Source organism: Solanum stenotomum, chromosome 8 (genome assembly GCF_019186545.1).
Source record: "Solanum stenotomum isolate F172 chromosome 8, ASM1918654v1, whole genome shotgun sequence".
Lineage (NCBI taxonomy): Eukaryota > Viridiplantae > Streptophyta > Magnoliopsida > Solanales > Solanaceae > Solanum > Solanum stenotomum.
The window spans coordinates 47,301,413-47,373,501 of NC_064289.1; the positions used below are offsets into that span (position 1 = coordinate 47,301,413).

The following is a 72,089-nucleotide window of genomic DNA, read 5'->3' on the forward strand; positions in this document are numbered from 1 at the left end:
TTCTGATATTGTTTCCTACAGAGCAAGATCTGGGTCAGAGATTCATTATAGGATTGACTTCACCACTATACCTAGCATTGGAACTCTTGATAGAAACCAATTCTACCTTCCCCCGAGTGGTTAGTCATATGAGGGTTGTAGAGAAGGCATTTGTAGAGGCTTATAGGGGTGGCGGTAAAAGGCCTCGTCATCAGTAGAACAGGGATAACATCTCACCTCGAGCTAGGTATCATCTCGGTAGAGGTCGTGATCACTCTTGACCTGTCAGAATCATTGGGGTAACACCTCAGGTTTTAGGTGGTTCTGAGGTAGATTATAGTTCCCATTGTGAACAAAGTTTAGGTTAGGTTTCTTGAGGTTTGCATTCTAGGCATTTAGGTCTTGGGGCCATTCTATTTCAGCCAATTCATCTCAACAAATTGTTTTTGGTAGGGGTTGTTATGAGTGTGGCGTATGGGGCCACATTACTATGGATTATCCTATGATCACAGATCATAGACTACATGCTCAACAAGTTCAGGTCCCTAGGCCTCGGTATAGTTAGTTAGAGATGGTACTCAATCTGGCGGAGGTAGCATATAAAGCTCAGAAGTGTAAAAGTCGTTGAAAGTTGAAAAGTTTCAGAAAATATTACCGGTACAAGTTTGTACAAGGCAATGTATGCGTCACATAAGATTACACAACCAGTGGATGGTAGTCATGGTTAAGGCCTTAAATTTTTACAATTTTTTGGGTTTCAAATTAAGATTTACTGGCTACCAATACAACTCGTGGTTGAGTCGACAATCTATAATTGGGCCTCATGGGAGTAGACTTTAGGAAGTTGTAAATTTATACTTGAGAAGTACGAGGGAGGACACAAATCATGGAAGGAAAAAAGTTCTTGCTTGGCGTTCGTGGTTCAAAGATTGAAGACCCAGGCTTATTCTCTATCCCCATTCATGAGAAGGTTATACATATCATAAGTGGAATCATGGGTCGTTGATCGTTGTTCGTAGATTGGACTTAAAAAGTTGAGTTTTCCGATACTTGGTTCACGAGGGACCAGTACAGTCTATGGTATGTTGTATGAACCATACATGGGCTCGTAGGAGTGAGTTTGAGAATTATTATAAAGGTTAATTGGGTCTTTTTCTACTCTTTTAACTCCTAAACTACATCATTTTGGGGGTTATTTATAAGTCTCTAAAGGTTTCCTAAGACCCCTAACCTCCCCATTCCTCCTATTCTCTCAAATTCCAAAAGAATTCTCTCTCAAGCCTTCTTCTCCAAGCAAGCTAGGGTTGTTCAAGCTTCATGACTCCATTGAAGATTCCAACTAGGAATATGATCAAAGTATGTGAAAAATTCATCAATGGGTTCCTCTTCGCCCATTGAGTCCAAAAAGGACCTTTATTTGTACTTATGATTCTAACCCAATTTCTAGGGTTTTCATGATTTTTCCATGGGTTCAATTGAATTAAATCTTTCTCTCTATGAATAATATTGTTATGTATGATTTGATCATATTTTCATGTTTTCATGAATTCATGCTATATGAGTATTTTATGATATGATTCAAAGCTATGTTGATAATGCATGAATGATGTTATGAAAGGATTTATGAATGAATGATGTTTCCGATTGAAGTATCAATTATATTTTATGAAAAATGAGGCTTTCGATTGAAGTACCTCATATGATGAAAGAACAATATGATTTAGCCACTTCCGAAGTGCCTTTTACTATGAAAAGACTATCATGATAGATGCTTTTGATTAAGTGTCCCTTGTAAATATGTTATGGAATCATGATTTAAAGGCCTATTAGATTTTATATATGATTTTTTTTTTCTGGATTCTTACCATTTCAAAGACTGACTATGAATATGAATATAGTTATGCTTATACATATTGGAAGTTTATTTAACACCTAGTTGGACACGTGGCGATTACTTAGGTCCAAGAACTACATGCCCCATAAAATGTTCCGTTTGAAAAAAAAATAGCTCATGATTATGGTCCTTACCTTGGCAAGTGGGGAAACTCTCGTTTTGGGAGTAGCACACTGAACTCCAGGTTATAGCTCATATGGTTTATGTTGGTTGATAGTAACTCCTACAAAGATTTATAACTTCCTCGAAGACTTATGTTTATGATTATGATTTAAAGAATAATGTGTGACCTTGTACTATGTTTTATGGTATCATAAGATTTATATCATGTTTATTTGGTCATTACATTATCATGTATTTCAGACTTATTATGTTATCATACTCATGCATCTCGCCTTATACTCATTATTCTAATTACTGACCACGTACATCTATTGTGCTTATATTGTTTTATAACATAGGTTGTGAGGCACATCACTCAGGTCGTGGTTAGTAGTGGATCATATCAGCTTGACTAGATTGGTGGATCCTTATTGTTCGAGGGCATGTCACCTATGTTTTATTTATGTCATTTCATATGTACTTCAGTTTTCAGTTTGTTCAAGTGAACTAGGTTGTCCTAGTCACTTATTAGATAGTAGAGGCTTATTGTCAAGCATAGTATTCCACATTATGGTTTTGCACTCTAATTCAACTTTATGATAAGAATTTTTTTATGACTTACTTATCTCTTTATTTTGATTTATTTGATATCTTAGTGTCATGCTATGTCAAGTGATTCATATAGAATCTTCCAGGATTATATTTACCATGTCACGTCTAGGGGTAGTTTTGGGTCGTGATATAGCCAATGTAGATTGTTACGTTCTTCACACAGAACTTTAGCCTATGCAGGTTTCTTTGATTGTAGAAAGCTTGAACACTAATCTTGAGGTTACCCCAAGTGTGAGTTGGTTATCTTGACATGGTCAACAACTGTTATTCCCTGATTAAAGTAATGTTATTAAAGACACTTCATCCAATTCTAAGCATCAACGGTCGTTAATCAGTATAAAACCCAACTAAATGAGATGGGGTTGAATCCCACAGGGAGTGGTACGTGTTTAAGATTTAATAGGGAAGTATGAACATGATCAAATCAATCATAGGAATAAAAATTATCGAATAAAGACATCATCCAAATCAGGGGTTGACACAAAAGCCATATGGGGAGTTTTGGTTTGGAATTATCAACTACAAACAGAGGCAGACAATACGAACTAATAATAATGAGATGGGTTCTTGGGATGTGATTCGATTATAGGCTAATATAGACAAACAGGTAATTGCAACTATTAGAAATTAGCTAGATATTAGTGAGTAAGCTAGGCTATAGAGGAGATAAACTTTCTCTCGAACAATTTACCCCGAATCAAGTTGATTTCTCTCGAACATTAACAAGCATGCAAAATAAAAACAACCCACACCTTATTCCATTCACTCTCTCGAGTTGAATGTGTGGATGGGTTTAGGATTCACTCTCTCGAGCTGAACCCAGGTCAACCCAATACCCACATACCATCAATCAATAATTTTAGTTTTAAAACCTCTCTCGAGCAAGCCAAAAACACAAGGGTAGAACTGCATTTGCAACTACAAATGTTAAATTAAACCACAATTAATGATTGAACTCACTTCTAAATAATATTTAAACTAACAATTAGCAATACCCATAAACTAAATCATCCCATAATCACATCCCAAGAATTGGGGTTTTAGCTAGACATCATAAAAAGGTAAAAACAGTTACCGTGTAGATTCGTCCTTACAATGCTCCAATTCAAAGTATCTCAAAGTCCCACTTCCAATTTCTCAAAAGTGAAAAACTCCAATTCTTCAAAGCTTAGGAAAAACTAAAGAAAATTGTCTCACCAGTTCAAAACTCAATAGAAAACTAAAAATATATGAACTAAGATACTAAACTAAATGTTCAAAAATATATTTATAGTCGCCAAAAATGTACTATGAAGATTCACTCGGTGAAGTAAATCGGGCTCGCCAAATCACTCGGCGAGCCGCCCTTTGGTCATTTCCATCGCCCTTCTGCCTTGGCATTCAGCATCCCCAAGATCTATTACTTTGGGGGATGTAACACTGCATCGCAGAACCACTCGGCGATCGCCGGCTGCTCCTTTCTCTCGCCAACTTGGTTCTTTCCTTCAGAGATTGGCACACTGGAACTTTAGACGGTCAAGTAGCCATTCGACGACTCGCCAAGTGGACTTGGTGATCACTAGGCTTGCCTTTCTTCATTCTTTCAGCTCGCTTTGTTCGTTTTTGCAAATTAGTGTCCTTGCTTTGTTTCTCAATCCATATACTTGGAAATCAAGGATTTTACATCAGTTATTGGCACAAAATAAGCATTTGAGGACATTAAATCTATATAAATAAAGCTTTAAACGAGCCCAAATCTTAGACTTATCAACACCCCAACTTAAACTTTTGCTTGTCCTCAAGTAAAACTCAAGTTCAACAGTTCAAAAAGGATGTATCAAACAGTGCTACAAAATACTCAATCATGAATGCACACAACACGACTCAACTTACTCATGCAATGATTAATTGTGCACTCAAAGATTCAAGTTTTTACTTACCATTCTCAAAGATTCTCAAGTTCGCAATACTTGTTTCAAATGGAAGTTCAAGCTTAACAAAGGTACTCAAATGCCCTCACAACAAAGATGATTCCATATTCACACACAATTGTTCAACACTTTGTAGCTCCGGAATCACATACAACTCTCACACTCACAAAGATGAACACATGCATGACTTTACCCATTGGTTTGCCCTTATTTTCCAATCAACATTCGCTTCAGCTCACTCAAGATCAAAATGGTCTTTACAAGGCTTGTAACGGGGCTGCGTGTAAAGGTATGATCATTTAGGTTCAGTGGTTGCTATCCTCATGAAATGTGGTATGAACATCACTTTCTTTCCTTTTCTTCAACATTTTCACTCATGTTCAAAATTCACCACATTATTCACTTCTCATGGAATACCGGACACCCTATTTCTTTTGCAACTTTCATAACTTTATTTCACAATTTTTTCATTATTTTTATTTTTCTTTTTTTTTTTGTATGGAGGGGTTCTATCTTTTTCAAGTCCATGGATCAAGGGGGACTTCTTCACATTTCTTGATTTACCTTATCTTTTCACCTCACCCCCAACCTAGGCTTTTGGCCAAAGTTGTCTATTAAAAAAACACATTTCATGAGGATTATGGGTAAATGGATAAAGAGGAGGTACAATTGCATCAAGTTTCTTCCAAGAAAAGGGTATGGCTCAAAAGGGGTTCAAACAAAGTTCACACATCTCATAAGGTTGGCCACAAAATAGGTATATTGTCAAATTGTTTCACTCTTCAAGATTGTTGCCTAAGATCATTTCAAGAGCTTGCATCACTTAGTCAACCAGACCAACGGGGAAAATTCTAGGTGTCATCACACAAGGTTCACGGTAATCTCATCACACAAGGAATTGACACCAATATCAAAAAAGACTCCACACTTTCGCTAGTGTGCAATGTTCATCACAAGTGACTCATTTGATAATCGGCTAGTCACAACGAGATGCAAAAAGTTCACATATTGTCTATGCAACTTCATTTGACCTCATCGTAGTCGCACATTCATTTTTGTTTGATTAAAAGCACAATTCAAGTCATTGGTATTAATCATAACTGATACTTAAATTTGCACAAGAATAGCCACAATCAGTCACAAGAGGTGGCAATTTTTTTCCAGAGGGGTCAAAACCCATTTGCATTCATAATGAGGAGCCATAGGCTCAAACATCTACAACACAATATCAAAACACAATTTAAGCATAAAAACCCAATAATATATATACAAAAGATATAGTCATAAGAGGTAGGTATGGAAATAGCTCACCCCACCACTAACAAAAAATTGCAGTCGTCCTCAAATGTAACAAAATAATAAAAGTCAATAAAAATGACAAAGAGGGAGGTAAATAAAGGTCCTGTCTACACAGTCTTTCCATCTGTCGGGGCATCAATGCCCGGTGTAACACTCTAATCATGGTCATCAGTGCCCGGTGTAGCAGCAATACTAGATCCAGCCATGGTGGTGTCTGCCAATAAAATCTGCACGACTGAATCTACCATAGCCTCCTCAACCGCTGTAAGGTCCTCATAAGTAGCCTCATCATCAACACTAAGCTGCTCCTCATCAGTCTTTGCCTCGGACTCAATAGCAGCTACCTCCTCAACTCAAACCTTATCTCTGGTGGTAGCCGAAAGTACATCTGTATCAACTGGCATGTCGGGGATCTCCACAGTCCCAAAAATCATGGACTTATCTGTGGACTTCAGCTGGTCCACATACTTCCTCAACTCAGCAATTGCGTCATTTAGAGTCGTCACCTCAGCAGTGGTCCCTTGGCCTCGCTCACACACTTCTATCCTTGCCGCAAGGCCTTCAATAGACACTAAGAGGTGTCACAACAGCAGTGAGAGCCCTCTCAATTATCCCAGGGACTGTGACTTCAAGCCTGGAGGCACGCCTATCAGCAGAATGGGCTAGCTGCCCCATCCATAGTATCGCAGCCTGGGTGAGTGGAGGTCGGGAAACAACAATAGCACTGGCACCAGATCTAGGGGGCAAGGGAGCAGTAGAAAAGCTTGGACTCATGGAAGGAGCAACACTAGATATACCTGAAGGCCCAGGGGCCGGAGTAGACACTACTGCCTCTGCAGGTAAAGACTTAATATCCACAGCCGCGAAAGAATCCACCGGGGCTGCCTTCTTCTTTTTAGCTTCATCATTTAGATACCCTGCCTCAATCTGCCAGATGTCGGTACAGGAGGTGGAGTCACTTCCACATCCTTCTTCTCATCAAAGGGGCCTTAGACTCGTTTGCACATATCTGTGATTATCATCGGAAAGGGAAGCGAAGTCTGACGCTGTCTAGCCCTCATTGCCATCTCTTGGCTAATAATCATACCCAGGTTGAGAGACTTCTTAGCAATGATATAACCTAGGCAGGCCGCCTTAGTGTGGTGGAGGATGGACTCATTTTGGGACGGCATGATCGTGTTGATGATGAACCCAAACTAGTACCTCGCTGCCACATTGAGGTCTTTCTTTACAATATGTGCTCCAACCTCAATCCACTTAGGAGTATCATCTAATAAAAGAAGGGCTAACCAACTCTTCATATCCTCCAGGGTCTGTGTCTTGATCATGTATTGGTAGTCATCCTCAGTGTCTCTAGAGCCTTCCAACACTACATTGATGTCATCGCTGTCACACTTCACTTTCTTCCCCCTGAAAGCTACATAGTCAACTGGCTTGAAGGTAGCAGCTTTCTTTTTCCACTGTGGTACCAAAGCTCCATAGGCGATATAGAATTCTCAGACCCAATTAGGAATAGAAGGGCCTCGGGGTTTAGTGAAGATTTGGAACTTGTGTTTCACTAAGGTGCGCCAGATCTATGGATATCTATCTACCACTCCATATGTAGTCAACATCTTCTCCTCAATAATGGTCTGCTATCCCTCAGTCTTTAGTTTATTCATAGACCGGGAAGAGGGACGCTTTGCAGATGGTGCTGGGATTACAGCCTGATCTGGAATTGGAGGGGGAGTATGGGTCTCAGGCACCCTGATCCTATACGGATCATGCATCCTCTTGGATCGCAGCTCCGCTCTCTGGGCTAACAGTAGCTCATCCTCAAGCTCAGAGACAGCAACCTGAGTGTCTTGGTGCTCACCCTCACTCACAGAAATGGTGAGGTGAGTGGCATTTATCCCCTCACTATCGAAGCTGACCTCCGGTGATGCATGAGTAGGTGTCTTGCCTTTCCCATTGGTGGTAGGAAGCTTTGCGGCCTTTGCCTTGGATGTAGTTGCATCCTCATTTATGATAACTCCATTTGCCCTCTTGCGGGGTGGCAAGTCTCGGCTTGCCATTATTGGTCTAGCCATATCTACAAAACACACCAAAATAAGTTAGAACGATTAAAAAAAATGCAGATAGGAAGCAGACAGACTCGCCAAATCAATCGGCAAGTCATCGAGTCACTTAAGCGCCAGATCGGGCTCACCGGCTTAAAACTTTTCAAGAAAAATGGCATGTCGATGATGAGAAGGGCCTTTCGGCGAGCACAGACTAACCCGTCGAAAGTTACAATGAATGTTAAGGGTTAGGGATGCAAAAAGGGAGATCAAAGAAAACTTTCAGCGAGTAACCAAGTGCACTCGGTGAGCTTAGGCTTTTTGCCAAAAGTTACAGAACCGAAATCACTTAAAGCATGAAATTAAAGGTGATCTGGGGGAACTTTGGCGAACCGTAGAGTAGTTCGGCGAGCTCGACCCAGCTCGCCAAACTACCCAACGTGCCTATTCTCAACCCCAACTTCCAAAATCAACCCCGCAGCCCCCGAAAGCAAAATCAAACAACACACATTTACAATTAAGCCCAGACCCATTAGACCCATGCCACCGTGGTACTCAGACTTCCCCCGGTTTGGCCAAAATTAGCCATTTGATGACTTTAGCCCTTATGAATGACGTCCAATGCTCCATCATTGGGCAAAACAGGTCATTTAGCACAAATTGGGTTACTTAGACTTCACCCGACTAGACCCAACAACAAAATAGTATAACCCAACAGTTGATGATCAATTTTAGAGCACAAAATTTGGGAAATTAACAATTTAGGAAATTTAGGCACGATATCAAAACTAAAATAGGCACACAAGCACACATTTACGATTTTAGAGAGGCCCAACACACATCAACACAATTTATAACAATGCATTTGAGTTTAACCGCTAATTTAGAGTTTGGGGTTCGGAAAACCAACCTTTAATGTCGAATATATGAATTTGTAAAGCTAGGCCACAAAGAATTCCACTCTGAACACGAAAATGACAACCAAAAAGCAAGAAAATACAAAATATAGGAAATTTGAAGTGTGGGTGTGATTGTATGAAATTAAAAAGTGAGGGAATGTGAAGGAGTTTGAATGTTTAAACCTTTGGCCTTTTAAAACCATTCAGTTCGCGCCCTTTCGGCAATGTTAGTTGACCTCACCGAACGTTGAGTCGTTACTTACCTCGCCAAGTTTTACAGGACCTCTAGTTAACTTGGGGGACCAAATGGCGGACAAAGTCGGGCTCGCTGACCTATTTGGCGATTCGCCAACTTGTCCTTGGGCCTGCCGAGTTTTACAGGCTCTAACCTGATATCTTCCTAAGTCCAACGGCAGTCCAAGTCGGGATCGCCGACCTCTTCAGTGAGTCATCGACTGGATTCTCCGCTCGCCAACCTACATATTTCAAACACATTCCACTTTTTCACCTGCATAATCAACATACGTTATTCTAAAATTCAAATAAAGCAATAAAAACTTAAGTTGAGTAGAGATAAGACAACATATGACCCATTTGGGTCTCCAGTAGCTGAATAGAGATGGAATGAGAAGCAATCATCTGATTTAGCATTGAGACATTCTCTTTTATTTCTTTCAACACTCTGTCGTGTTCTTCGACTTTATGGAGAATGCGTGAGAGCATATTTTTTACTTGTCCACCCTCATAGTCCTTGGGATTTCTACGCTCATGAGGGGGAATGTACCTATCTTTCTTTTTGTACAGTACTTCAAATTCCATAATCTTTTGGCCAAAAGATCCAGCTGAGTCAATTGTGTGGCCAAATTCTGGTCTTTCTTTGTCTCCTTGTTGGTCTTAGTCATGTGATCAAGGAGTTGGGCTAGTATTGCATAGGGTTGTCGTATTAGACTAGCCGGAGTAAGTTGATCAGCCACTCCTCTGTTCTCAGGGCCAAGACCTCTATAGAAAAAGTCCAGTAGCATCTTATCTGGGATTCCATGAGACGGGCATTGCAACAATAGTGTCTTAAATCTCAGCCACAACTCATAGATTGTCTCACCCTCCAATTGCTTGAAATTTTGGATGTTATCCCTAAGAATCATCATTTTTTAAGAAGGGTGGTCCACTTGGTTACCGTTGCTACAAGACATGCTCATTTCCTCTGCTCAACAAGTAATATAAAAAATCAAAACTAAAAATAGGTAGATTCAACTATGACTAAAAAGAACAAAATTCAACTTCACCAAAAGAATCTCAAACAACACCACTCCCTGGCAGCGGCGCCATTTTGATTAAAGTAACGTTATCAAACACACTTCATTTAATTCTAAGCATCAACGATCGTTAATCAGTATAAAACCCGACTAAATGAGATGGGGTCGAATCCCACAGGGAGCAGTACATGTTTAAGATTCAATAGGGAAGTATGAACATGATCAAATAAGTCATAGGAATAAAAATTATTGAATAAAGACATCATTCAAATCAGGGGATGACACGAATGTCAAATATGGGGTTTTGGTTTGGAATTATCAACTACAAACAGTGGCAGACAATATGAACTAACAATAATGAGACGGGTTCTTGGGATGTGATTCGATTATAGGAAAATATAGACAAACGGGTAATTGCAACTATTAGAAATTAGCTAGATATTAGTGAGTAAGCTAAGCTATAAAAGAGATAAACTTTTTCTCTAACAATTTACTCCGAATCAAGTTGATTTCTCTCGAACATCAACAAGCATGTAAAATAAGAACAACCCTCACCTTAGTTATCACGACCCGAGCCTACACCCCAGATGTGATACGGCGTACAAGAATTCAAAGAGCCTCATACAAGCCTCATAGCATTCAAACATAAGACAATAAAATATAGTGCGGAAATTTAAAACTTTTTCTTTTACAATTGAAGTCTTTTATAAACATGAGCAGAAGTCTATACTTTGTCTCAAACCATATAGAACCATAAGACTTAAAACTTTGGGACGCAGCCCATACAAAAGCTCTAAACATAATATAAAAGACATAAAGGAAATGGTGGGTTTGTCGTTGAAACTATGAGGACTCACTAAATCTTGAACGCCTTGCTCCTTAGAAACCTATCTTTCAAGAATAGAGCTCAAGCCCTAACCCTACACTTTGTGAAAAATGTAGAAGAAATATGGGTTAGCACAAAAATGCAACAAGTATGATAGCCATGCAAAAATCATGCTAACAAGGACATTATTGGTTGAAAACCATGCATTTAAAAAGTTTGAGAATCATCATGCATGTTTAGTATAAACACATAAGACATAAGCATATTCATCATGTAATTCATTATAACACATTAGAACCATCATCTAAAGTAACCCTAAGTTATACGTGTGCAATGTAGGAATGACATCCCATACTACCATTCGTACTAAGTACCACTTTGAGGCCACCATAGATGTACTTACTATTCTTCATTTTCATCTTTAGTCAATACTCATGGATAAGGAACATTTTCATTTAATAAGTCAAGACAAGGAAAGCAACTCATAATAACATTCCAAGTTAAGCATTTATCATTTCATTAAGCCTTTAAGTCAACATTCTCATTAGCATCACTATGAGCACATTCATTTCATTAGACATTATCACATTAGAGAAACACAACATAGCCCTCTCAAAGCCTACTCGTGCAATGCATGAATGGCATACCATACTACCACCCACACTTCATAGAACTTTTTGAGTAACCATAGTAACCAACTCATATCCTTGGTCATAAAACATTATAACGTAAAGGAACACGCCATGACTACTCTCAAAGCCTACTTTTGCAATGCATGGATTAAGTCCCATACCCCCATCACACTAAGTAGTGCATGATTGAGAAGCCATAGTTCATTAACATTCTTTGTAGGGGTAATCCTTAACCGACATAGACCATGTGAGAAAATCATGGAATCCTAGTATTACCCACACCGAATAAGGGATTCCTACTTGCCTAAGGTAGGACCATTAATTTAGCTTAGGTGGATCCACTAGATAAAACCTATGTGGGAACATAGTTATGGGATAGGGAGATTGCTACTAGATACCCCTCCTCAACTTACGTATGGGCATCTATCCTTAGAGATTGCTACTAGATACCCCGCCTCAACTCACGTATGAGTATCCATCTCAATCCATATCCACTCAATGTTTAGCATTTTTCCCCATGGAGTACTTGACATTCATTACTTTAATTCATTATTATGGGAATAAGAGATTGTTACTAGATACCCCGCCTCAACTCACATATGAGTATCCATCTCAATCCCAACATTCATTCATTAGATAGCTCATAGATTCAAAGGTGAGAATATCCTTTCAACTAAGAATCCCCATATTGTGAGAAAGACCTCTCACAACATGTCATTATCATTCATTAGTGTACAATTGAGAATAACCTTTCAATCAACACATTATCATTAACATAATCATAGAAACTACATTCATTCTTCATTCATGAGTGTGTGTATGTGAGAATAGCCTTTCAATGACCACACCATTAAATTATAGTCATAATCACATTACTTTCATTGAAATCACAAAGCATATACATAAGCATCATGATTATACATCAATCTTCATAATATGCCCTTCAAGGCCATAAATCATAATTCACCAACACACCTAGAATTACTAGAATTTAGGCATGAATAATGACATAATTCAAGCAACTAAACCATTACAAGAACAATTTCATAACATTCATCTTACTACAACTCACCCACATCACATAGTCATAAATTAGGGTTATGGGGAAATCATGAATTCATGGGGGATTTTATATTGAAACCACCATAAAACAGCAATTCAATCTCAATATATGATAATTAAACCATTGAAAATGTTTTGAGAAAGAATCCGTGACCTAGAATGAAAACCCTTAGTTTTGGAGAATTTCCAACTTTGAAATTGAAGGTTTGAGGACTTCGTGGATGAAAAGTTAACAATGAATCAAAACTACCATACCTTAGATGAATATTCTTCATGAATTTGAGTGGAAAAGATGAGTTCTTGAGCCCTAGACCTTAACTTCTTCTTCTTCTTCAATGGAGTTTTTGGGAAAAGACTTTGGGGGTAAAGGTAAATATGATTTGGGTAGTTGAGATTTATGAAGTGTAAGGGTTAATTAATACCTTAAAAACCCTTATATAGGTCTAAATAAATAATATTAAATGACCTTATTTCAAACTAACCTTAAAAGGAATTTACTAAAATACCCTACACTTGGCCGAGATTGGACAGAAACTCAGGCATGACTCACGCCTCATGACCCATGGACCATGGGTGCATCTACGCCCCGTCCTGATGGTTCGTGGGTGGGTGGACTGCAACTTATTTTTTGAGGACTTGACCTACGACCCCTACATACGAGGCATGGGTCCGCCTACTGGTCGTAGGTGTCATCCGTAGGTGTCACGCCCCGAGACGCAGACACGGGACCTAGGACCACAAGTGATCCCAAGCTAACCTTGCTGGTATGATCATAAGCATACTAAATATAAACTGAATAATACAAACTGTGCAGAAGCTATAATCATAAATAAATCTGAAATGATTGGGAATACCCATATACTATAACTGAGATATATGAAAACTTGTGAGTTTAATACAAGGAAGATATAAACTCAATACTAAGCAGAATATATCTATGTTTGAAAATAGCCTCTAACTGACTAGAAATGTTGGGACAGTTCCCAACTAAGTCTAGCAAAACTAAAACTAAAGGACTAAAACTACTTAAAAGAAACTCATGACTATTGTCCTCGGAGAATGAGGACTCACCACTGATTCTGCTGAACTGGAGATCGGGAACCGATCTAAGCGTGATCTGGATGTTGAGAACCTGAACCTACATCACAAGAAGATGTAGCACACGTATGCGTCAATACTTGAAAGGTACTCAGCATGCAGGATAGAATAAAACTGAAATAACATATAGCTGAACAAAGCAATAAGGCAATGAAATAATCTAAACATGATATAGATACTGAATGTTGAGATAACTGAATGCAGTGACCAACTTATAACATGCTGAAACTAAATACTGGATATACTGATAAATGGTCAATGCTATAGGATCTGACTGAACTGTGGGAGCTACTAATAAACGACAATAAAACCACATGAGCTAAATGTGGAGTCCAATGTATCCTCATCGAGAGGACCCAATATACCTGGCCAAAGGTATAGAGGCATAACTGGCGTGATCAAAAACTGATATTACCCACTAAAGCATGTATAACTGAATAACTAAAATATTTGACCTAGCATGTGCAATTCAAGAACTAAAGAAATACATAGCTAGGGTTCTGGAATTCATGCAACAAACTGAATATTAACATACTAATCTGATTTAGATCATTCTAACAGCTAGGAACACAATAATTCTAACATTCAAGAAACCCTAGGTCTAGTCATAATAAGGGAATCAAAAAACTGACTGAAAACTAGGGACCTAATGGGTGAAAGGAATCCACTAGTGAAATCCCACATACCTGGTGATGAATTCCACGGAGAAATCCTTTGATTTCTGTGTTGGAATTGAAGAAAACTTGATGCATTCTTGAACTAGGGTTTTTGATTTCTTTCTCCTCTTAGCGTTCTAATTTTCTAAATTTTGATTAATGATTTGACTTAGGTAAGTTATAGTTATGTTTCTAGACTTAAACTGACTAAAACTTCATGATTTAGGGTCTAAACGACGTATCTTAGGGGTCCAACGAAATAGGAAAAGACCAAAAAACCCCTGACTTAACTGCTGTCAGAGAGATCGACGGACGGGACCTACGGACCGTGCATCGAACGACGGTCTGTACTGGTCGGCCATTGTTCGTGTTAGAGGCTGGATAAAGAAGTCTTGATCCATGGACACAGACCACGTACCGTGGTCTGACCTACAGACCGTAGGTTTGTCCGTGGATCCAGACTTAGCCGATTTTCTGAGGTGGGTTTGGGGAGGGGTTGCAGTGGTGAACCACGGACCACCAGCACGGGCCGTGGTCTGACCTATGCTCTATGGATGTCAACTGTGGGTTGCACCTGCAACTTCTCAAAATTTGCATTTTGGTCTATCTAGGATACGGGGTGTTACATTATCTCCCCCTTGAGAACATTCGTCCTCGAATGAAAACTAAACTAGCTGAAATAGAGGGAAAGGGATGCAATCCTTACCACTAAACACTGAGAACTGAATTTCTGGCTGAACTGAGTTCCAAGAACATGCAAATACGCTGAAAATGCAAGTACAAACTGGAGGAACATGATTCTAAGACTGAATTTATGCATGAATGACTGAAAAAACTAAAGAGGAACTATTACCTCAAGCTGGAGTGAAATCAGAAGGAAAAAGGTGAGGATACTTGGCTTTCATGGCTGCTTCTGCTTCCCAAGTGACTTCCTTTACGGACTGACTCCTCCACCAAACCTTGATTGAAGCGCCTTCTTTGTTTCTCAACCTTCTAACTTTACGATCAAGAATATCAACTGGTACATCCTCATAAGAAAGTCTATCTTTTACAACCACAGACTCTAATGGTACTACAGATGCTGGATCACCCACACACTTCTTCAAAAGTGAAATGTGAAAGATTGGATGCAGTGCTCCCAAATCTGCTGGTAACTCTAACTCATAAGCCACTTTACAAATCTTTTTCAAGATCCGGTAAGGAGCTACATATTTGGGACTGAGCTTCCCTTTCTTGACAAACCTCATCACCCCCTTCATAGGTGACACCTTCAGGAACACCCAATCATCAACTTGGAACTCTAGTTCCCTTCTCCTTACATCTGCGTAAGACTTCTGGCGACTCTGGGTTGTCTTAAGTCTATCTCTGATGAGTTGCACTTTCTCCATAGCATAATGGACTGAATTTGGCCCTATCAAGGCTGCTTCACCTACTTCAAACCAGCCCACGGGAGATCTACATCTACGCCCATACAATGCCTCATAAGGGGTCATCTGAATGCTGGAATGGTAAATATTGTTGTAGGCAAACTCAATAAGAGGAAGGTGATTATCCCAACTACCCTTGAAATCGATCACACAAGCTCTTAACATGTCCTCTAAGGTCTGAATAGTATGCTCTGCCTGACCATCCATCTGTGGATGAAATGTTATGCTAAGATTAACCTGAGTACTAAGACCTTTCTGAAATGACTTCCAGAAATGAGATGTAAATTAAGGACCTCTATCTGAGATGATAGACAAAGGAACCCCATGCAACCTCACAATCTCATTAATGTAAAGCTTGGCGTAATCCTCTGCCGAATCTGTAGTCTTGACCGCCAAAAAGAGAGAAGACTTAGTAACCCTATCAACAATCACCCAAATTGAGTCATGTTGTCTACGAGTACGAGGTAAACCTGTGATGAAGTCCATGTTGATCACTTCCCACTTCTAAGTAGGAATGTCAATCTCTTGAGTCATACCTCCTGGTTTCTGATGTTCTACCTTGACTTTCTGGCAATTGGGGCACTTAGCCACAAAATCTGCTATATCTCTTTTCATACCATTCCACCAATAGACTTCTCGCAGATCGCGGTACATCTTAGTGGCACCTAGATGAATAGAATATCTTGAGTTATGGGCCTCTGCAAGAATATGTTGTCTCAACTCACCCACATTAGGAACACATAATCGACCTTGATAGCGAAGCACACCATCTCCCCCTTTGGAGAATACCTCCACTGTCTACTTCTAGACTGCACCCTTAAGCTCTAGCAATATTGGATCATTGTCTTGCTTTTCCTTAACTTCTACTACTAAAGAAGATTATGCTCCATTTTTAACCGTTACACCACCATCTAATATGCTCATAAGACGAACTCCTAAGCGAGCAAGTCTGTGAACATCATTTGCTAGTTCTTTTCTTTCTTCCTCAACATGTGCTACACTACCCATAGATAGTCTGCTAAGGGCATCTGCTACTACATTTACCTTACCAGGATGGTAATGGACACTCATATCATAATCTTTGAGGAACTCTAGCCATCTTCTCTGGCGAAGATTCAACTCTTTCTGGGTGAACACATATTGAAGGCTCTTATGGTCTGTGAAGACATCTACGTGAACACCATACAAGTAATGTCTCCAAATCTTAAGTGCAAACACCACTGCTGCTAGCTCGAGGTCATGAGTTGGGTAGTTCTTCTCATGCACCTTAAGTTGTCTAGAAGCATAAGCTATAACCTTACCTCGCTACATCAACACACAACCTAGGCCGACTCTGGATGCATCACAATAGATCACATAACCATCTGAACCCTCTGGTAGAGTCAAGACAGATGTTGTAGTCAACCTAGTTTACAATTCTGCGAAGCATATCTCACAATCATCTGACCACTGAAACTTGACCATCTTTTGAGTCACCTAGTCAATGGTGAGGCTATGGATGAAAATCCTTCCACAAACCTTCTGTAATAACCTGCTAGACCTAAGAAACTTCTGATATCTGTAGCAGAGGTAGGTCTAGGCCATTGTTTCACTGCTTCTATCTTCTGGGAATCTACTCGAATTCCTTCACTAGAAGCAATAAACCCAAGGAAAGTAACTGATTGTAGCCAAAACTCGCACTTGTTAAATTTTGCAAATAATTGGCGATCTTTGAGAATTTGTAGAACAACTCTCAAATGACTCACATGTTCTTCCTCATTCCTAGAGCAAATGAGGATATCATCAATAAAGATGATAACGAACAAGTCCAAGTACTTCTTGAACACTCTGTTCATCAAGTCCATGATAACTGCATGAGCATTGGTTAGTCCAAATGACATGACTACAAATTCATAATGACCATATCGAGTTCTGAAGGTTGTCTTCGGAATGTCACTATCTCTGACTTTAAGCTGATGATAACCTGATATGAGGTCTATCTTTGAGAAATGACTAGCACCCTGAAGTTGGTTTAACAAGTCATCAATCCTAGGGATGGGATACTTATTCTTGATTGTGACCTTGTTCAACTGCCTTTAGTCAATGCACATTCTGAGAGAACCATCTTTCTTCTTGACGAACAACACCGGTGCACCCCATGGCGAAATACTAAGTCTGATGAAGCCCTTATCTAGAAGGTCTTTCATCTGCTCTTTCAATTGCTTAAGCTCCATTGGAGCCATTCTGTAAGGAGGAATAGAGATAGGCTAGGTATCTGGAAGGAGATCAATCCTAAAGTCGATTTCCCTTTCGGGAGAAACTCTGGGAAGATCATCTGGAAACACTTCTGAAAACTCATTGACTACAGGGACTAACTCAAGAGTTGGGGATTCAGAACTAGAATCCTTAACCCGAACTATATGATAGAGATAACCCTTAGAGATCATCTTTTATGGCCTTCAGGTAAGAAATGAATCGACCTATAGTCGCTAAGCTACTACTTTTCCATTCTAAGATTAGTTCATTTGGAAATTGAAAACGAACAATCCTAGTTCTACAATTGACTGAGGCATAAGATGAATGTAACCAATCCATGCCTAGAATGATATCAAAGTCTACCATTTCTAACTCTACAAGATCTGCTGAGGTGACTTTCTGAAAGACTGTGATAGGGCAATTTTTGTATACCCATCTAGCTATAACTGGGTCACCGACTGGAGTAGAGGCCGAGAAAGGTTCTGAAAGAGTTTCTGGGCTAACACTGAATTGGACTGCTGTGTAAGGAGTTACAAAAGACAAAGTAGCCCTTGGATCTAACAATGCATAAACATCAAGATCAAAGACTCGTAACATACCAGTGACTACATCAGGAGAATCTTCCTAATCTTGACGAGCCTGAAGAGCATAGAGCCTATTTTGGCACTGTCCGCCACCTGTACCAGATGAGTTACCCTGCTGAGTCGGGCGACCTGCTGGTGCTGCTAAAGTTGTAGACTGAGCTCTACCATTATTTCCTCATTGACCCTATCTAGAAGGACAATCCTTCAATCTATGACCAGACTGACCACACCCAAAACATCCTTCCTTACCTGCAAGGCACTCGCCCGGATGGTTCTTACTACATTTCGGGCAAGTTGGGAAAGTTTTGGTGCCTTAAACACTACCTTGAGACTTAGAGCCTGACGCCCTACCTTTCTGATCGTTATGGAACCTGGGGGATGGAACACTAGCTAATGAAAGGGTCGGAGTTAAAGACTTCTACTAAAACTGCGAGCAATTTCCACCACTCGATTTCTGTTGGGAATACTCGTAGTTACCTGTTCTTGCTTTCTTAGTCTCCTTAGCCTGTTCCCTAAGCTTATCACCCTCAACCTGCTGAGCATGAGTCATGAGCCTAGAGATGTTCATGTCTCCCAACAACATAGCATTCCTGCACTCTGTTTTCACTAAGTTTGATACCCCATAAAGAAACTTATTTATTTGAGCCCTAGAGTCAGCAACCATATGAGTAGCATACCTGGAGGGTTGGTTAAACTTGAGCCCATACCCTTGGATAGTCATGTTACCCTGTCTTAAGTTCATAAATTCCTGGGCCTTTGCTTCTCTCAACTCTATGGGGAAAAACCTGTCCTGAAAGGTTTCGCTGAAACAATCCCAAGTAATAGGAGTTGCATCTGTACCCTTGTTCTCCTTCCACTGAGTATACCAGATATGAGCCACATCCTTAAGTTGGTAAGATGCTAACTCAACCCAATCATTCCCAATTAGCTGCATCACTTCAAAGATCTTCTTGACCTCACCAATGAAGTGTTAGGGATCTTCTCCAACTTGCGATCCTAAGAACTCTGGGGGTTTCATCCTAACAAAGTCTCGCACCCTGGCTGTAGCTGACCCAACATTGGCATTTACCGAAACTGGAGCCCGCTGATTGTTCTGGTTGGCCACATTCTGAGCCAACATCTGAATGGCGTTCTTAAACTCTGCATTCCACACTTTTTGATCAGGGACTAGAGGATCTGCGTTTGTGTTCCTGGCATTAGCTCTACGACGAGGCATGATCACTGAAATGTAGAACATTGAGTTAGAATGGCATTTAGATCATACCTTACGCACGATAAGAGTAACAAGAAAATGAAGATTTCCCAAAACACTTTGTAGCCTCCCCTCATTAAATGTGGTGCACTTCACACCCATGAAAAGGACTCTACTTAGTGTGGCTTTGCAGACATCCTAGGACACTTAAACCTAATGCTCTGATACCAAGTTTGTCACCCCCTGAGACTACCCACAAGACACGGACACGGAACCTAGGACCACAAGTGATCCCAAGCTAACCCTGGTAGTATGATCATAAGCATACTAAATATAAACTGAATAATAGAAACGGTGTAAAAGCTATAATCATAAATAAATCTGAAATGATGGGGAATACCCATATACTATAACTGAGATATATGAAAACTTATGAGTTTAATACAAGGAAGATATTAACTCAATACTAAGTTGAATCTATCTATGTCTAAAAATAGCCTATAACTGACTAGAAATGTTGGGACAGGCCCCAGCTAAGTCTAGCAAAACTAAAACTAAAGGACTAAAAATACTAAAAAGAAAGTCATGACTATTGTCCTCAGAGAATGAGGACCCACCACTAATTCTGCTGAACTGGAGATTGGGAACTGATCTAAGCGTGATCTATGTGCTGAGAACCTAAACCTACATCACGAGAAGATGTAGCGCACGTATGCATCAGTATTTGAAAGGTACTAAGCATGCATGATAGAGTAAAGCTGAAATAACATATAACCGAACAAAGCAATAAAGCAATGAAATAATCTGAGCATGATATAGATACTGAATGCAGTGACCAACTTATAACATGCTGAAACTGAATACTGGATATACTGATAAATGGTCAATGCAATAGGATCTGACTGAACTGTGGAAGCTACTAATAAACGACAATAAAACCACATGAGCTAAATGTGGAGTCCAATGTATACGCCTCATCGAGAGGACCCAATATACCTGGCCAAAGGTATAGAGGCATGACTGGCGTGATCAAAAACTGATATTACCCACAGAGGGGACTTACACCTAAATGGCTCGTAGTTCTGGGACTATATGAGTACGTTGAACCCTAGTCCAACTCGGTATTATGCTACTCCCAATAGATTAAGTGATTAACACATTATGACTAAATATTTGTAAGTTACTGGATAGCTCAAACTGAACATGCAAACTGAGAATGCAATAATTCAACTAATATTGATGTATTAATAACTAAGGCATGTATAACTGAATCACTGAAATATTTGACCTAGCATGTGCAATTCAAGAACTAAAGAAATACATAGTTAGGGTTCTGGAATTCATGCAATAAACTGAATATTAACATACTAATCTAATTTGGATCATTCTAACAGCTAGGAACCCAATAATTCTAGCATTCAAGAAGCCCTAGGTCTAGTCATAATAAGAGAATCAAAAAACTGACTGAAAACTAGGGACCTAATGGGTGAAAGGAATCCACTAGTGAAATCCCACATACCTGGTGACGAATTCCACATTGAAATCCTTTGATTTCTGGGATGGAACTGAAGAAAACTTGTTGCGTTTTTTAACTAGGGTTCTTGACTTCTTTCTCCTCTTAGCGTTCTAATTTTCTAAGTTTTGATTAATGATTTGACTTAGGTAAGTTATAGTTATGTTTCTAGGCTTAAACTGACTAAAACCTCATGATTTAGGGTCTAAACGACGTATCTTAGGGGTCCAACAAAATAGGAAAAGACCCCTGACTTAACTGGTGTCGGAGTAATCGACGGATGGGACCTACGGGTCGTGCATTGAACGACGGTCTGTGCTGGTCGGCTATCATTCGTTTCAGAGGTTGGATAAAGGTGACTTGATCCACAGACACAGGCCACGGACCGTGGTCTGACCTACGGACCGTGGGTTTGTCCGTGGGTCGAGACTTAGCCGATTTTCTCAGCTAGGTTTGGGGAAGGGTTGCAGTAGTGAACCACGGACCACCAGCACGGGCCGTGGTCTGACCTACGGTCAATGGATGGCAACCGTGGGTTGCACATGCACCTTCTCAAAATCTGCATTTTGGTCTATCTAGGATACGGGGTGTTACAGTAGGTGGCCCTCTTTGGCAGCTTTGGGGGTCTTTGGGGGTTAGGCTTTAGGGTCCTCCGTAAGGACCCTTGGTTGGTCCTTGGGGGGTCGTACCTTGACGTTTAACCCCTAAACCCTTCAACCTAAGCTCAAGAAACCATTTTACAACACAAAACCCCACATCAAACTCAAAAACTCTAACGTAAGGCTCTAGTTTCACCTACTAGTTTTTCGGGTATTACATTAGTCCATTCACTCTCTCGAGCTGAATGTGTGGAATTAGGTTTAGGATTCACTCTCTCGAGCTAAACCCAGGTCAACCTAATACCCAAAGACCATCAATCAATAATTTTCGTTTTAAAACCTCTCTCTCGAGCAAGCCAAAAACACAAGGGTAGAATTACATTTGCAACTACAATTCTCAAATTAAACCATAATTAATGATTGAACTCATTTCTAAAGAGCATTTAAACTAACAATTAGCGATACCCATAAACTAAATCAGCCCATAATCACATCCCAAGAATTGGGGTTTTAGCTAGACATCATAAAAAGGTAAAAACAGTTACCAAATTGATTATCCATCAACTGGGTAAGTGTAGATTCATCCTTACAATGCTCCAATTCGAAGAATCTCAAAGACCCACTTCCAATTTCTCAAAAGTGAAAAACTTCAATTCTTCAAAGATTAGGAAAAACTAGAGAAAACTGTCTCACCAGTTCAAAACTCAATAATAAACTAGAAATATATGAACTAAGATAAATGTTCAAAAATGTATTTATAGTCTCCAAAAATGTACTACGAAGAGTCACTCGGTGAAGTAAGCCGGCCTACCCAAACCACTCGGCGAGCCACCCTTTGGTCATTTACATCACCCTTCTGCCTTGGCATTCAGCATCCTCAAGGTCTGTACCTTTGGGCGATCTAACACTGCATAGCGGAACCACTCGCGATCCGCCGGCTGCTCCTTTCTCTCACCAACTTGGTTCTTTCCTTCAAGGCTTGGCACATTGGAACTTTAGGCGGTCAACTAGCCATTCGGCGACTCGCCAAGTGGACTTGGCGATCACCAGGCTTGCCTTTCTTCATTCTTTTAGCTCGCTTTGTTCCTTTTTGCAAATTAGTGTCCTTGCTTTGTTCCTCAATCCATATACCTGGAAATCAAGGGTTTTAAATTAGTTATTGGCATAAAATAAGCATTTGAGGACACTAAATCTATATAAATAAAGCCTTAAATGAGTCCAAATCTTTGACTCATCACTCTCCATACTAGGGTTGTCAGAGCATGTTGTGGTTATGGGGAGATTGGACATCCGTCTCCTCATCAACATCATTATCAATAGCATCAACATGCTACTCAACTACACCACTAGGTGACTCAACTCTCGTCTTGGAGGTAGGCACAACCTTGGGTATATTGAGCGAGGGAACTTCACCCCATAATATAGAGATATCAATGGACCTTAGTTGGTCCACATCAACCCGAAGAGTAGAAATGTGACCCCTCATGGCATTCAACTCAACTGAGCTACCCTGGCTCTTCTCGCTAGCCTCCATCCTAGTAGTGAGGTTGTCTAACCTCTCCCTATATGAAGCCAATGTTTTATGAAACCGCACCATCTGCCCCCTCACCGAAAGTAATGCATTCTCAATAGCCCTCTGAACAAACTTGGGTGTCTCACTCTCTACCCTAGACACTCTCACATCCACTAAATGGGTAACATTGTCCATTTGGTAGATCAATGCTTGGGTCAAGGGGGCCGGGATGTGGGAGGAGGTCCAACAAATGTGGAGGTAAAAGGTATAAAAGAAGGTTGAGTAGTATCGACCTCAAGGCAAGTGGAGTCTACCATATGGGTAGTGATGGTGGCGACTTCCTCCACGCTGCATCATCTCTCAAATGATCTACCTCAATCCTTTAAATATCATTGGAGGAGGCGGGGGTGATCCGAACATCTATCCTCTTCTAAAATGGGAGTCTCGCAGCCTCATACAACTGTGTGATAAACGCTGGAAAGGGAAGAGAAGTCTGCTCCTGACGAGCTTACATGAACATCTCTTAAACAATAATAGAACCTATATTTATATTTTCTCGGTCAATAATTGTACCAACCAAGACAACGTTTGGAAGCAGAAGGATTGATTCATTCTTGGATGGCATGATGTTGATACTCATGAAACTGAACCAATATCAGGCTTAATATTCATATAATTCTTTTCGATCTTTACTCTGTTAGCCATCCATAGAGAAGAGATATTTAAAATGAGTGGTGCCAACCAACCTTCCAAGGTGTCAACATATACCGCATATACAACATGTACATCTCAACCTGATTGTCCTTAGTCCCCAAATCATCATTGATTGCACATAGGTGACACTACACCATCTTACCCCAGACTTCAACCTCATATAAAGGCTTCTAAAATGTGCACTTCCTCTTCTTGGGCAAAGACTTTGCATAGATTGTATAGAACTCTCGTACCCAAGTCGGGACATAAGGGGGTCGATTTCGTGTGAACTTCCCAAACCCATGGAACTTGATTGTGTCCCAAATGGTCGGGTAATCACTCATCACCCCATCAGTTGAGAGTCGCCTCTCCTTAAGGATATTATGTTTTCTTTCCATTTTGAGCCTATTGAGGGCTCTTGGAGCTATAATAGGGAGAACTTTGAAAGCAGGGGGACAGAGCCTTAGGAGGTTGTAAATATTATGACCGGATATCTATCATCTTTCTCGCAATCACTTTCTTGGGTGGTTCACCCATACACATAGAGAGGTTGGAGTAGCTTGTTGTTTCGGAGCCTTAGAGGGCTCATTAATAGTAATCCCCCCTAGTTCTTTTCAAAGAAGGAAGATAAGGAGATTCCCTTTCAGGCTCAGAGTCGGAAGACACTACTCTTTTACCTTTCATTTTGGCCATTTCCTGCAAGGCACAACAATTCAAAACACAAATCAGTTAAAGGTTTGTTGAAATCAAATTAAAAAATAAATACAGTTCAAAATAAGTTCTGAGGCTTGCCGCCTGAGAAGGTGATTCTACTAACAGGATAGGTGAGCTCAGATGAGCTTGCCGAAGTTGACAAACCACAATTTAATTTTACTCAAGAATGAAAGATAGAGTCCTTTCCCATTCGGTGATCCGCCAAGTTGGTTCCCGTGGGCTAAGACAGGTCCACCGAAAGTGATAGTGCTTAATTGAAAAGGAACAGGCACAAAGGGAGATGTCCACTCCAACTTGGTGATTCATCGAGTTGGTTTTGGCGATCTAAGACAAGACCGTCAAATGATTTAGAATTCTAAAATTTGAGGATTTTTCGTCAGTGTGGCACTGGCGCAGTGCACCACCAATGCACCAAACTGGGTCTTCAGTAGTTAGGCCTCTAGTGCAGTGTACTAACAGTACGGCAGGATGGGTCTTCTATAGTTTAGGGGATGGGGCAGTGCACCAAGGATGCGCCTGAACCTAGTTTTTCCCGATTTCATCCATTATGTGCTCCTTGGATTTGCATCCACACTTCTCTTTTATGTAATTTCTCCCATGAGTTCAATTTCACTTCGAACACTCTTGATATGGTAATCATATGTCTTAGTGCGCAATCCTTGCAAGTTAAGCAAAACATAACAAATAGCATAAAGAGTATTCCCAAAACACAAGATATATGTGGGCAACTATTAGTAAATAGGCATATAAATACACCTAAGATCATTCACTATCGAGGGTCTTACCAGCCACTATTATTCGCCCGATCCCCGGAGGTAGCTAAAACTGGTTGGTCGGAGTATTCGTTTGTTAGGCAACCTCTCTGAAATGACTTATCCCTGCGCCATGGTGGAAACATGTGCCATAGATGGGATCCCGATCAATATGGGGTAGTAGATTGTGTCAGAATGCAAGTACTTCTACCGTGGCAACAAGAAGTCCCCCTTCCTTCCTAGCCTAGTGTATGTGCTTTGTAGAAAAGCAAGGGTGCCATTGAATGACACAAACTATGCGATGGAGAATAATGGCCCATTCAACCCTTTACAGGTGAAGAAGACGCCCTTTCAAGTGTCTAAGAATAAGAGTATAGGTGAGGCGGTAAGCAGCCAAGCTGCAACAGGTTTAATGATACTTACGGGTCTAAGAATAAGAAAACTTTACTGCTTTCCTTATTTTGATAGCGCATGAATGCTTGTTTGGGATGTTATAATTCCCGTATTTAAGCTAGGATGTTTGGAAGAAATTTCGGTTGTTTTGTTGCATTGATAAGCACTGAACAAGTGATAGAATTCAGGTTGGGAATGAAAGGCAAAAATAAGGGGAAAACAGAAGTTTAGCCTCTCATTCACCCAGATATCGTGTCTAATACTCAGTATCACGGAGGTTGTTATAACGTTTGAGCACCACTATGGCGACTTCTGCTATGACAAAAAACCTATCACCATACTGGAGCACTACAATTGTAATGACCCTCTAGTTTATTTTGGTGATAATTACTTTTTTTAATTATTTAGAGCATTCTTGTAGTGACAGCTCAATCACCTAGTCATTCATTTTCTTTTTTGCAAGTTTTTGTGTTTTGGAGCTTTTGAAAACTGTTGATTTTGTTCAAAAGTTTAGGAAGACGGTTTCTGAATGCAATTCTGACAGTTCCATGAGCTTCGGAAGGGTCATTGTAGGTTAGTGACATAGTTCGCTCGGGTCTTGAGGCTTTTAGTGCAACTTTATGCCATTAGACATTTTAGGTTTTAAGCTTTGGTCTAAGTTTGACCTCAGTCAGTATTCTTGGTAAACATGCCTACAAGAAATTATGTCAGCGCAGTTAGCTCTGAAATGTTGAGTTTATTCTAGAATTACCCTTCGTGTAAATCTCGAGGCTCCTTGGTCTAATTCTAAACTCCTTGTTGATTTTGGCTTAAAGCAGAGTTTGGGTGTAGGACCCACTTTTTATTGAGACGACCTTGGATGAAATTTTTGACTACTACATTGAGTATAGAATGCCAAATTTGATAGGAGTGCATATCGTGTTTGCGTGCACGGGGTTCCGAACCAATCTCGAGCACCCAAGCGGAGTCCGAGATATCAGATTGATTTTTCTAGTGCCTGATGCTGGTGCCCCAACTTTTACGGCCCTGGTGTCACTTTAATGCCTGATCTTGGGCATATTTATATGCCCAATTACTACAAATTAACCATCTTTAACGTAAGTTTTAGGACATTCACTAATCTAACTAGCATATTTTGGCTTAAGATTGCAATGATTGCATACTAACATACATGATTAGCAATTTTGCAGGGTTCCTAAGGGAAGTGATTAAGTCAAGGAAGAAAAAGGAGTTAAAGATGAAAAGCGACGCCAGGAGCAAACACTAGGCGCAGCGCCCCAGCACCACTGGCGCAGGCCAGGAGCGACGCGTCAGGGGGGATTTACTGGGGCTACATTTGGGTGCACTGGCAGCGCGGCGCACCACCCTTCCAGGCGCGAATTGGGCGCGATTCCCCAGTCTTTTGCGAAGTTTTGGCGAAAGTTAATTTAAAAAGGACTCCTAGTTGAAGTAGAATTCGACTCTATTATTCCTAACTATTATAAATACCCTTAGGACTCCATTGTTAGGGTTCGACTTTTATTTTGTGAGCAAGAGCAAGTATCTACGTTTGTAATAGGGTTTGATCTTCTAACTTTTCTATTTTCTAGGAAATCTCATGAACAATTGTATTTTGTGGTTTTCTAATGGCATGAGTGGCTAAACACCCTAGTCCTGGGGCTGTAGCTACGAATGAATTGTTGATTATTAAAGGTTTTATGAATTAATTCTTGGTTGTCATTATAAGTTACTTTTATATTCTTGTTTTAGTATTTCTTGATTAGCCATCTAGAGATAAATCTATTGTTTAACCTTAAAATCGGGAGAGGAGAGGTTAGATAGACCAGAGGATATAGAGAGCTTGATCGACCCGTTAAGTCGAGGTGATTTGTGTTCAGGAGTGACGCCCGGACGAACAACTCGCTTGGTTACGAAATAGGATGAAATATAAATGCTCGCCAATTAGTCTATTTATCCCCGCTCAACGATGTAGTTAGGTAGCTAATTGGGGTAGGCAACGAGAGGTGTATAGCCCGACTCATATAATTAACCCTATAAACCAGTAACTTGTCAACTGAAATTAGTTCTATGCCAATAATATGATACATGATATTCAGTATATGTTGTAGCCCTGGAATTGCTTTTAACTTGCTTGAAACATGATATTAAAGTCGTTCACAATTAGTTACTTTCATTTAGTTCATAAATAGTAGTAGTTAACAATCAATCATCAACTCTTGAAAAGGTTACTTTTACTTTTATTTGTAGAATTAAGTGTTAAATATAAATTAATCATAAGTCCCTTGGGAACGATAACTCGTTTCTTCAAGAATCTATATTACTTGCATGACCACGTACACTTGTGTGTATACTGGGGAGCAACAATGTCCTTCTCTTAACTGGCCAGGGCTCCGCTTTAGTGCGATAGGCTAGTCAGGCGGCAACCACTTAGCAGCCTTGGCTCGCTTAAGCGGGCATCGCTTTAGTTGCCAGGGCATCACGTTAGCAAGCCTGGCCAGCTTGGCCCTGGCATCGCTTAAGCGACCTCCACTTATGCGGGCATGGGCTTGATTTAGCAAGGCCCGCTCTGTGTGCCCAACCGCTTTAACAATTTAAAATATTTAAAACCTATACAAAAAAATCATTTGTGCTACATAAATTGGAACAGAGGGAGACACGTTCTTTGAAAATGATGTAAAAATTACTATAAATCACAACAATTAAAAACTTCAAATATTTCAAAAAAATATATAAGAATTCAATATTTTTTTCTAATTCCATCTCGATTGCATAATTGATACTGATAGAATAACATATATTGAGCTCGTACTGGTATGAATTCCATGTCAAAGTATATATATGTATTTTAAAGAAGTCCAAGCTTGGGTTTACACTCTATATATATCCTGAGATTCAATGAGGTAAGTGCCACTGTCTGAGATCCCCTTCTATAAATAAGAATAAAATTTTAACTTCCTTTTTATATTTTTGCCCATAATTGGTAAGCTAACCAAACATAAAATACAACTAACAAATTAAAAATGATTTACCACGAGTTTAAGAAAGTAAGAAAAGACTTCTGAATATTGTTGTTTTAAATTAAATATATGTAGAATATACCAATATACTCTTTAATCTTGTGGACTATAACATGCCTTGTGAAAAGTTAAAATTAAATAATTGGCAAAATAGAGACTAGACATTCATTTCGAATCGGAGGAAGTAATATATTATCTGTGTATATAAACTCTGCAACTCCCACATCCTCCCCATTGAATCACTGACACTGGGTATGTTGTTGTATATAAACTCATAACGAGGCTAAGATAGTTGAGACCTAAGATCACAAGCAATAACAACCCTAACCTGAGAAGTGACCCGATTGAAATATGGATCAATAATGAGATGCTCCAGAGAGTAGTTGTTGAGACAGATGGGGCATTGCCACTACATAAAATGAACAACATTTGTTACTAAATATATATCACCACATACAAAAACATAGTATAAAGATGCTTGCCTTCCTAGACTTTTGATTCATTTCAATAAATACTTGAAGATCAAAGCAGCCCATATGTAAACAAGGTTTGAATCTTCCAGCAATTTTCATTCTTGAACCACTTAGCTGTACATACATCGATGCAAAATGCGAAAATCAAAATACTGCAATTAGCGCAAAGGGATGACCAAAACAAAGGTATTTGCTTACAGGGCATCGAAGATTGACAGGAACAAAATCAGCAACGACAGCTTCAAGGTCACAGTCATTGTCAGCATTTTCAGTTATTGTACGACCACCAATGCAACGACAAACGCGAGCAAGAGCATCTTCATATATCTCACCATCAGCCTCCTTAGGGATCATGTTTAGAACCTAGACACAAAATATAATGTGTTATTCAGACACCATATATAACAGTGTCAATAACTTGTACATGTCCGTTATTAAGACAGACTAAATAGGAAAGCATGTCACATAAATTTGACTACCTGTTGGATAGTACGTCGCTCTACAAGTCTAACCCCTACGCAAAATGCACGAGCATCACATCCGGTTAATGATATTTTGTTAATTCCATCTCTGAAGCAACGTGTGATCTGTCAAAAAATCAAAAAAAAAAAAATAGACTTGAGGAAAACCATCCAGGGAATCAAAGGCAGTTCCATATATATCTCAATAAGAAAACAGAGAAATGGCAAGTAACAAACAAGAATTAAAAGTTATATTAAACTATAAATCACAATGAATTTTGCCTTGGCAAAACACGAATACTCACTATTGCACCGTCATCGCGGCCATTTACACCCAACAATTGTGAGCCACTTCTATCTATGCAATTCACTGGAACTCCTGTTGGTTCAGATATAATTGAAGTTACTGAACTGGCAAAAAAATACTCTAACAATAAACAACATGTTGAGAAGGGTACAAGACACCATTCCAAGTTTTACGTTGGCTCTGTTTCGAAATGCAGCTCAATCTCGTTTTGCTGTCTTACAGAAACAATCACGAATTTCGAATCGATCACTTTCAAAGTGGTCAATTTGTGTTACTGCCATAGTAGGAGGAGGCAGATCATTCTTTCCGGCATACCCCGAGTTGTGTTTGGAGTTGAAACACTGTTTGCAGAACACTTTTTCACTTCCAGGTTCATATTTTCTTTTTGTAAGTTATTTCCAGGTTCATATTTTCCCGTAGCTTCTGCGATTCAAATCTGATCTTCTATTTCGTTTTTCCTAATCATTGCTTGCTTTGTGATTTGTAGGAATCCCTCTTTATTTTCTTTCCTATATTAGCACCTAATGTATTGAATCTATATCTTACTTACCTATTGGAATATGAAATCAACTTCTATTCGATTACATGGTATTAGAGCCAGGTCCATCCCCATTTGGATTCCTGGTCCACGCTCCAATTGGTCCTGGGCGTGAAGGGGGTGTTAGAGTAGGTAAAAGTCTCACATTAATTCGGGAATGAATGAGTGGTCTCCTTATATAGACTTGGACAATCCTCCCTTCATAAGCTAGCCTTTGGGCTTGAGTTAGACCTTGGTGTCATATCTTTACCGCTAGCAAGTTGTGAGTTATACAACTGCTTATTCTATATTAAAGCCAGCATTGCCTTTGATATGGAAACTACAATAACACTATACCCAATGAAATCCCACTAACTGGGGTTTCATCTTTACCTCAAAGGTAAGATAGAAAGACTTTCCGATAGACCCTCGGGTCAAGACAAGAACAATCTAGAAAAAGACTAAATGGAAATACAAAAGACAATAGATGGTAATAGAAATAACAAATAGTATCATAACAGTACTACAACAAAATAATACTATAATCGAACTACAAGAAACAAACCGGAATTGAAGAACAAGAAATTCCAAGCGTAGTACTACGACTACTAGTAAGCAGTGGCATAGCCTCAGCCACCCCAGGGACACCCATTCGTTGAAAAATTACGTTGTATATATATGTCAAATTCTACATTTAAAAGGTATATATTTAAAGTTGGACACTCTTGACAAAAGTTATGCCTTAGGCGCAATGGTAATGGGTGCCCATTTGAATGAAGCGGTTCCGTGTTTGAATCCCAAATATCACAATTTTTATTTTTTTATTTTGACAGTCACACACCACACACCATTATTCTTGGACACCCTTAGTAAAATTTATAGCTCCGCCACTGCTAGTAAGGGCAACAAGACAATACACTCCTACCTACTAACATTCTACCCTAAATCGTGTCTTCCACACCTTCCTATCTAAGGTCATAACCTCGATAAACTGTAATCGCATCATGTCATGTCTAATCACCTCTCCCCACAATAAATTAATAGAGAAAGATATACTTGAGCAAGACAGAATAGAGCATACCGTTGACCTGCAAATCAACATTCTGAGGCCATTGCATCCTAAATTGTACCTTGTCATTCAGAAGCATGCACCAAGCCTGAAAATGTAGCAAACATAAAATAAAATCATGAATACACAGTTACTATTTGAACTCAAGTCATTACTCGAACAACAACCTGAAGATCATATTCCTGTTTTGCCAATAGGTATCTGCTGGCTCTACCGAGTTGGAATGTTTTTTCAATCCTCTGTTCAATGTTTATGCTGAAAATTTGCAAATGTAAAGTGATTCACAAACATCCGTCATAGCATAACCAGTGTAATGTAAATATGAAATGGCAGTAAGTTCACCAAAAACAAGCAAAAAGGCAAATCCCAAAATATAGCATGAAAAGGACAACGAAGAAAAGTCATGATAGTCAAGCCTAGAATGCAGACACAAAATTCTCCTAATGAACTAGAGAAGTTTATATGATTACAGGTTAACTGAAAGAACACTCCTTTCAAGAACATACAGAGTAGCTTCACAAAACTAACAAGGTACAGGTAACTCACCCATCTGCTGGAGCACTAGTAAAACCAAACTTCACAGGATATAAAGGGTTATCAATCATCTCCCAGAATCTGCATATAGACCATTCAATCAGTGAATGTCAAAGCACTTACAATTCCATATGTAGTTAATGTAAGAAACGAGTCAAAAACTCAATGCGTCACTTAAGTATCCATATGCAGATAAAATGAAAGTGCTGGCTTTGAAGAGTCTAAAAAAAAACATAGCTCTTTTAAGATTTTACACCCATGCATAGGAGAACCCCGGTTACTGTTAGCATCGACATCCTATGTACAAAACTTTACATATAGAAAATGACAAAGAATTCCTCACATACGATTGTTTCATTCTCATGCTTCTTAAACGTTACATATAATGAGGAGTAAGCAATAGTTCATTTGAATTGAAGACAGGTAACTGTGACGCAACCAGGTACTCCTTCTGCTGCAATATATGTGAAGGTGTTTAACGAGGTACAGAGTTTAAGAATAAATGAAAAAACTTTTGAAATATGTGGTCTAAATCAAGTCATAGATATTTGTGTAGCTATAAATCATCTAATTAAGGGTAAAACAAGAAGTTTACAGTTAAATTGTTACTAAATATAGAAAAGTGTTAATTCTTTTTGAGACCGACTAAGAAAAGGAAAGAATGTCGTATAAATTGGGACAGAGGGAGTAACAATGAGCTGACAAGTATTGAAGTCAAGAGAAAGCCTAGATATCTTATTCCTATGCTTAGAGATGCAACATGGAGATAAGAACCTGAAATCGCACTAACTTGCTCTATTGAACGGAATAATCCAGTCTGTTTATAGTTAATGTTGTAGCAGAGAAAACAGAATGGGCTTGCATCATAATATCCCGTGTGTTGAGAAAGTCTGATGTTGATGAAGTGAGGTAAAGAGAAATTAAATGATACTTACGGGTCTGCACGACTCAATCTGCACAATTCACAATAAAAAGTTTCAGGAGTATTTTGCTGAGCAACTCCCTCGACAGGCTTTTCTGGAATAATGACACAATCTACATGTTGCCATGCGCGGCATCTTCTATCTTCACACTGCAAGTGTAGTTCCGTTAAAAGACAAACAAAGTGTATTTAATTGATATCATAGCAAGCAGAGGTCCTGGGATTGACTCTCACCACCACCCATTAACAAAACAAAATCCACATGCCTAGGTCCATGAAAATGAATCAAACTCAGAAGTGAGGCGCATGTTCAGAATACAATTAAACAATAAAAGTTTGCTCTTTAACATCTTAAGCTTTTAGATGAGATGATCACACACTTCAACATATTTACTGTTCATAATTAAGGCAGACGAGAAACCTGAATTATTGGTTCAGTTTGTGATGAGCTTCCACAGGGACATCGAATCGTCATCTGGTTAGGATCTTCGAATTCCTCATCCAAGACAACTTGTGACTTAGACACACACATTTTTCTGGAAGAGACAAGAAAACATCAGTATCACAAAACAAAGAATTCACTTCTGCTTCATTAATTAGATAAAAAAGAAACAGTTTTCACCAATGAAATGAGGAAATAAAATACAAACTCAGTTCTTGGTAAAGTTTTATAATAGAATCTTCTATCTTGTTTTTTCTCATAGCCATGAAGTATTTGCCCTTAAAGAAGAACCCTCTAGTACACACGCCAAACTAACTCGGACCTTATTGAAGATCCTATAGTGTACCTGAAACTTGATGCCAGTTGATGCACCGAGTTCTTCTCTAGGTCACTTTGAGCTGAGTTTCTTGAATCATCATTTCCATCAATTGGCCAAGTCATTGGTAGTGTTAAATTTCTACGAAAATATATTAAGACTTGTGAAGTCAGCACCTCAATGGTTCTTCCATAATACGAAATACGAAAATGTGAGTAATATTTTTTTAAGAACAGACAACGAGACAACAATTCATCGAAGGAAGAATTCAGAAATGTATGTACTGCTCCACAAGCTTGTGTTTGCAGCGATTCATCTTATGAATGGTATAAGTATCAAAACGGACGTCAAGGACCTTTGCCAATCTTGATATCTGATGTCCTGGTAGGATGTCCCAGAATTTTAACACTTGAAAGTATGCCAAGTTCTCTAGCAAAACATCTACACTCCAAATTAATTTTAGGTGCTTGACACTGTATATCTTCAATAGTTCAGATGAATTCCTGCTACTGTTGCTGAATAAGCTGTAGTTTCCTGGCTTGCGCCAACCACTTGAAAGCTTCTCCAAAAGGGAGATCACTTCTTTACGCATCGCAACATCTTTAATTCTGGCAATGGATTTTGAGAAATCCTCACTAAAGAGAACCTGTTATGCTTAGGGGTTATGTGAAGGCCTTCAAATTTTCCAAAGTAGCTAATTGACTCAAAGAAAAGAATCCACTATAAGCGAGATGAAGCAGCATACCTTCCACTTGGATGTCTTGAACAGAGGGGAGTTCATGGTGAGTAGTGTTTCAATCTGGCCAACCTCAATGGTAGCACTCAAAATCGCTTGAGCCAAACTTTTGTCTTCATTAACATCAAAGAAACGACCCCGAGCCTTGGACTCAATGACTAATTGCTTCCAAATGGAACCACTGTTAACCAAAGTTGTGGCATTCCCTAATACCCAAAGGCAGAATCTGCATACAAAGCCAAAGAAAGAGAATGTTCATCAATTATCTTATCACTGACTGAACACCAAAAGACAGTAGTAAGATAAGAACAGCCAATAACTTAGTACCTTGCTCGAGTCAGTGCTACATTTGCTCTCTGACAACTAGAAAGGAATCCCACTAGTCCACTCCCATTACAACGAACCGTGGATATAATTATCACATCTTCTTCGCCTCCTTGGAAACAATCAACGGAGCGTACATTCACTGAGAAGTGGCTGTTGACATCTGTGCCATATTTATGCCCAAGTTTTTGTTGAATCTCAAAAACTTGAGCTTTGTAAGGAGATATACAGCCGACGGAAACCTTTCTCCTTGAAGTAACAGACTCTATAATTTAGAAATGAAATCAGATTTTCCAACACAATTGCCATGCTAACCGAAATACAGTACTGAAAACAAGAAAACGTCATCATAAGCATAGATGAAGTCCTTGAAAGATTGAATTACCTTTATAAAGATTGGCAACGATCTCGGCTATGACATAAACTTCTGACATATTTCTAGTACTGTGTTTGCTATCATACTGCTCATTTCCATTGCTTATGTTAAAAAAAGAATAGGAGCCAAAGATATTTCCTTTAAGAAATCTCTTCTCATACATTGCTTCTTTTACATTCCGACCATCCGTAATTTTATTTTCATAGAACTCTCTATTTGGGAACAAACTTATTGCAGGGTGCATTCTATATTGAACATTAAGAAGGTGCTTCTTGTGTCCTACATTTACCAGCCTTTCAAATAAGCTCCTTCCAAAGTCAGCCTTCTCACAGATCTGGCAATAATGGACACTTTGTCAATGATCTAAGAGCAACAGATTCATTTTTTTTCTTAAAAAAATAAGTATCGTAATAAAAAGATCAGCGGAAAACCTTGCTGTGAACCATTGCAGGCAATTGTTTCTCATCCCCTACTAGTATGGCCTGACGAAGACCTGGAAGCTGCAGGGGAATAGCGGTTTCACATTCCTTCAGCTGAGCTGCTTCATCAATTATCAACATCTCCAGAGGGTTCATTCCTACCGTGTATAATTTTGATGAGCTCGAGACTGTGCAGAAAATCACACATGCACCCTTCAGACAAAAACTTTGAATATCAGTGATATCTGGAAGAGAGATTCTCTCGGTAAGAGATTTCAATACTTCGATGCATTCAAATGTATTCACAAAATATCTCCCATTACGGAACAGTGTTCCAAGAGTTTGAAGCATCTCAAGAACTCTGATCATATCTTCAGCTACTTCTAGTGGAATGAAAGAAGTAGGCAGATACGTGTACAAGCTCTTTAGACAAACTGTCAACTGCTCCAAGATCCTTTTGAATTTGCTTGTAACAAACTCCTCAAATGTAAAACTACGGGCTTGTTTTTTGTTTTCTACCTCTCCTTCATTCTCAATTTTGTCAACTGATCTCAAGTTATTCATCATTTGAGAACTTTTATCATCATTTGATATCTTCTTCTCATTATCTTTTAAATCCTGATTGCCGAATGTTTTCTGCAACTTACTCTTCTTATTTTTATCTAGTCCTTGATTGTCTATACTTGTACTCCTTCCTTTCTCTTCCTCTGCAACATCATTAATGCTATCTCCCTTCATTAGTTTTTCTTTTCGCAGGTATTCATGGTTTCGCAGGTATTCACGGTATAGCTCTTTAGGATCTTCAAGCAAAGATATCATGGAGAGTATACAACTTTTCCACCCATGATCAGGAGACAGACAGCTCGTAAGAGCAGCAATTCGGTTATCAAGAAATACATCAAACAGATCTTCATGATCATCAATCCCCATTCTTTTCCGATTCCCAAATAAAATTATGTCACCTAAACCATAGGTGTCATATTTCAGACCATCCTGCACTAGATGCATCACCCTCTTTGTAATTCCCAACACAGCAATGTTTGTGGGAGCACAAGTAAGAGTTCTGCATTTCATGTTAAACAAGACGTAAAGTAAGGAAGAAACTGTTTTTGTTTTGCCAGTTCCAGGAGGACCCCAAATAAGCTTAACAGCACTCTGGTGACCACATTCTCTTGTAGCAATACAACTTATAATAGCCTCTCGTTGCGCATTATCTAGCCCAAAAGAGTCAATGGTTGTCCTATGATTTAATATGGCACTAGTTTGTGTTTCACTTAATGAGCAATGCGAGCATTTCTCTTCATCCTGCAAATGATTAAAATTTACTAGATGTTAATCAATGAAACTTATATATAGATCAAATTTGACAGGAAAAAAGATATTCTTACCATACTTGGATCAACGTTTAGCACAGTGCTAACAATCTTGATGTTTTCACTATTCATGTCAGAATTCAAAGCATTCCATATTCTAATATTGGTCGTCAAATTAGAAAGGTAAACGATGAAAAGACTATCTCCTTGTTCATGCTTTTCTCTATCTGGTTTTGTAAACGGGATAGGCTTAGAAGACAAGATGGTTATCCTGTTTAAACCTTCATCTTTGCTTTGGACAAATGCAATGAGAAATGATCTCTTTGGTCTGTTAAAGTCTGCAGTAGTTTTCGGCCTTACATCTGATAGTGCAATCAGATCACCTACCTCTGGTTCATATGTTTTCATAAATCTTTGTCCCTCGATAGTAGTTGTGTTCAACAAAACGTTGTAGTATAAACCCTTTGGAGGCTTATAATCAGCTGACTTTCTGACATTGATAACCTCAAGTGCAGGGGATTGAAAAGCATTTGTCACCCCTGAGAGCAAATCAGCATGTGTTTCTTCTATAAGCGGACTTATGAATGACTTGAAGTAATGATCAGTTGACAAGAATGTCTCTGGAATTTGTTTAACCTGTTTAACAAATTGCACAATATCAAAGTCATGAATCTATAAAGGTTGAATATTATAGATACTTCACTTAACTTGTCAAAAAGTATAGTATTGACGAATTTTAACTTTTTATATATACAATGTAATTTATCGAGGAAACCGGCCATGATCTGGTCTATGCAAAATGTGCTCATAAAACAGGCATGTCCCCTCCAGAAATTGAACATGTGGGGCCATTTTCCAGTAGCTAATTGGCTTTACTCAAATCACAATTCACAACAGCAAAGTTTCCACACATAGCAACAAGCTCTCACTCCATCATAGTCCCATGGCAAGAAATTTCAAATATTTTTCACTTAATTTGGAATTTACAATAGAGTTGCATTTTTGTAAAGAATATTTGGAATAATTTTTATTTTTGAATAAATTTATATACAAGTTCAAAAGAAGTTATTTCCGAATTTGAAGTACAACTTCAAACAAATTACTTCAAGTTGGATTTGAAATTCTCATAGTCAAATGCGGATTTTCAAATAAAGTAAAAAGTTATTCAAGAAAAGTGAATACTATTTATGGCAAAACAGATAGTTAAACTATGTGAACTTTGATTGACATTTTAAAATAATATTGACATTGGAAAAATCATAATATATACACCATACTTGTATCATTTTTAAATATCTAAATTTTAATTTTAAAAATTGAGTTAATTAATTTAATCAAATTTAACATGGATTAGTCAAATTAAAGTACTCCCAAATAATTGAGGGAGGGAGGGAGTAGTATGTTATATTCTATGTTAATAAAATTACATAGTAGTATAAAAATGAAAAATACATTGAGAATATTAGGAAATATAACAAAATAATTAAAGAATCTTTTAACTCTACTACAGTTTAAACCATTACTGCTAAAGTCTAACTCTCAATAAAATTTAACTTCAAATAAATAAATTTTGGTGATTTAAAACAACTTACACATACAGTGTACAAATTAAACTCCATCATTAAGAACTCCCACATATACATTCATACATGTAAAATAAATGAAGTACTTGTTCCTATGGTTATTAGTCAAGAATATTCCATAAATATAATTATTTGAGGTAATAATTCTTCAAAACTCTAATTAACAATTAATTAGAACCACTTACCAATGAAGTAACAACAGAACACATGCTGACCAATAATAGGTTAAGATCATATGAAGATAATTAGATTATCCATTTTCATAAATGATGCCCCTAAACTTGTCACAAATACTTGTACATTTAAGTATATACTTGTCATTTTTGTGCATCGCGCGTGTATGTATATATATATATAGAAGAAAGACTTAACCTCGTCTTTGAAGAGATTTTTGTTGAGGACATGAGCGAAAGACCAAGAAAAGACGACATCTATCAAGCCCGGAATAACAAGTTCTTCAGTTTTTTTATTCCATGCACGAACACAATATTCCTCTTTCAAGACTACTTGTTCTGTTTTCACCGGAACATGATTTTCTTGCTTATTCATTGAACCAAAAATTGAAGCAAGTTTATTCAATATGGACAAAATACTAAAAGATTCGAAAATTAAGCATGGACAAGGTGATCAATTAAGTAATTTAATTAGGTGAAAAATACTCATAATATATGCATATTGCATGCATTGGAACAAGTAAAAGTCACATGGGGAAATGCGATTAATGTTTCGTTTCCTCCGTTAATTAATTTATGATCTTCTCATCATTAATTTGACATGCATGCACGAGAGGAGTTACCTATTATTAATTTATTCTAAATTTGGTTATTAGGTTCGATATTCGGTTTTTAACTAATATAATTCGATTAAACTGAAATATTGAAATTTAATTACATTAATACTACATTCTACAGGCCCAATTTAAATATTAATGTGGCCAAATTTAATTTAAAATACACCCAAATAGAACTCCAACTAATTAAGCAAGTATGTCACCTTTGTTAAACACTACAGAAGTGCTCTTAGTTGTATTTAATTTGTTGAATTGTACATAAGACGACAATTGCTTGATAGTAAAACAGATTCAAGAAGCAAAAATAGAATAGAGAAAGAGAGGCAGTAAACGTGGAAAGAAATTTCCTTGACTGTAGTACTTTTCAATGCTGCTACTGCAGTCTTTATATAGCTAAAAAAAGAACCAGCAGACTTAGACTAAAAAATTAGGAATTGCCCTACAAAGCTTTCTCCTAAAAACTAGATAATGTTGCCCGTGCTATACACGGGCCCAATAATATAAATGGTATATTTTGGAGCTAATAACCGAGTTTTTGAAGCTATTGTTTGCGTGGATAAAGGAATAAGTTTTTTTATCACAAACATGTACTTTCTTTGACGTTATTTAAAGCATAATAAGACTACCCACATACAACATTTTAAAAATATTTTATGTTGTCAATTATCATGATTTATAGTATTTTTACGATAGATTCACTTGAAGAATCAGTGAAATTTTTTGTATTTTTTCTCAAAACATATTTTATGTTGTCAATTATTATGATTTATAGTATTTTTACGCAATTTTTAAATATAAAAAAAAATAAGACAAATAAATTAAAATGGACTCAATATATGTTTTCTTGTTGTCTCAATTTATGTGACACAAATGAAATTTGGAGAGTCATCCAAATTTTCATATTTTTTTTAAAAATGTTTGAAGCTATTACTTACTGTGATTTATAATATTTTTATGTAACTTTGAAATAATGTACATTACTGGTCACTTTGTCCTAATTTATGTGATATGGATAAAATTATAAATTAACCCTTTTAAAATGTCTTTCAGATATTTTAAGTTGTTAATTATTATTATTTATAATACTTTTTTGGTAATATTAAAATGATATGTGTTATTTTTTCTGTCCCAATATATGTGAGTCTGATAGAATTCTGAGAGTCAACCTATTTTATTATATAGGTTTTAAATATTTTAAAGCTTTTTAAGTCATTTGTAAATGATATATGTTGCTTCCTTGATTGAGACTTTTCCATTTGTGATATATATATACATATTCTATATTATTTTAAAAGGGAGTTTATGCCCAAGTTCTACTATATAATAAATATAATATATAATATTCAAGAAAGTCCTAATCTTGAATATTATATATTATACTTGGGTATAAAATAGAATTTTAAAAGTCCCACAAGTATAATATATAATATTCAAGATTGGGAAAAGTCCCAATCTTGAATATTATATATTATACTTGGGCCTAAACTCTCTTTTATAATATGTAGAACTAGATAACAACTCACGTATAAAACTACTTCCTAACTAGGACAAACCTATCAGATAGAAATTTTATTTGCTAACAGCTCGTATTTTACTAACGGGACTCTTTTGAAAACTAACACCCTCCCTTAAATTGAAAGCTATCATGCTTCAGTTTAACTTCAACTTCTTGAACTCTTCCATAGTGCCAATTTCAATCAACCTCCTCAAATTTTGGAAAGGAAACAACCTGAGAGGTTTGATAAAGATATCTGCCAATTGGTCTTCACTTCGGCAATATTCCAACTCTATTGTTCCTTCGTCGTTGAGATCTCGCAGAAAATAATACTTCACGTCAATGTGTTTGCTTCTTCCATATGTAGCATAGGATTTTTTGATAGCTTGATGGTAGAGTTGTTGTCGCAGAAAATTGTAGTTACTCTTTCTTGTTTGAATTGTAGTTCTTCAAAAATTCTTCTTAACCAAACAACTTGACAAGCACAAGCTATAGCAGCAACAAATTTCGCTTCAGTACTCGATAAAGAGACATGCTTTCTGGAAGATCACGAAACAGCCCATGTGCCTAGCATAAAAACATAACCGAAAGTGCTCTTTCTATTGTCTTGATCTCCTGCATAGTCATTGTCCGTAAAGCCAATCAAATCTGACTTTTCTCCTTTCTAGTAGAAAATGCCAAAATCTTTCGTTCCTTGTAAGAAGCAAAGAATTTTCTTCGCTGCTAACAAATGCATCTCCATAGGACTCTCCATATATCTACTTACAAGACTTACTGCATACATAATGTCGGGTCTTGTGGCAGTTAGGTACATTAAACTACCCACAATTTGTTTGTAAAGCGTGTTATCCACCTTCGTTCCTCTCCCAGCTTTGTTTAATTTTAAACCAAACTCAACTGGTGTGTTGGTGGGATTGCAGTTCAGCATCTTGAACCTGTCTAAAATTTCTCGCACATATTTCTTTTGGAAAATAAATATCTGTAATGACTCGGAAAATGATAGAGTGAAACTAGAGCCTCACATGTGAGTTTGGAGTCGAGAACTTAATGAAATGANCACTTCTAATCCAAGAAAGTAATGCATATTACCAAGATCAGACATCTCGAACTCATCCATCATAGACTTCTTGAATTCAGCAAACATGGCACTATCATTCCAGTATATATAAGATCATCAACATGTAAGCATACAATAAGCATTTTCGCATCATCCCCAATCTTCACAAAAAGTGTATGCTCATACAGACACTTTTGAAAATCCATTTTCAGAAAATAAGCCTCAATGCGACTATACCAAGCTCGGGGGCTTGTTTTAGTCCATAAAGGGCCTTTTTTAAGCGATAAACTTTACGCTCATTTCCAACCTTAACATAACCAAGAGGTTGTTCAATAAATACCTCTTCCTCCAAATATCCGTGTAGAAAAGCTGATTTGACATCCTACTGGAAGATAGGCCATGAATTTTGTGTCGCCAATGCAATTACTATTCTGATAGTGTCATGCCTTGCAACTGGAGCATAAACTTTAGTGTAGTCCACGCCGTACTCCTGCTTGTATCCCTTAGCCACCAATCGCGCCTTATATTTGTCAATTTCACCATTTTCCTTCAGTTTCGTCTTGTAGACCCACTTGACGCCATTGATTTTCTGCTTCTCAGGAAGATCAGTAAGCTCCCAAGTATTGTTCCTTTCAATAGCTTTAATTTCAGCATCCATCGTCTTTCTCCATTTTTCTTCTCTAACAACACTCTCAAAAAATGTAAGGTCGCAGTCCGCAAACAATGCAAAATGAGTAATTGCATCATCATTTACCTCAATTCCTATTACCTCATAGTCTGACATTCAAGCAGGCCTTTTTCGAGTACGCCGAAGTGATTGAGTTGCTCAATTAGTTTCTTCTAAAGCTGCTGGAAAATTTCCACCAATTGTTGGTGTAATTTCAGCACCTGTTGGAGAGGACAGAAAGTGGAGAAAGACGAGTTGTATATGTATATTTCTAGAATTGTATATGTAAATCCATCAAATAATTGTATATATGTAACTATTCTACATATGTATTTGTATATCTGGCGAGCGAGATTGGGAGAGGGAGGAGAGAAGCGAGCGAGATTAGGAGAGGGAAGATAGAGGCGAGCGAGAGAGGGCGAAGAGTGGAGAGAGGCGAACTGTATATGTATTTGTCAGATAATTGTATATATATATAACTGATATACATATGTATTTGTATATCTGGCAAGAGAGATTGAGGGAGGGAGGAGAGAGGCGAGCGAGAAAGGTCAGAGAGTGGAGAGAGACTAATTGTATTTGTATATATGTCAGATAATTATATATATATATGTGTATAATTTGTATTTGTATATGTATAAAAGAGGACAAGTGACGTAATTAAAGCTAAAATTAAATTGTGTGCCGTACTTAATTCAAACTATAGCTAATTAACTAGTATATGTTTGTTTTTCCGCATAAGTTTCCCTTAATTTTATAGTCTCATGGTCAATATATATTATTGATCCTATATTAGACTTGAGCCTTTTACCTGTAAGGCCCAAAGACTTTTAGGGGCAATTGTTTATATATAGGATAAATTACTTGAGTGGATTCCTTTTAAAAAATAATTACTTATTTTAAACATACTCTTTAATTATTACCATTTATAACAACTTCTTTAATTTCTCTCTTTTCTCTGTCTCGCTCTTTCTCCCTTCCTTCCTTTCTTTCTTTCTTTTTTTTCTTTCTGTTATTCATTCTCCCTTCCTTTCTTTTTAGTTGCTCTTTCTCCCTTTTTTACTATTGCTCTTCTTCTTTTTTTCGTAGAGTAGTCAATGATTTTAGACTGAATAAACTTGTATCAATAATTAATTAGACAAGTAATTTAATCATAACAAATAAAGAGACATAAGAAATTGCAAAATGAATTAAACTTGAATTAAAAATGTATTACAAACATATTAAAGTTGAATTATTATAAGAGAATCAAACATGAATGCAAAATGTAGCAAACAAAAGAGCATTCTTTGATCTGCATATAAATTGAAAAAAACTTGTATCAATAATGAATTAAACAAGTAATCCAATCGTAACAAATCAACCAATTAATTGCAAAATGAATTAAACTTGTATTTAAAAGTGTATTACACAAATATTAAAGTTGAGTTAGAAGAGAGAATTAAGCATGACTAAAAAAACATGTAACTAATGAAAGACCAGACATTGACCTATTTAGTAAATTAAAGTTGTATCAATAATGAATTAAACAAGTATCCAACAGTAACAAATAAATCAAAAAACTGCAAAATGAATTAAATTTGCATTAAAATTGTATTACACAGTATTAAAGTTGAATAAGAAGAGAGAATTAAGAATGAATGGAAAACGTAACTAAGGAAAGACAAGACAATGATCTCTAGAGTTAATTAAACTTGTATCAATAATGAATTAAAGAAGTATCCAATAGTACCAAATAAATTAAAAAACTGCGAAATGAATTAAATTTGCATTAAATTGTATTACATAGTATTAAAGTTGAATTAAAAGACAGAATTAAGAATGAATGAAAAACGTAACTAACGAAAGACATGATAATGATCTATAAACTGAATTAAACTTATGAGTTATATCAATAATGAATTAAATAAGTATCCAATAGTAACAAATACATCAAAAAACTTCAAAATGAATTAAATTTGAATTAAAATTGTATTACATAGTATTAAAGTTGAATTAGAAGAGAGAATTAAGAATGAATTGAAAACGTAACTAACGAAAGACAAGACAATGTTCTATAAGCTGAATTGAACATATATCATTATTCGTGAATAAAACATGTATTATATGTATCTTATAAATTATTTTGAATTATATAAGAAGATGATATATTTGAAACATGTATTATAAATATATTGTTCATGATTTTAATTCAATTTTCAATTATTTGTAGGAACAACCTATCCAAACTAATCGTAAACGAAAGAGGAGTCAATGATTCGTAGACTGCATAAAACTTGTATCAATAATTAATCAGACAAGTAATTTAATCGTAACAAATGAAGAGACATAATAAACTGCCAAATGAATTAAACTTGAATTAAAAATGTATTACACACATATTAAAGTTGAATTAGAAGTGAATTAAACATGAATGCAAAATGTAGCAAACGAAAGAGCATTATTGTAAATTGAATAAAACTTGTATCAACAATGAATTAAACAAGTAATTCAATCATAACAAATCAACCAATAAACTGCAAAATGAATTAACTTGTATTAAAAGTGCATTACACAAATATTAAAGTTGAATTAGAAGAGAGAATTAAGCATGGATAAAAAATATAACTAATGAAACACAGACAATGGTCTATAGAGTGAATTAAACTTATATCAATAATGAATTAAACAAGTAATCTAATAGTAACAAATAATAAACTACAAAATGAATTAAATTTGTGTTAAAAGTGTATTACATAATATTAAAGTTGAATTAGAAAAGAAAATTAGCAATGCAAAATGTAACTAACGAAAGACAAGACAATAATCTATAGACTGAATTAAACTTGTATTATTCATGAATAAAATATGTATTATATGTGTCTTATAAATTATTTTGGTTTGTATCTCGAACATTTGTAATATGTATTGTGCCTATGTTATAAATGTATAACAAATTTGTTACTTAAATTATTTTGGTTGATATCACTAAAAAAGGAATGAAGTTTGTAATATGTATTATAAATGTATTGTTCATGATTTTAATACAATTATGAAACATATCTAATACAACTTTAATACAATTGCGATACAGTTCCATAAACTTCACCTTTTTTGAGTTTCAATCTAATATTTCTCCTAAAATCAATTATAAACTAAACCAAACCCTCTTAAAATTGAGATACAAACTCCAAACGACATTTTCAATTATTTGTAGGAACTACCTATCCAAACTAATCACAAATTCGTAAAATTCAAATAATGAATTCAAAATTTGAAGCTTTATAATGACCATTAATGGTGAACTCTTGCTTATGTAATTTTAGAGATTTAAAATTTCTACTTAAAAACATGATTTTGTACAAATTTTCGGTCTTTCTATTCCTCTTTTCATCTTGTTTTTGGATAAAAATAGTGAAATATGGGAAAAAACTTATTTGAGGATAGTTATTTAAGTGAAAATTTCAAAGAAGAAGAAGAAAAAAAAAGGAGGAAGCAAAATAGTGTCAGAGAAAGAGACGAATAAGCAGAAGAGTAAAAAGAAGAAGAGGAAAAAGGGCTGAGAAAGAGGCGAAGACTGTACAATTTTCTTAATTCCAAAAAAATGTTATATTTAGTTAGAAAAATTATGTTGCCATAGATGGTAAATATTTGTATAACATAGCATATTTATGTGATTTACCCTTATATATATATATATATATACTAGAAGACCATGACCCTGTTTGAGTACGGGCCAACATCTTATACTTTTAAGTCGTAGATGCATGAAGATACATAATTATAAACATTATCAACATATTGCAACTATAGATATAGATTGATGCAAAAGTATGCTGAACAAATACTTAGATTTACTCCAAAGAATACTTTTCATATGAAAAATATGGGCTTTCTTTTACATCGACATAAATGTACAGGAGTAGGAATTATTCAATGTCATGGCTACTATGAATTTCTAAATCAAAGAATTGTACAAGGTACAAAGTTAGTTCTACCCACTACAAAAGCACAAAAAATTAGTACATAAATTATCAAGGGAATATTCATAAGGACCACTGGAACAGTTAAGATCTGAAGTAGTATTTTATAAACAAGCACTGCCAAATTGATTACAATAGAACTGAAATTGAAGGAAACAAAGACAATACAAAAAAAAGCATTAATAAAGATAAAGAAGATGATGAGGATGAGAAGAACACAGGGATGAGAATAAGAATTTTCTATAACTTGTTGCCTACCCTACCCATCCTCATCTTAGCTACTTATACTAATTTCCAGCACCTGTGTTGCCCTTCACGTGATTTGCACTACTCACAACATAATCTGTTAATTTCTTAGGCCTAGTCCTCATACGCGTACTTCTCCTTGGTCCCCCACTCAGGTTATCCAGCTCAACAGAATGTGGGACCACAACATTACTTCCTTCCGAATTAAGAACCTTGTCCTCAAGGTTCACATATGGCAGTGGCAAATCAGAATTAGATTCAATCAATTGAAGAGGAGTCACTTGATTCTCAGGTTGGCCAATACAACGCTTGAGCAATGAAACGTGAAACACAGGATGAATCTTCGCAGCCTCTGGAAGGTCAAGTTTGTAAGCGACTTCTCCTATTTTCTTGAGCACCTGAAAAGGTCCAAAAAACTTGTGCCCAAGTTTATTGGAATGCTGCAAACGTAACGAATGTTGGCGATATGATTTGAGTTTGATGTAAACCCAATCTCCAACTTGGAAATGGATGTCAGTACGCAGCTTATCCGCATTAATTTTCATACGCTTCTGAGCCTTGGCCAGGTTCAACTTGAGCAACTGCAAAACTTCATCCCTTTGTAACAAGAACTGGTCCACAAGATCATTTGAACTGTCACCCATGACATAGCGAGTTATAGACGACGATTTACGGCCATAGACTGCCTCAAAAGGCGTCATGCCCGCTGAAGTTTGGAGGGCAGTGTTGTACCAATATTCAGCCCATGGCAGCATAACAACCCAATCTTTTGGAGTGTCAGCCACAAAGCAACGTAGGTACTGCTCCAAGCATTTGTTCAAAGCCTCCGATTGTCCATCGATTTGTGGGTGATAGGCGGTACTCATGGCTAGAGTAGTCCCTTGCAGCCGATGTATCTCCTGCCAAAAATCGTGAAAGAATCTAGGATCCCGATCAGTGACTATCGTGCGTAGGGGACCATGTAAGCGAATGATGTCAACCACAAAAGCCTCAGCCACAGTTCTGGCCGTGAAAGTGGCTGGAAGGGAAATAAAGTGTCCGTATTTGGACAAGCGATCTACCACTATCATGACTGTAGATTTTCCCTTTGAACTAGGAAGACATGTGATAAAATCCATGGCGATATCTTCAAAAACCAACTTAGGAATCGGTAGGGGTTGAAGAAGGCCTGAAGGTTGATGGTTGATATCTTTCGCCTGCTGGCAGATTTGGCATGCGGAGACAACAACCTTCACATCTTGTTTCATGTGTTTCCAATAGAAATTAGAGGCCAAACGATGATATGTTCGAGCAACTCCAGCATGCATGCCCACCAATCGATGATGCATGAAACTCCAATAGCAATTGTTGGCACAATGAAGAATTTGAGGGAATAACCAGACGCCCGTTGTAAAATAGTAACCCATCGCGAATACAATAAGCTGGAAAGGTGGTAGGGCTCGTGAGAATGGACTGCTTTAGTGCAAGCAATTCTGTGTGGCTGGCATTAAGGTGTCTTAATTCAGTAAGAAGAGAGGGCACACTCTCAGATAGCGCCATGTAAATGATATCCGGAACTCTAGACAATGCATCAGCAACACCATTATGTCGGCCAGGTCGATATACGATGGTGAAGTCATAGCCAACCAATTTGCTAAGCCATTTTTGTTGCTCAGGTGTCTGGATAGTTTGGGTGGTCAAGTTCTTGAGTGACTGTTGATCAGTCACAATGGTAAATTGGCGTCCCAGCAAATATTGTCGCCACTTGCCAACAGCTTGAATGATCGCGAACATTTCCCTGTGATAAGTTGAAGCTTGCTGCATGCGTTTGCTAAGCTTTTGACTGAAAAAAGCAACAGGATGGCCATTCTGTGATAATATAGCTCCAATGCCGACGCCAGAGGCATCAATTTCCAATTGGAAAGCTTTGCTAAAATCCGGAAGCGCCAAAACAGGGGTGGAGCTGAGACAAAGCCTTAACGTTTCAAAAGCTTCCTGCTGGGGTACAGTCCACACAAAGGCTTCCTTAAGTAACAAGTCAGTCAAAGGGGCAGCTATGGATGCATAATGATGAATAAACCAACGGTAGTACCCAACCAATCCTAAGAAACTCTGTACTTCTTTCACTGAAGAAGGCGTAGGCCATTGCTGAATGGCTGTAATTTTAGTTGGGTCCACTACTAACCCAGCGGTAGTGATAACATGACCCAAATAATCGACAAATGCCTGGCCAAAGACACATTTCGATCGCTTAGCAACCAATTTATGCTCCTGAAGCAATTGCAAGACTAACTGTAACTGTTCAAGATGGGCATCCCAAGACGGACTATAAATCAGAATGTCATAAAAAAAACCAACACAAAGCGGCACAAATACGGACGAAATATATCATTCATGGTGGCTTGAAATGTGGAGGGAGCATTGGAGAGACTAAATGGCATAACTAAGAACTTGTAGTGCCCTTTGTGGGTCCGAAATGCAGTCTTCTCAACGTCCCCTGGTCGGACCCGAATTTGATGATAGCCTGATAATAAGTCCAGTTTAGAAAAAAATTGGGAACCATACAGCTCATCAAAAAGTTCATCAATAGTGGGAATCGAAAATCTATCGCGCACTATGACAGCATTCAAGGCACGATAATCCACACAAAAAGGCCAAGTGCCATCCTTTTTGCGTACTAAAAGTACAAGCGAAGAAAATGGGTTGGTGCTGGGACGAATCACCCCGTCGCGAAGCATATCCCCAACTAATTGTTCCATGACATTCTTCTGAAAATATGGATAACGGTATGGGCGGACATTCACAGGTTCTGTCCCTGGTAGCAAATGGATGGTGTGATCTTGGGGCGTACAGGGGGAAGGCCTTGAGGTTTCTGAAATACACTAGAGAAAGTGTCTAGTAAGGTAACAATGTCTAGGGAAATATCATTACCTGTTGGTGGCGAATCAACTACCAGATTCAAATGGAAATAAGAAGAGATGGCATCAGTAGCTGATAAACGACGAAGGCTATGCAACTGGATGGGTTGTACGTTTGGTGGATCGCCATGCCAACTGTATCGCTGCCCTCTATAGTTGAATTCAACAATACGAGCTCCATAATCCGTGACCACAAGGCCTAACGTAGCCATCCATGATGCCCCAATGACCAAATCGGCCCCATGAACAGCTAACACAAAAAAATCTAGCTGAATAGTTGATCCCTGAATTGTCAACGACACACCCCGACAAACACCGTCACACTTGAGAAGTTGGCCACTTCCTACCACTACAGAGAAAATAGGAACTGGTGTTACTGGGAGCTGGAGAAACTTGGCCACCCGAGACTGAATAAAATTATGTGTGCTACCACCATTGACAAGCACCTGTATCGGAGAACCAGTGACATGTCCGGTGAGACGAATCACATGGTCTGTGACACCACCAGTCAAGGCATGATAGGAAATGGTGGAGTGAGCCTGAACCTCCAAACATTGAAGTTCATCAGCGATGACCTCATCAGACATTTCAGATGCCGGCATAAGTAAGGGATCCTCGGCCTCATATGACAAAAGCAATAGTTGAGGGCCAGTCTTACAACGGTGGCCAGCAGAAAACTTCTCGTCACAATTGAAGCAAAGTCCTTTCTCTCGACGACTCTGCATTTCAGCTTGAGATAGACGCTTAAACGGAAGATGACCATTAGAGGGAGTCGTCGGCGCAATTGGGGATGAATGTGAAGTTGGCGTGGGCAATAAGGGTTTAGTTCGAGCAAAAGCGGGTCGGGGCGGCCCTTTCTCGACTATAATACGTTGCTCCTGAATATGGGCTAGGTTAATAACCTAGTCCAATCGGGTGGGCTCATGAGCAGTAATAGCCGTCAAAATATCAGGTCGAAGGGCCGAAAGAAAGTACTCCACCAAGAACTCCTCAGGCAACGTCATCGTTTCATTCATAACAGCTTCAAAACGACGCCGAAAGTCTGTAACAGTAGAAGTTTGCATCATCTTAGACAAACGACCTTCCGGCGAAAGGACATGACGGGTACGAAAGCGGCTAAGCAATTTCTCTGTAAATCGGGGCCAATCACTCAATTGCTTATTGCGGTAGAGCCATCGATACCACTCCAATGCTTCACCATCAAGGTAAAACGAAGCCAAGGTCAATTTATGTTCAGTAACAATGCTGTAGAAATCAAAATAACGATCAGCCTGAAAGATCCAAGCGTCTGGCTAATCACCATTAAAACGACCAAATTCAACCGGTGCCGGTTTATGACGAACGACCATATGACTACCGGAGGCATTGCCAGCCATGCCAGAAGGCGGAGCAACCACCAGCGACGGCAAACAAGAGCTGAGATTTGCTACTTGAGCAGCAAGATCCTGAATCACCAACTGTTGGCTTGCCATATGGGAACGAAGGTCCGTATCAGAAAGGTCCAAAGAGTCCGAAACGGATCCGGCGAAAGCTTTGAGTTTCGAATCCGGTGACATGGTATTCAGTTCAATGAAAGCACCAATGGAACAGTTAAGATCTGAAGTAGTATTTTATAAACAAGCACTGCCAAATTGATTACAATAGAACTGAAATTGAAGGAAACAAAGACAATACAAAAAAAAAACATGAATAAAGATAAAGAAGATGATGAGGATGAGAAGATCACAGGGATGAGAATAAGAATTTGCTATAACTTGTTGCCTACCCTACTCATCCTCATCTTAGCTACTTATACTAATTTCCAGCACCTGTGTTGCCCTTCACGTGATTTGCACTACTCACAACATAATCTGTTAATTTCTTAGGCCTAGTCCTCATACGCGTACTTCTCCTTGGTCCCCCACTCAGGTTATCCAGCTCAACAGAATGTGGGACCACAACAACCACCAAATTATAACACAAAAAACAAGTTAATTCATAGTGTTAACTGCTCCCTCTGAGTACCAGTCCATTACCAAACTTAACAAACATCTTTGTCATATTTCAAGAAGTTTTCCCATACCATGCATCTCCAAATTCTGACTGGCAATGAGAGAGTTAAAACATTTAAGTTGATTGAGCACAAGAATATGACAATATAAGCTTTACAACATACTATTATATATACTAGTTCAAGGAAGGGGCGTTGCATGTTTGACCTCTATTATTGTATAAAAATTATTTAAGTCTACCTCATGTATTCAAACATTTGTAACATCAACTCAATTAATGTGAAAAGCAATAAAATATAAATGTCATCATATCATACAAAATGAAATAAAAGTTAAAGAAAGTAATATATTAACCAAATAAGAAAGATAACTAATAAATAAAAAATGACATTAAAACTATATGATGATAAAACACAAAAGTGCAATAAACTGACCTTTTATGCCCAATTTATAAAAAGAGAAACCATGTACATCAAAAGCTGTGAATTCATGCAAAAATATAAAGAGCAAAAGATAAATACCTCATTCTATAGTTGGATATGGTTGTGTTGACATATTGGAACCAAAAAAAATTGTTAATAAATTTTTCTCTTAATTTTTCACTAATAGATGAAGAAGTGAAGAATATAAGAAACTAATTTTAAGAATGTATTGGAAACTGAAAGGAAAAGCCATGTATTTCCTAGCCAAAGAAATTAAAATAAACATAAAGAGAAGAAAAAAAAGATTTCAAAAACATAACCTTCAAGTCTTCTACACATGTACCAAAATTGCATCCTCAAATAATTATAATTGATTAATGGGTAAAATTCTATTGAATGTGAAATTATTATTTGACTTAAACACAAGTGAAAGGGATTATTCACAACCTTACAAACCCAAAATAATGAAATAAAGCCGAGTAGATTTTTTTTAATACTGTGCAGTATAATAATTAATACTTAATAGTACATAATAATTTAGATGAAATGTTTTTCAGGAGCGCTGCATCTCTGCACAACGTTTTAACTGCAATCACATTAAGGTTTATTAGGAAAACAACCATAAAAATATTTGTGCTAAAGACACCAAATAGAAAAGCCTATCCAAAATAAAATTCAAAAAAGCTTAACTTCTGCAATGTTGCACAGTAATTTAATGACCAAATAGATTAATGTAAACGTATTATTGGCTACTGGAGCCTAAACAATTTTTTATTATTGAACAGAACTTGTGATCATTTGAGATATTAAATAAATCTAAACAAAAATAAAAAGTTTACCTTTCAACCATGTTACCACCACAAAGGGCCCCAAAAAGTGACAAACGCATTGGTTGAGCCAACAACATGTTCCTTCTTCTTATTAATTGTGGGACAAGAGACTTTTGGACTTTCTTCTTGAAACTGACAAAATTTGTGAGTCTTTTCGGCTTATACTTAACAATACTCTTTTTATCAACGTTTTTTAGGCATTTAATATTAAATTAAATAGGAAAAATATAAGAAAATTCCAAAAAAAAAAAAACAGAAAAAAAATTGTGTGAGTTGATGAGAGCTGGTTACCTTCTCAATATGAAGATTTATACAGATATATAAATTTTAAGAGGCTTTAAATCTAAAAGAGTTACTGATTTAAACTCATTATAAAGTGGGAAGAAAAGTGAAAAATAATTAGTTGTAACATCTAATCTTGTATTTGGTCTAGCTTAATTGTTATTATTGATTTGATTTTAGAAGTTAATTATTAAAGGTATTAATAAATTATTCATGATGATTTACTATTTGGTATTTAATATCACTGAATTTATAAAATAATGCTTAGAATATATCAGTCATTAAATCTAAAACACTGTATTAGATTACGTAGTAACGTACATTAATAATGTAAAGGAAAATAATAATTATAACATTTTATCATTTATCCTTCAATCAATCATCTTTAATTTGATTTTATAATTTATCCTTTTGTCTCCAGGAAGTGTTACTATTTGATATTTTTGGGAAATTAGATGAACATCAACATGAGATATTAAATTTTCTAGTAAATAAATAATATTTATATGTACTAACAAATACTTATAACAATAACTTTGCATAAACATAAACAACAAAGTTTAAAACACGTACTAAAAAACTACAATTAATATCATAATCATAAATTAATGATTGTAAAAAAAAATATTCCAGGATCTATAACAATATAATGAAACAGAAAGGAAAAAATTGAGCCCACTGAATGCACAGTGTCTCCTTAAGGAAATTATTCCCTTCTAGTATCCGAGGTTTAATGGAATAGATCCTCTCAGGATAGAACAATTTTATTCACAAGTATATTGATATAAAAATAATGGTTCAGTGAGCCACTCAACAGGAGCAAAGTACTTGAATATTTAATTGTATAGAAGAAGGAAGAAGAAGAAGGAAGAAGAAGAAGTTCAGAATTTTCATTGTTTCAAAATGAGAGGAAATCCCTCTATTTATAGATAACAAAGGATAGTGTGAACGAATTCTTATTGTGGCTTATCGGAAATGTCACAACTCTTTCGAAAAGTTACAACCCTTCGAAAATGTCAGAACCTTCCATAAAAGTTACAAATTTTCATAAAAGTCGTAACTCGTCATAAAAGTCGCAACTCTTCATAAAAGGCACAGTTTTTCATAGTAGTCACATCATTTCGTGAAAGGGGATGCCTATTTTTGGGTAAGTCTTCATAAAAGTCACTCTTTTCATGAAAGGGGAAGATTAGTTTTGGAAACAATTAAATTTAAAGAAAATATCTAGCTTGTGATGGCGCCACATAGACGGGCCTAGGGTTCTCTTTTATATAAATATATATATATGATTAGTATTTAATTTATTAAATAGTTTATAACATTTTAATTTAATGTAGGGACAAAATGGTAATCCAACTTTTGTCTAACATTCTTCGATTCCCACTTATAATAATATATGATATGATTAACCAATGTGTACAAAAGACGTACATTGTCGAGTTAAACCATATGCAAGCACAGTTTTAATAGAAATTATACGCCCAAAAATATAACAACTGCTCATATCTTCAAATACAGCATGAGCATATATATCCTAATTCAACAGTTAAGGAGTGCATTCTTCCACATTCCAAAAAGGCAAAAGCTATATCATATGGAGGTATTTTGAAAAAATATGCATCAATTCGCCAAGTAATGTGAATTAAGAGAAGTGCATACATTTTATAAGAAGAAAGCAGAATATTATGAAATAATACAACGTAGAATTGCTGGAAAAGAAGCACACAAGACATAACCTCATTTAACAGGAAAACTTTATACTTTTTCTAGATTTGATTTTCCGTCAAATAGTCGCGGTGTCGATTATGCATGTGCCGACACATATATTTGATACTTCACAATTATGTAAAACAAAAGAATTTGAACATAGAAAAGTCAAACAAAACTATGATATTAATATATAAAGCTTTGGAATAATCATACACTGATAAAACAAATTAGCTAGATAAATTAATTATATGATTATGTCGATTCATGAATATAATATCAACTCTTATTTTTGTGCACAATTACAGAGTTTTAGTAATCTTCAACAAAAAATTTAAAACTTTTCATGAAGTAAACTCATGCAATACAAATTATAATGTTATTAGTTAATTACAAACAAAAAAGGCTATATAAATCTATTTACTTGATGATAGACAGTAGTTTTAATAGAAATTAGATGGGGTGGATTACTCGAGCATCTCATAAAACACCCTAGTACAAGCTGCTAGCTTTTCTTCTGACTCAACGCTTCCTGAGGGCACAACAAACTTAATAGAAAGTGGCAGATTACCTATAATAATATCTGTTCAAAATTGTTTAGTTGGGTAATAGGACGGTAACAAAGTTAAAGTGTTTTTTTTGAAAATTTGAGACAACTTCAATGGTGACTTTGTCTTTTCTCTGCAAACAAACATACATAAATGCATGCATGCATGCATACATACATACATTATATATATATGTCACGAATGTATTATCAAGTTAACAAAATCTTAGTATCCTGACTTAGTTGGACAAACATTTGTTCTTGAAGTGCTATTAAATTTTCTTTATTTGTGTTTTCTTCACCGTTACCAATATGAAGCAAAAACTCACTGAAACTTGTATCTGCTCTTGCTCGTATATTTGTCAAAAGTTGTATATTTTTCATTAAAGGCCACAAATACGACCTCACCAAACTTGCATCTAACGTCTCTGCTCGTGTAGATTTTGGTACAACAGGCAGAACTTGACGGAAGTCGCCTCCAAATATCATGACTTTACCTCCAAAAGGTGCATCTTTATCCATTGGCCTAACCCATCGGTTGCCCCTTAAAGTTGGCACATAATTTCACTTAGACACCTTAACTGGGCAATGTTCATATTAGACACCTTATGTAGGGAATCGTTGTGTCATTTTGACACTTTTTGTTACATGATTTAGTCAGTGTAATACACTCGTTGACTGCACGTGAAAACCTATTTAGTTGACATTTTTTTCTTCTTCTTCTTGTTTCCCATTTTCAGCCACCATTTTTTAAACTTAAACATCCAAAGATGAAGAACAAAAATAGTTACCGTAAACTGATGAAAGATGATGGAAATTGTTTTAGAAATTTAGAAATAGACCCATTTCAAAATTTGCTTAGTAAATTAATTCATGAGATTCTTTTCCCAAATAATTTAATATTTACATAGGAGTAAATTTAATTTTTTTGTGAATCTGGTGATTAAGGTAAAAACAGAAAGAAAATGACATTTGAAGAAGACACTAATAAAGGAACAGTGTACAGGTGGGCGTGTTTCCCAAATATTTGTAGAAAATCGTATAATTTCTGCAAATGAATAGTTACGGAGGTATTTTTGCAAATGGACTGGGTGTTTGGAGAAGAAAACTGTGGGGGTGGGTGGGTTCCTGGGGAATTTATTGGCTTAATTTTTTTAAAAAAATTATTAGGGCAAATATCCATATGTTATTGATTGATTGATTGCTTTTTATTTTTATTCAAAATTTATTGTTTAAGAATTATTTTTGACACAAATGACAAATGTCATCGCTTAATTAGTCATTTTACATGTCATTCGCGAGTGTAACACACAGTACACCTCATATATTTTTGTTGATTGGAAAAAAAGTGTCAAAATGACACAACGGTATCATACATGAGGTTTCTAAGATGAACATCATCCAGTTAAGGTGTCTAACTGAAACTTCGTGCCAACTTTAAGGGGCCACCGATGGGTTAGGCCTTATCCATTATATCGCGAAAGCTTATGTCGACTGTTTCAATTGCGTGTCGTTTAGCCATGGGTGCTTCGTCCCATATTATTAATTTGGCCAGTCTAATTAGTTTTGCACTTTTTTTAAAAAAAAGTAACTTACAACAAATGTGAAAATCTATATATATATATATATATATATATATAGTGGCGGATCCAGGATTTAGAGTCCGTTGGTGCCAAATAGACTTATCGATAACAATTATCAAAAAAATAAAAATTGTGCCAGCTATTTTTCCTTAAAAAAACGTGCTTGGAGCTTTTTTTCTTTCTTAAAAATCGTATGCAGCAAATTTCTCAAAAAAATAGGTACAAATTGGATTCAAACCCGCAACATCAGCCTTCTAGTTGCCCTCCTACCGTGGCACCACAAGCCAATTTTGTTTTGTGGGTGGCACACTTTATATTTATATAAATATTATATGTATATACCTATGTATACATAGAGTTTTCGTCGAAGTTCGGGGGTGGCGTGGCACCCCCACAACCCTTCATAGATCCGCCACTATATATATATATATATATATATATATAAAGGAGGACCATAGACAAGGTGATGTGGCACCTCTCTATGGCCTCCATTTGCATTTAGCTTTTTTCTTCTTTTTTTGGCTTTTTTAAAAAAAGTAATTATTATATTATAAAAATAAATTACTTAAATTTATTACAAATAAATATTTTATTAATGGAGGAACATTTATAACAAAAACTCTTCATATTCTTTTTTTATTATTGTCTCACTTGTAATAAAAGGAGAAACATAATTTATCTTTTTTTGACTTTTTTTTAATTCAAATTAATTATTGTATTGTAAAAATATATTACTTAATTTATTACAAATAAATATTTTATTAATGTAGGAACATTTACAACAAAAAACTCTCCACATTCTTTTTTCTATTTGTTTATCTCACAACTAATCATGAAATGGTAATAATTTTTTTTACATTTTAAGTATTTTTATCTTTATTTTTTAATTTATTCACAAAGAGTTATTATCCATGACCTGCCCCTCTTTAATTTTTACTTTTAATAATATTCATAACTCTCATAATTTTTATGTCCATAACCTTCAAACTTAAATTTGTAAGTTTATGATGTCTTATGTTATTCCTTTATTTTGCCTATAAATTCATCTTAGTTTCATGAAGATTCACATTCACAATTATCCTTTCTCTTTTCATTATATTGGTTTGGTTTGTAACAAAAAAGAAGTACATGAAGGTAAGAAGTATTTCATTGCAAATTTTTATTTTTTATTTCCTCTATTTTTGTCTATATAAATTCGTAGTTAGTTTGTGAATGAAACTAACATGTAACAAAAAAAAAAGTACATGAAGTTAATAAATATATCAGTTATATTTATTTTCATGAAGATTCACATACAAAGTTATAATTTTCTCTTCTTCATCATAGTTGTTTGTGATTTTTTTTTTTTTTTTTGAGAAGGATAGTTGTTTGTGAATTAACTAACATGTAACCAAAAAAAAGTATATGAAGGTAAGATATATTTCATTCTCAAGTCTTTCTTTTTATTTTTGTGTACTTAGACATGCTTTCTTAATATTTTTTTATGTTTGTATTATCATTCATCAAGCAAGTATGATTTAAAAAAATCTATGTAATTCTTAACAATGTGTTGTTTGTTTGCAATTGCTCTTTCTAATAGTTAGTTTTCTAGATATAATATAGTTTGATTATAATATTTGTTAAATTTCAAGAAATAATTATTATTTGGTATTGTTAGCACTATTGAAAAGATAATATACAAAGATATTACATATAGTTTAACTTTCGTTCTTTCTTTTGACATAATTATTTTTAATTGGTATATGATATTTTTTTTATTCAGTTGGCTGCATATAATGAAGAGTTTGACATATGGATCAAAATATGATGGCGGATCTACTTGCAAAGGAAGATGGTAGAAGGAAAAAAAAATGAAGCATAATTAGAGATTATTTTTTCACTTTGAATTGTATTAGCAACTTAGTTACTTTTGCTAGAATTTTTTAAATTTTGATTTGTATAAACAATTTAGCGAAATGTATTATATTTCAATGCTAATCATTTGATCCTTTATTATTCTACTTTTTTTTTGTTATAACGCAAAATTAATATAATTATCTCATTTTGACAACAACAAAAAAATTATGATGATTAGGAGTTTCATTTTTATTATAAATATAAAAAAGTAATTGAAAAATAAAATATTATTTCATGATGTCATTTTTTGCGTATGTAACAATTTATTTTCGTCATCATTCTTTTTGCTTTGAAATGTATTTATAATTTTTATGTAGTCACCAATTATTATATTTTCTCTGTTCATTTTTTATATTTTCACCTCTTATTTTTATTTATTTATTTTACAAATAAAAACAATGCATAATTAGTAATACATTTAATGTCTAATAAAATTATACATTTTGAATTATTTATAACTCATGTCTCTTCATCTTACTTGTAACTTTTAATATTAAATATTATTCATAACTTTTGTATGTTTCATTTTTCATAAATCTTATAAATATTTAATTAATGTTTAAAAAATTATAATAAGCAAATATAATAATAAGGACATAATAAAAAATCAATTTTGTTTTGATGAAATCAGAGTTTGAATAGAAAATTAGTACTCCTACAAAAGATAGAAAAAAATTAAAACATGCATACAAAATACTTTCAACGTAATACAATATATTGTTATTTCAATATATTATCTCTTATTCTATTTACTTCACCACGGTGAATATTTTGCTCTACTATATACATATACAAAAAAAATTATAATTTGTATGTTTAAAAAAATAAAAAAAATCTATGATATCGCAGATGAAGAGAAATATTAATATTATCTATATATTCGATACTAATCTAAATATTACATATTTCATATTATTATCTTATAAATAGTTCATATAGCCACGCGAAGTGCGAATTATTTCACTAGTATGTGAATATATATGAATCATTTAAAATTTATCATTAACAAAATAAATTTTATATTCAGTAATATGGAATAAACATTTTCATTTTGTCCCTACACTAAATTAAAATCTAATAACTATAAAAAATAGTTACATTAATTAAAAGTCCTATTCATTTATGTAAGTATAAAAGTTATTAAAAATTCATCTATTGCACATTAATTCTTTAGTTGTAACATTATAAATTCTCTTAGTTATTACTAATTATTGCAAATGCTATTCACACTCTTTAGCTATAATATTATGAATTCTCGTAGTTATTACATTAATTATTTCTATCTTTCATCTTTCCTTATATTAACTTTTGACCAATATTTTTTCATATTATTATACCGTTCCTCTATATACGATAACACGTTGTTGTTATTTTTCCTTGGAGGAATCATGCTAGGTTGAATAAACTGAAAATTATTTACAAGTATATGAACTATATCTTTGTTGGGTGTAAGAAAAACATGTGAGTATATATATATTATTTCACAGATAGAATATATTTTTAAATTTTAACTTTTAGTTTTTTCGTTAAAAAAATGAATCATTTCTCAGTTAACTATGGACAGTCAGATAACTATCTTTGATTTATGTACATAGTCAATCAAAAAGTCAAATATGAGAGCCAACAAAAAGAACGTCATCTATTATGTTATAACTTATAAAATAAATATTAATATATAAAAATAGTTCTAAAAAATAGAATGTAGTTTTTCTCCACATGTTCATAGGACATCTACACAAATTAAGTGGAATACACGTGCAAAGCACATATGGTTAGATGACAAGAAAAATACACAACAAATATTGTCTTTAAGGTAATATTAGTGAGATACGACTAATTACATAATTGAACCTCATCAAATTAAAATAAATATATACATTATTGCATTTAACTAATAAAATTTTTCATTGGCCGTCTTCATATGTTCGTGTGAATAAGAGATATATATATGATGATCCACATTAAATATTCACAAAAGAATCTGCAATATTATTTTGTGCAAAACTTATAATTCAAATCTTTGCTTAAATTTTCTAAATTGATAATCACGTGCAATGCACGTATATATATATATATATATACTCTTATTATATAAGCCAAGAAGGATGAGGGTGAACGCAGCTACAAATATTTGTACAAAAAGCAACATAAATTGTACTTTTAAAGTAACTATAGCACAAAGTGTATTGTCAACGTGGCCATATGTTATTGGATAACTGGATTTCTTTGCTCTTCTATTACAGACACTTTGTATTCTATATTTCAAAGTAAACCATTATTTTTACTTTTTTAGTACACGTGTAGGAACATGCATATCTTATAATTGTAATTTTTTTAACCAAATGTTGTATATGATAAATTTGGTGTTCTTTTATTGGTAAATGAACACGTGTATCATTTTTGTTACATGCAGCAATGGCTATGCCATAATAGCATTATCACTTTAATTCTCTTTCTCCTTATAAAAAACTCTCAACAAATTTATGTCTCCTCTGCTTCTACAATTTCATTTGTTTTTTTTTTTTTGGAGTTCTTTGTTGTAAGTAAAGCAAATTAATATATTAAAATAGTAATATTAAAATGCTAAAACCAACAGTTTGTATTAGAAGGTAAAGTGTATTTAAGCTTAAGAAACGAATGATTAATTGGGTAATTTCCTATCTTTTTTACTTTCTATGCTATTTGTCTAAGGATTTTGAAGTTTTTCCTTTCTATTTGCAGTAGCCAAACTGAATACTGTCCAATCGACATTGTCCTACTTGATTGAGTTCACCATGAAGAATCTAAAGGAGCAGAATACACAAGAGAAATGTTTTTGTATGTTTCATTGACACAATGTGTTGTTTAAATACAAAGAATTATGTGGTAAAAGATCCCACAATTTCAGTAAAACTAATTAATCCTATCAAGTAATTAAAGGTAAAGAATCAGAGAATATACAATAATGAAATCAGAATATATGATACTGATATGGAAAATATTTCATCTTCATTTAGCTTCTTTATGCCTCCGCAAGTTAGAGGGTGGTGGAACGACCCCTAACTTGGAGACAGCCCATTGAGTTTGGGATTTGGATAAAGATTTCGTAAGTATGTCAGCTAGCTGATCAGCTGAGTGAACATGTACTATCCGGAGTTGTTGACGTTGGACTTGGTCCCTGACAAAATGGAAATCAATGGCTATGTGCTTCATTCTACTGTGGAAAACTGGATTTTGGCACAAATAGGTGGTGCCAATGTTGTCGCAGTAGATAGTTGTGTTAGAATATGCACAACGGAAGCTATATTCAGGATCACAAATCTTACATATAGGCTAAACAATATAACATAAACTAATTTAGAAGAGCACTAACCTGTTGAAACTTCTACAAAAGTCGTCCAGATGCCAAGGATCCAGTGCTACGATCTTCTCCTATTTCCTGATTGACTGTTACTACCAATTTACTTGTGTGGGCAAGTATTACTTGTTTTTCAAAAGATAATCTCTTTCAAGCCATATCCAGCCTATTTATCTAGTTTTCCAACTCAAGAATGAATAGGAAAAACGTCCAAATAAATCTCAAGCTTAATTAGCAATCAAGAGGATCATGAGAATAAATTGATATAAAAACGTTTTCATCCATTAAAGGCCAAACGTTTTTGTAATAAGAACAAAAACGTTTTCATCCATTAAAGGCCAAACGTTTTTGTAATAAGAACAAAAACGTTTTCATCCATTTAAGGCCAAACGTTTTTGTCACTAACTCAATCTTTAATTCTCAAATAATTCATCCTTTAAAGAAGATCAACAATAAAATTAATTTGTCCTTCTTTTCAAACTTGGTCAATTAATCAGGCATAGTAGGGACCGTAGATATATTTAATAGAGGCTTCCAACTACGATAATAATTCTCAAATGAACGAATTAACCATATCGCAATAAATTACAAAGTATTCCACTAAAATTCTGTAATTGCACTCCTCGATTTAATTTCGAAATCTACCACTACATCTTATTTAACCCCCCGTGTTAGAATTACCGACACCAATCAATTAAATCAAAATTATCTGAAAATTTAATTCATTGACTAAATTAATCCTTTATTATATTTACTTAACTTATTTCACGTGACGGATCTAAAATCCACCTGCAGGGTTTTCACGTGAAAACTTATAAGTAACCATAAAGGGGTGTCTTCAACTCGGGTCCGAGACACGGTTCTATCAACTAATTATTATTTCACTAATGTAATTTGTCATTATCTAATCTATTAGGAATTTATTGACTCATCAAAAAGTCTCACCTTTTAATAGATTAAAACAATAAAATAAATTACATAGATCATAATAATTATATCAAGATTGAGAGTATAAGTACATGTAGTGGACTAGAGAATTTATTTATAAATATTCAGAACATAAACAAATGTCTCTAATTGGTCCGTTCAATACATACAAAATGTACTAGCACAAGAAGTTGAATTTAACCATTCTCATAATTAAGATCAAATTATATTTAATCTTGTGCTACGATCATCAAGATGTTCGTCCTACTTCATCTTTGATCGTGAACATAAATTTATAACTTATATGCACCAACAATTTTAATCTTCCGTGTATGAGTTAAAATACTCCATACACAAAATTGTCTACTATATAAGCAATGGACACACATATATACATAATGATCTATTTAAACAAAAATTTATTATATTAAATAAATAACATAAAAAATCTTTACAAGGGATTAAATAAAAAAATACTATAACACAATTACATGGTTAATAGTATATCCCAACAATCTCCCACTTAGACTTATAACCATGCATTCACAATTTTAACACCCATTTCTTCCACATGCTTATCAAAAGCCTTCTGAGGTAAGCCTTTTGTAAATGGGTCCGCCAAATTGTTCTTCGATTCAATCTTCAATACTCTCACATCACCCCTTTGAGTTATATCACGAATCAAATGATATTTCCTCTCGATGTGCTTACTCCTTTTATGGCTTCGCGGTTCTTTCGAGTTAGCAACTGCACCACTGTTATCACAATAAAGTGTGATTGGTGCTTCAACCGAAGGAACCACTCCAAGCTCTTTTAGGAAGTTTCCAAGCCAAACAGCCTCCTTAGCCGCTTCAGAGGCAGCTACATATTCAGCTTCCATGGTGGAATCAGCAACACAAGATTGCTTGATACTCCTCCATATTACGGCTCCACCTCCCAGAGTAAATACATATCCTGAGGTTGACTTTCTTGAATCTCTATCTGACTGGAAATCTGAATCTGTATACCCAATAGGTACAAGATTTCCAGGATGGAAAACAAGCATGTAATCTCTAGTCCTTTTCAGGTATTTGATTATATGCTTAACTGCTGTCCAATGTTCTTGCCCAGGATTAGACTGGAATCTACTAACCATGCCAACAGCAAAGCAGATATCCGGTCTAGTACATAACATAGCATACATGAGACTCCCTACAGCAGATGCATAAGGGACCGCCTTCATTCTCTCTATCTCATCAGTTGTTTTGGGCGACTGATCTTTTGATAAAGTAATTCCATGTCTAAAAGGAAGAAATCCCTTTTTTGAATTTTGCATGTTAAACCTTGCAAGAATAGTATCAATGTAAAGCGCTTGAGACAAGCCTAATATCCTTTGTTTACGATCTCGCATAAGCTTGATCCCAAGGATATGAGCCGCTTCTCCCAAGTCTTTCATATCAAAACGCGATGACAGCCATTCCTTAACTGAATTCAACATGCTCACATTATTTCCTATGAGCAAAATGTCATCAACATATAGAATTAAAATTGCTACTCTGTTTCCTTCCCATTTTTTATAGATGCATGATTCATTTTCAAATTGATCAAAACCAAAAGTCTTAATCGACTTGTCAAAACAAATATTCCATGCTCTAGATGCTTGCTTTAGTCCATAAATGGATCTCTTAAGTTTACACAACATGTGTTCATTGCCACTTTCTATGAAACCTTCTGGTTGTGCCATATAGATGCATTCATCAAGACTTCCGTTTAGAAAAGCCGTCTTGACATCCATTTGCCAAATCTCATAATTGTAATGAGCAGCAATGGACAAGAGAATCCTAATGGATTTAAGCATAGCTACCGGTGAAAAAGTTTCCTCATAATCAATTCCTTCTTTTTGAGTAAACCCTTTCGCAACAAGCCTAGCCTTAAAAGTTTTCACTTTTCCATCCACACCTCTCTTTTTCTTGAAGATCCACTTACAACCAATAGGTTTGACATCAGCAGGGTGTTCTACAAGATCCCAGACTTGATTAGAGTACATAGACTCCATTTCTGATTTCATAGCAACAATCCACATTTCAGCATCTTTATCATGTATTGCTTCGGCGTAATTCAATGGTTCTGTATTAAGCTCTTCAGGGATTCTATCATATGACTCTCCCAAGAGCGTAAACCTTTCAGGCTTTCTAATAACTCTCCCACTACGACGAATAGCCACTACAGGATGTGCTACTTCTTGAACTAAATCCTGAATATCCTGAACATCTTCCTCCACAGCCTCAGGCTGCTGGACATTGCTCCCACTACTTTGAGGTAGTGAAATATCTTGAGTTTGCTCTAGGGCAACCTCCTGCGCAGCCTCAGGTGCAATTTCTTGCCTATGGACATTTCTCCCACTACGTGGTCGTAAAGGAATGTCAACAACTGTGTATGGAATTTGTTCTGTCGATTCATTACCCGTTATTCTTTTGGACAGTTCCTGTAACACAAGTTTACTTCTAGGAACATGGTTTATTAAATAGTCCTGTTCTAGAAACTTGGCATTTGTTGATACAATTACCTTTTGATCCTTAGGACAGTAAAATAAACCTCCTTTAGTGCCTTTTGGATATCCAATAAAAATGCATACTTCTGTTCTAGATTCTAACTTATCTGTTTTTCCTTTTAGCACATGAGCTGGACAACCCCAAACTCGAATATGCCGTAGGCTAGGCTTTCGCCCATTCCACAATTCGGATGGGGTTAAAGGTACAGATTTTGAAGGAACCAAATTCAGAATATAATTCGCAGTTTCTAAGGCATATCCCCAAAAGCTAAAAGGTAAATCAGAATAACTTAACATTGATCTAACCATTTCCAAAAGAGTTCTATTTCTACGTTCTGCCACACCGTTTTGTTGAGGTGTGCCTGGGGCAGAATATTGAGAAGTAATTCCTGATTCTGACAAGTACTTAATGAATTCTGCAGAAAGGTATTCACCACCACGATCAGATCGTAATGTTTGGATATGTTTATCATGTCGCTTTTCCGTTTCAATCTTAAATTCTTTGAATTTTTCAAAGCATTCAGATTTTCGTCGCAACAAATAAATGTATCCATATTTGGAGTAATCATCTGTGAAAGTCACAAAATACTCAAAACCACCTCTTGCTTGTATATTCATTGGGCCGCACAAATCAGAATGAATTAATTCTAACTTATTATTGGCTCTATTTCCTTTAGAAGGAAAAGGTCTCTTAGTCATTTTACCTTCTAAACAAGATTCACAGGTTGGTAGTGCCTCCACTTTCAATGAACTCAAAGGTCCATCTGTAACCAACCGTGAAATCCTATTTATATTAATATGACATAGACGTAAGTGCCATAAATAAGTTGGACTCAATTGAGAAATATGTTTTCTTTTATTCGAAACAACAATGTTATTTAGTGCAGTTTGTTGAAGCATGTTATGGAAAATTTTAAACACAAATAAATCATGTATTTTGGGAGCACTAAGGATAAAAAGGTTATTACACTTAATAACAGCAGAGTTATTTGCAAAGTGAACATCATAACCATCATCCATTAGTTTAGAAACAGACAATAAATTCCTTCTTATAGAAGGAACATATAAAACATTATTCAAAACTAAAAGTCTAGAACTACTAAATGAAAACGAAATTATTCCAACAGCTAAGGCTGGTGCTGGCTCCCCATTCGCTTGAAAAACACTAACTTCATCCTTATTTAGCCGCCGCGTTTCCTGAAACCCCTGCAAAGAAGTGCAGATATGATCAGTGGCTCCCGAATCTACAGCCCATAATTGGGTAGAAACAGCCGCTAAACAGGTTTCAACGACATTTAAAAAAGAGTTACCTTTGTTTTTCATTTTAGCCTGAAAGTCAGGGCATTGCTTTTTATAGTGTCCAGGCTGCTTACAATGAAAGCACTTGCCTTTCGGCTTAGCCACACCATCCTTAGCACCTCCGGGTTTCACAGCCTTGCGGGGCTTTTTCTTTTTCTTCTGGAATTTTGCTGGTTTTGAAGAGGACGGCCCAGCCTGGTCAACCAGGAATGCCGCAGGAGCTTGCTGCTTAATTATAGTCTCTGCCGCTTGCAGCTCATTCAACAATTTCGCTAAAGACATGTCCATCTTATTCATATTATAGTTCAAGCGAAATTGTTGAAAACTGTCCGGCAAAGTCTGAAGGATCATCTCAACTTGAGATTCCTTATCAATCTCAGCACCAAGTATCTCCAGCTCATTCAAGTAATTCATCATCTTCAGCACATGTTCTCTGACAGAAGATCCGTCAACCATTTTTGTGGTCAAAAGGGCTTTCATGGCAGTCTGCTTTGCAGCACGATTCTGCTCACCAAACATCTCCTTAAGAGATGCAAGCATATCGTAAGCAGATGTCATAGACTGATGCTGATGCTGCAAGACATTCGCCATTGAGGCAAGAATGTAGCATCTTGCCATCTCATCAGCCTTAACCCATTTGTCATAGGCTTGGACTTCCTCATCAGTAGGATCTGCTGATTTGATAGGACATTCTTCAACCAATACAAATTTGTAACCCTCAGAAGTTAGGACAATGTCTAAATTTCGTTTCCAATCAACATAGTTTGGACCCTCAAGTTTATTTTGATTCAAGATTGAGGACAGGGGATTGAAGTGAGACATAGTTAATCTGTTGAGAGATAAAATAGATCATTAAGTATACATGATATATTATTAAAAAAAAACACAACAAGACTCATATAATCATGCCTATAAACAGTTAGATTCGATTGGGAAACTTAACTATTCAAGCAAATATATGAGCATGTGTAAATATAGTACCAATTAAACAAAACAAATCCAACTCAGTTAGAGAGTATTCTGTTAAGTATAATAAGGAATATATGGATATGTATTATGTCTCTTGTTCATTGATTCAACATGTAACTTAGTTGGAAAGTTTTAAACAAGTCATCAAAGCAAAAAGACGTACCAAAACAGTAGCAAAATATATGAGTTTATCCGATGGGGAAGAGGACCTAAGTCAACATATAAACTCATATATTTACTGTAAAATACATTTATAAGTGTTAGGGATGAACCCTTACTCCACTGGATTACTAAAACCAATTTTTAATTTATTTTTTAATGTTTCGTAAACAGAAAAATGGCCAAAAACCCATCAAAACGACTCCGAATGGCCAAAAAAGGCCCTTGGTCACAGCAAAGCGGTGAGTATTGCTCACTGGGTCGTTTCCAATCAACCAACCAAATTTGAGGCCAATCGGAGTTCGTCTGAAAAAAACTTTTTTTTTTTCAGGCATGGCATGTAGTCCGTTTTCATTAAAATTTCATAGAACTTTAAATATTCAGAATCCAGGCAATATTTAAAAAACCTTACTCTAAAACTATTAATTCAATGAACATGAAACATGAATTCGTTTTACAAGATCTGAATTATGAACAATTATCAACAATACATTAAACATTCTGTTTTTAAACTTGAATTATAAACAGTGATGTATTTCAATCTCATCATTGAACAACAGAACATCAAATTATAAATTCACAAACAGAAAATAACGTATTTATGTTACAACGAATTCATATTTAATCAGTAACTCATCATGATATAGACATTCAATCAAGCATGAAGTATCTTATTACATTATTTAGTATATGTAAGAAGACTCGTGATACTAATTGTTAGAATATGCACAACGGAAGCTATATTAAGGATCACAAATCTTACATATAGACTAAACAATATAACATAACCGAGTTTAGAAGAATACTAACCTGTTGAATCTTTCACAAAAGTCGTCCAGATGCCAAGGATCCAGAGCTACGATCTTCTCCTATTCCCTGATTGACTATTACTACCAAGATACTTGTGTGGGCAAGTATTATTTGTTTTTCAAAAGGATAATCTCTTTCAAGCCATATCCAGCCTATTTATCTAGTTTTCCAACTCAAGAATGAATAGGAAAAACGTCCAAATAAATCTCAAGCTTAATTAGCAATCAAGAGGATCATGAGAATAAATTGATATAAAAACGTTTTCATCCATTAAAGGCCAAACGTTTTTGTAATAAGAACAAAAACGTTTTCATCCATTAAAGGCCAAACGTTTTTGTAATAAGAACAAAAACGTTTTCATCCATTTAAGGCCAAACGTTTTTGTCACTAACTCAATCTTTAATTCTCAAATAATTCATCCTTTAAAGAAGATCAACAATAAAATTAATTTGTCCTTCTTTTCAAACTTGGTCAATTAATCAGGCATAGTAGGGACCGTAGATATATTTAATAGAGGCTTCCAACTACGATAATAATTCTCAAATGAACGAATTAACCATATCGCAATAAATTACAAAGTATTCCACTAAAATTCTGTAATTGCACTCCTCGATTTAATTTCGAAATCTACCACTACATCTTATTTAACCCCCCGTGTTAGAATTACCGACACCAATCAATTAAATCAAAATTATCTGAAAATTTAATTCATTGACTAAATTAATCCTTTATTATATTTACTTAACTTATTTCACGTGACGGATCTAAAATCCACCTGCAGGGTTTTCACGTGAAAACTTATAAGTAACCATAAAGGGGTGTCTTCAACTCGGGTCCGAGACACGGTTCTATCAACTAATTATTATTTCACTAATGTAATTTGTCATTATCTAATCTATTAGGAATTTATTGACTCATCAAAAAGTCTCACCTTTTAATAGATTAAAACAATAAAATAAATTACATAGATCATAATAATTATATCAAGATTGAGAGTATAAGTACATGTAGTGGACTAGAGAATTTATTTATAAATATTCAGAACATAAACAAATGTCTCTAATTGGTCCGTTCAATACATACAAAATGTACTAGCACAAGAAGTTGAATTTAACCATTCTCATAATTAAGATCAAATTATATTTAATCTTGTGCTACGATCATCAAGATGTTCGTCCTACTTCATCTTTGATCGTGAACATAAATTTATAACTTATATGCACCAACAATTTTAATCTTCCGTGTATGAGTTAAAATACTCCATACACAAAATTGTCTACTATATAAGCAATGGACACACATATATACATAATGATCTATTTAAACAAAAATTTATTATATTAAATAAATAACATAAAAAATCTTTACAAGGGATTAAATAAAAAATACTATAACACAATTACATGGTTAATAGTATATCCCAACAAGTTGGTACATTATCAAGAGAGATACGAAGCTCTTTGAGAAGATTGGTAAGCCAATTTGTTTCTGCAACAGCATGAGCAACGGCACGATACTCGGCCTCAGTTGAAGATCGAGCGACTGTTCTCTGTTTCTTTGATGACCAACTAATTGGTGTTAAGCCAAGATAGATAACATAAGCAGAAGTAGAGGTACGATCATCGTGGTCCCCTGCCCAATCTGCATCGGTATAAACATGAAGGGCAGCATTAGATCCATGGTGAAAAAGAAGCCCATGATGGATAGTTGATTTGAGATACCGAAGGAGGCACTTCACTGCTTGCCAGTGTGTGTGAGATGGCTGATGCATAAATTGGGAGAGCTTATTAACAGCAAAGCTTATGTCTGGTCTAGTAAATGCAAGATACTGGAGCTTGCCAATTGCACTTCGATATTGTTTTGCATCTGTAGGAGGGGAGCCATCATTCAACCTAAGTGAAATCGTGGTGGATAATGGTGTAGAAACACCCTGGCAGTCCTGCATAGAGAATTCCTGCAAGATGTCCATTATGTACTTGGTTTGAGAAAGAAATAATCCAGCTGATTGTGGAAGGACTTCAATGCCTGGGAAAAAAAGTAGTGGTCCAAGGTCTTTGAGTGAAAAACGGTTGGAGAGTGCGCTCTTGATGTTGTTAATAGTTTGCAAGTTATTTCCTGTAATAACAATATCATCTACATATACAAGCAAGAAAATGACAGTGTTATGAGAGTGTAAGGTAAATAAAGAGTGATCAGAATGAGTCTTGCGAAATCCAGCAGAAATGAGAAAATTCGTGAGCTCGGTGTACCAAGCACGGGGTGCTTGTTTGAGACCATATATGGCTTTGTTTAGTTTGCATACATAGTTTGGGTAATCAAGATTCTCAAAACCTTTCGGTTGTTTCATAAAGACTTCCTCAGTCAGTGTACCTTGTAGAAAAGCATTGTTTATGTCTAGTTGATGGAGTGGCCATTTGTTTTGTGTGGCGATGGCAAGTACTGTTCGAATGGTTGTTGGTTTGACAACCGGACTGAAAGTATCAACATAATCGATTCCAGGCCGTTGAGTGAAACCTTTGGCAACAAAGCGAGCCTTGTACCGTTCAATTGATCCATCAGGTTTGCGCTTAATACGGAAGATCCATTTATTCTCCACAATATTTTGGTGATCATATGGAGGAATAAGGTTCCATGTTTGGTTGCTCATGAGAGCATCAAATTCACTTTGCATAGCTTGTCTCCATCGTGGGTCCTTACAAGCTTGTTTAACTGTGACTGGTGGTATTTGGGATGTAAGGGTGGCCATGGATGCATACTTTGGATTAGGCTTAGTGATTTGATGTTGGGAGCGGGTGACAGGGCGTCGTGGTGGTAAAGACTGATTGGTCTGGGAAGGGAGGTTAAGTTGTGGTGAGTGCTGCTGCTGAGGAAGGGAATTAGAAGGGGGAGTTGTGGACGATTCAGTAGTAAAAAATGAATTATCTAGAGGGGAGAAAGTTACCTGATTTCGTCGGATTGGTGGAAGTTCTGACGGAGGACGCACAACTATTGCTGATGCAGT

The 72,089-nt window shown here is 36.1% G+C and overlaps 2 protein-coding genes across 2 annotated transcripts; both read right to left on the reverse strand.

The window, feature by feature from the left end:
• Positions 1 to 28,284: 28,284 nt before the first annotated feature.
• On the reverse strand, positions 28,285 to 33,708 carry LOC125873851 (E3 SUMO-protein ligase SIZ1-like). Its single transcript, XM_049554698.1, has 10 exons — positions 33,598 to 33,708; positions 33,190 to 33,326; positions 32,267 to 32,335; positions 31,888 to 31,975; positions 31,733 to 31,808; positions 30,133 to 30,206; positions 29,846 to 29,953; positions 29,565 to 29,729; positions 29,351 to 29,480; positions 28,285 to 28,457 (listed from the first exon to the last, which is right to left on the reverse strand). The coding sequence occupies exons 1-10, from the start codon at positions 33,706 to 33,708 to the stop codon at positions 28,285 to 28,287; spliced, it is 1,131 nt and encodes a 376-aa protein (XP_049410655.1).
• Positions 33,709 to 33,738: 30 nt separating this feature from the next.
• On the reverse strand, positions 33,739 to 39,234 carry LOC125873852 (uncharacterized). Its single transcript, XM_049554699.1, has 9 exons — positions 39,058 to 39,234; positions 37,178 to 37,738; positions 35,802 to 37,094; positions 35,380 to 35,704; positions 34,998 to 35,259; positions 34,680 to 34,896; positions 34,219 to 34,580; positions 33,965 to 34,075; positions 33,739 to 33,760 (listed from the first exon to the last, which is right to left on the reverse strand). The coding sequence occupies exons 1-9, from the start codon at positions 39,232 to 39,234 to the stop codon at positions 33,739 to 33,741; spliced, it is 3,330 nt and encodes a 1,109-aa protein (XP_049410656.1).
• Between the last annotated feature and the right edge of the window lie 32,855 nt (positions 39,235 to 72,089).

Bases quoted from the DNA above. Each gene is read 5' to 3' on its own strand.
- LOC125873851 (XM_049554698.1), bottom strand. From the start codon at position 33,708: ATGTGTGTGTCTAAGTCACAAGTTGTCTTGGATGAGGAATTCGAAGAT. The intron at 31,809-31,887 runs GTTGTTGTTCGA...CTACATTTTCAG, and splicing joins AACAGGAATATGATCTTCAG to GCTTGGTGCATGCTTCTGAA. The intron at 29,954-30,132 runs GTGAGTATTCGT...ATTTTTTGACAG, and splicing joins GCCGCGATGACGGTGCAATA to ATCACACGTTGCTTCAGAGA.
- LOC125873852 (XM_049554699.1), bottom strand. From the start codon at position 39,234: ATGAATAAGCAAGAAAATCATGTTCCGGTGAAAACAGAACAAGTAGTC. The intron at 35,705-35,801 runs GTTTTCCGCTGA...CATTATTGCCAG, and splicing joins CTGCAATGGTTCACAGCAAG to ATCTGTGAGAAGGCTGACTT. The intron at 34,076-34,218 runs GTACATACATTT...ATATTTTCGTAG, and splicing joins AAACACAAGCTTGTGGAGCA to AAATTTAACACTACCAATGA.